This window comes from Protopterus annectens, chromosome 1.part2 (assembly GCF_019279795.1).
Source record: "Protopterus annectens isolate FY-2018-M chromosome 1.part2, PAN1.0, whole genome shotgun sequence".
Lineage (NCBI taxonomy): Eukaryota > Metazoa > Chordata > Ceratodontiformes > Protopteridae > Protopterus > Protopterus annectens.
Window position 1 is genome coordinate 1,159,165,851 of NC_056727.1, and position 72,089 is coordinate 1,159,237,939.

Consider the following 72,089-nt stretch of genomic DNA (forward strand, 5'->3'; position numbering starts at 1 on the left):
TGTGCACATATCCATGAGCATGTTGCTCACAGTGGCCTCTGCTTATGTCACGTATGAGGAGTATATCCATTAATAATGTTGTGGACATGGGCCCTGTCTGATCAGCAGAGGTCACCCCTGAGTATGTAGTATGCAAATGTGTACAGATGTGGTGTCCGTAGTGCAGCCACATATTTAAACTGTCAGAGCTCAGTAAATGTCATGGCATGTTAATGTTGTGGCATGTAAAGCTGTAGCTGTTGTGTAAGGTACACCCTAAATGGGTTGGTGTACCCTTGAATGTGTGTAGATGTCTTGAGTTCAGAGGTACAATGGGTACCTATGTACAAGCTACACACCCAGTACAGATAGGTGTGGCCACGTAGAAGGATATCCATGCCACAGTGGCAATACGGTAACCACAGGAGTGGGTGCGATATATGTCTGCACTGCAAACATGTACAATGTGATATGTATGTAGGGGACTACCATCCATGTGATAGTCAGTGGGTGAATGGTGTAATGCAAAGGTGATGTGCATGCACAATGTGTCATGCAGCTTGATGCCATGAAATACATATTATGTATCTGTCACAGAGACACCCATATGGTTGGAGTCAGTATCAGCTGGTGGAGCAATCATGGTGCTTGGTATGCAGGGGTTTGAAAGCTAGGCAGGGAAAGTCCCCTGTGCTGGCCTGTTCCACAGGGAAGCATATACTGAACATGAGGGGCCCTATGACTGAGGACTGTGGTATGCCAAATGTACCTGACATGTAGTAGGTACTATGGTATGCTGGCCTCACTGTGTGTCCTGTCCATGAGCCACATAGCATAACATCCTGAGACACAGGGTACGATGTGCAGGTGGATGTGTATGTTGTCAATACCAGAATGGGGAATGGTGCTGAAAGGCAACGAGAGGACAATGTAGGATGTGTGGACTCCCGTACTATCAGCAACTGCCCTGGTAACTGTATGAAAGGAGTCCACCATGTGTAGGGGCCATGCTCTGGCCAAAACAAACCCAACCCGGGTGGCAGCTAAGGACGGGAGCCCAACAATGTCTCTGTGAATGACGTCCTTGATGATGTGCCCCATAGCCATGCAGAACAGTCCAGTCAGGTGTGTAGGACTATAGTCCCACTCGTGCAATGTGGTGCCACCTGTGTGTAGTGTGATAAATGCTGCTGTGTGCCATTCAGGGGCTACAATGTCTGAAACAAGGCTATTACTGAATATGGTGGCCTAGTGGGGAGACATGTAATTCAGAGGTTGGTGGACATCACATCCTGGGACGTTGGAAGGTGACATGGGGCCAGTGTCCCAGGACATATAGAGTGTAGGTCAGTACTGTGTAGGTGTGACCACAGGGACACCACAATGTTCATGTATGGATTGCGGCCCTGTAGTGAGTGAGAGGGTGTAATATCAGTATTGAATCCATCCTCCAGCATGTTGCCAACAACACCTAGGTCTGCAATGTTCCTGAGTGACTGCTGTATGTGACAGCAGATGTGGGTGTTGCCATCGACTACTGACATACCACCATAATGCCTGGTGGTACACCCCAGAATGTGTGGCAGTCATGTTTACATAGCTAGTCTTGGAGTATGTGATGAGGGACCCTGTGGCCCCACCATGGCTGACCAGTGAGCCACCCCACACATGGGGATATACACCATTGTGCAACAGCCTACACCTGTTGTTGTACATCATATGTCCATGGAACATGACCACCAGACTGGCGTCTGTTATCTGGTGTGTACCATCATGGCTCTGTGTGGAATAGCATGAACCATGCAGTTGTGTACATGCTAATGAAGTGCACTGGGGTATGTGTCAGCATTTGTATGTGCATTGTCCATCTGCACAGGTGTCATGATGTTAACAACCGCTGTCAGCAGACGTCTGTAGTAGGTATTGTAGTACTCATGTACTGTGTATGCTGTGATGGGTGTGTTGCTGGGATGTGGCTAACAAGGTCAATTAGCATATGTTCGGAATCCACCAATGAGGGGATAACTCCAGGTGTGTAACACCAGTCACATGGTGGTAGTGTTCATGCCAAGGGTAATGTAGGTCTTGGAGGTGGTGTGTATGGGTTGATCCAGCAGAGCGGAGGGTATGACTCATGGATGTGTCGGTACATGAGTGGCTATCCCAGTGAAGTGTGGGGTAGTGTCAGTCACACATCAGTAGTAGCTTTCTGAGGCCCACTGTCCACTATACCAACATAGAAGGTATGTTACTTGTGGGGTATGATGTTGACTCTGTCGCTTGTTACAATGTGTATAGCGGTCCCAGACACAGTTAGTTGCACGTGGAGCAACTCTGATGCATTGTGCTAAGTAACTTGCCAGGATGTGTGCAAAACATAGTGGGATATGGGAACCCCTCAGCTGTGGGTGTGCCGGTCCAGATATGTGCCTGAAAGGTATGGTCTGCCTATAACCTGTCATTGCAGGTGTGCTCTGCAGAGCCTAGAGGCAGGTCCCAGTCACTGCAGAGATGTTTGAGTGGTGCATTATAAGGTGTGCCTTGCCTGCGTGTGTCACAGAGGAAGATGCAAGCATTGTGTCACATGACCCCATGTCGTGCCTGCCAGTTACCACCCTGCCGGTGACAGTTATTGCAAACTGTGCAAGACAGGCAGTATAGAAGCAGCAAGAGCCTTACATGTGAGCTGTACTCCCAGGGCTGACAGGTGCAAGTCATCTGTGCCACAGCATTGTGTTTGACCAGGACAGTCATAGCGGACAGATACCAGATGCCTGTGGAATGACAATAGGAGCATAGGCAACTGTTGAAGTGACACAGTCGGTCATTGTACAGTGGTATCGTGTCCAGACAAATGCAAAATGCTTCCCAGGGCTTGGCCCACACCCTCAGTGCTATAAGGCTGGTGAGCTATTGCATGTCCCTGCACACGTAGTCTGTGAAGTGGCATCACAGGGCAGTCACACTAACATGGAGATTGACAGTCATATCATACCTGGTGAGGTGTGGCATGGGTGCATAGGTTATGTTGCAGAAGCAGTTACCCGACAGCAAGATGTAAGCGACTAACACCTTGTGTAGCCTGCTGTGTGGAACTGCAGTGTGACTCCCTACAGAGTCATCTATGACTGGTGTGTTGTGAATGTTATAACTCACTATTGGCTGTATGTGATGGGCACACATGAGTCTGTGGGCTATAAGCTGGTGATGTTGTCTTCCATGATGGGGGCTACCTCTGGTGCCTACAGTGAATATGGAGACATACTGCACAAGTTGTCCTCGTAGGTGTGGCCAGTGGTTTAGATCATGTGAGACTATGTGATGGGTGGGGTGTGTTGCGAATGTTACACATCCCCAAATGACTGTCAGGTGCAGTCAGGCTTGGTGACAGCATTACCCCCAGCCATAGCTGTCAACCTCCTGTCCCCAAACTGAGGAACATTAGCCCTCATACTGTGTGACAAATGGGCAAAACGTGGAACACTTACAACTGGCTTACTAACAGCTTCAACTAGGAAGGGTATATGATGGCTAAAATAGGCTGGTTTTACGTATAAAAAGATATTCTAATGAATTAATATGATTCCCATCTATTTAGCCATGGCTAGCAGGTAAAGAATTTACAACAATGAATGTGTGACAGACCCTTCCAATGTGGAACCTTGAGGAACATGCACATTTTAGAACCCCAAATGAGGTACGTTCCTCATAATGAGGTACACCTGAGAGCTATGCCCCCAGCACGGCTGCAGAAGTGCATCACCCACAGGCTGTAGTGCCGTATGTTGGGAGGTGAGCATTGAATGTGTACATGAGACAATTGCTCTATTGCCACATGTACGACATATCCCTCATATAGACAGGCAGTAGCACTGGTACGTGACAGTTGGACATGCCTGTATATACAACCATGTCCCACAGGATATGTGCGTTATGTGTGTACAACAGCTGTCATACCTAAAGCAAGCTGGGAAGTGTAGGACAGCCAGTGTACCTGTGGGAAATGGTGTGGAATGGGTGCTATAGTAATCAGTAGCTCATGACATGCTCACAAGTTCTGAACAAGTGCCTAGCATGACCATACAATACAGATAGGGTGTTGGATAATATCAACCCACAAGTGGTGATGACAGTCATTTAGGGTGGCACCGCACTATAACCCTGCTGAGTATGGTGTGCATGTCCATGAACCATTAGCACTGTAGATGTTAGCAGTACAGATGTACAAGACAGCAAGGATATTTGATTACAAATACCTTTGCATGTCACAGGAGTGTTCCACCAGTGGCCTGTTGACAGACTCACAACTACAAAAGGTGCAAGAGTGACATGTACACAGCACACCAGTGCCAGCTACAGTAGAACAGGGTTAATGTGTTGTACCCCACCCTCATTGTAGCCCATACCACACCGACAACTGTTAGGCATCTGTGTATGTAAGGCTGTGAATGGCCATGACCTATCAGTATAGCTGTGTCGGTGTTGTGAACAACATACAGAATGGGCTGTGTGGGTGAGGTATGTGACATATGTGCACAGTCTGATGGATGATACCAGCAGTGTCACCGCTAGGTGAACATCCCTGTACCCATAAACTACTACCTAGGCTGTGGTCAACATTATGGACACTGTGTAAGGGATGGTGCTGTGCAGTGCACCCCCGACATGGTGACGTCTCCAGGCCCCTTAGGTAGTCATATGAGGTACCCATGTCATGTCAGGGTGCCATCCATGAGCACGGAGATCACTGGACAGGCATATACAGCACTGTGGTGACCAATATTGGATCACATACCACCTGTAAGGGGTAATGGCTATGCATGGATGTGCGATACCAGCCTTCACAATCCTCACCTCCACTATGCAGCATGCTGTCTACCTTGCAGAAGGACATTTGCTACACCATGAAGATGGACATGCTACATGTCCATATTCTGATCTATAAGACATATGTCATGGACAGCCACCATTCTAATACTAGGATCGCCACAGGCTGGACAGATCCCTGTGCCATATGTGTGACATACTCCCGCCATACCATGCAACCCTGTCCATCAAAGCTGCACATGTCATCCCAGTCATACATGGTGTGATGGCCGCATGGTAGATGTACTATCAAATGACTGGATCAGTAATGTGGCACTGATGCACCTTGCAGTGGCACAATGGCTGTCTGTTACAGCTTGGAAACTGTGCCCACACATGCTATGGTTGATAACCATCCCTGCGAATGTCGTCTGACTAGCCATTGTCCCATGTCTATCACATGTGCAATACAGGCGATCCGTGGCAGGATGTTGAACAGTTGTACACTGCTGTGTAGATGTATATGGCAAAACACATGCATGTACAGGTGTCCATGCGTATGTGTGCATTGTCACTGCTCAAGTCCATTACGGCTTTGTCTGTGTTGATATGTGACATATACGCAGCATCCAGGTCAACAGTAGTACCATGGACACATCCAGGCATGTGCAAATAGGTAAGAACACAAGTGCAGGCAAATAGACATGCCCACAGCAAGACAGCATTTACATGGAGTATGAACACAGTAATGAGGTGACACACATATATGGTGATGATATCCAATGCATAATGGGTGTGACATGTGTGACACAAACACATCAGTCGTGCCAGTGTCATGATGCTTTGCAAAGATAAATGTGCAGATGTAGTAGATGTCATAGAAATGTATGTGCAGCAGTATCTCTGTACATCTCTGGAACTGTGACCTGTCACCATCATTACGTCTTACAGATAATGTCCAGGACACGCCTCCCAGCATACACCCACCAGGAGGATGATGTCCTCATCCCACAGCTCCATGACAACTATGACTTGTTGTTCAGCCATGTGCCACAGCATGCCCAGCAGCAGGAAGACCTGTGGCAGGATCTACGCAGGAGGGTGAACGATGTGGGTGGCCATAACCGCACCTACCAGCAGGTGCGCAGACACTGCATGGACTTGATACGACATGAAAAACAGCGTGCCACTGCAATCGCCAGGGAACAAGGTGGAACAGGTGGTGGGCCACCAACCCAGCCCCCATTCACACACACCGAGGAGCTACTGGCCAGTCTGGGGACACCCAGGGAACAGCATCCAGAAACACTAGCTGCCATCGTGGAGGTGGGTGTCTCCCAAGCAATGAACCTGGAGTTGCCTGGTAAGTCAGTACTGCACATATGGCTATTATATCCCATGTAGTTGCATGTGTCACTGTACATTATGTAAAGTAACAACATATGCAAGGTATGTGGACACACATACTGCATACTACAGTATGCTATGTTGTGTATGCACACATATGCATACTATATGCTATTACACAGGTGAATGTGTTCACATGCACAGTGCAACCTGTGGCTGTCATACAGTCATGGATAATGTTCATACTGGTGTGTCACCCCTATACAGGTACCTCTGGCGTGCCGCACAGACATGAGTCCGTTGCAGGTGAGACTGTCATCAGTATCAGGCATGTTACAGTGTAGATCTATTTGCCATGTGGCCAGTTAACACTTGCACACCTGATGTTTGTTCCAGTCACGATATGCAGGTCGCACCACCCTTCATTCACACAGGCCACCCATGTGCAATATATACAAACGTAATGATACACCAACTTGAAACCACAATACTTGTCATTGTGACATGTGTGGTCAGCTGTGCATACAACGGCGGAGGTGTTCTACAATGGAGGCATATGTAGTATGCATTGGAACAGCATGTGTGGTACGCACACAGTACCACACAGTGAGCAGTGATATGGGCAGCCCACAGGTGTCACCATTGTGCCATATGCCCCTGCATTGGGTGCACACATTGTGATGTGCCACCTGACATGTCCCAGACATGTAGTGTTCTGTCTGCAATATTGTCACACTATCGCATGACCTATACCCCACATACCAAACATACAACCCGTTGTCTGCATAGCCCTGTGGATTGTGACATATCTGACATCTATGGGTGTATGTCATATGGGACAACACAGACATGTGGAAAAGATGCCCATCACACACAATTGGCCAACACATGTGCACACATGGCCATGGGGGATGGCCAGAGACATGTAGCCACACAGTACTTGGGATGTGTATACACCCTGTTGCACATTGTCCACACATGGTCCAATTATAGCCTTAGTTGACCAATTATACAGTTGATGTTGTACACTGGACAACCTAAAAGCCTGTGCACAGCTACTGGAGGTGTCACTGAAGTCTACCATATACGATCTGTTGAACATCACGACTGTGTTGCAGTTATGGCTATGCAATATGTACATATTAAGCATTCTACAGCAACATAGATTCCTCATGTTGCCATGCAATGGCACAGTGTCTGTACTTCACACTGTATAGCAATGTAGACGGCTCACACTACCCTCCCATGCTCATGCACATTTGCTAAACATGCATTCTATCTGTAGGGCATACACACAACACTGCAATGTGAAGCCCATTATGATGCTGTACATGTGTCAGGACACCATTGTGTTAGACATGTATGCATGTTAATGCACATGTCAGCAGATTACATGTCAAGGTCACGTCAGCCATGTGTACTGTTATCCTGTTCTGGGCCACATGGTGTATCACGGGGATGCATGCATACTACCATGATTGTGTGAACTGCATGGCTACTGATATGACACCTGCTTGCTGTAGTGTGCACCCCAGGGAGGTATGCTTACTAACACTATTAATGTCTGAGCTGCATGCCCTCTGCTGTATCGCAGGCATGCTGCATGCCATCTGACAAATCACATGCACGGTGTATCTGTGTGTGTCTGTGTTTGTGTGTGTGTGTCTGTGTTTGTGTGTGTGTGTCTGTGTTTGTGTGTGTGTCTGTGTGTGTCTGTGTGTGTCTGTGTTTGTGTGTGTGTGTCTGTGTTTGTGTGTGTGTCTGTGTGTGTCTGTGTGTGTCTGTGTGTGTGTGTGTGTGTGTGTCTGTGTGTGTGTGTGTGTGTGTGTGTGTGTGTGTGTGTGTGTGTGTGTGTGTGTGTGTGTGTGTGTGTGTGTGTGTGTGTCTATTGTACTTTACAGTATTTCTTTGCAGTCACAGATGATGTAGGTGTGTTACCCTCCTGCGGTCCATCTGATGTTAGTGTCCCCACAGATACTAGAGGTGATGAACATATGCATGAGGTACAGGCAGGGTTGTCAGGTGCTGAATCTGTGCCAATGATTACCATCCCAACTATGCCCCCCTCTTCCCCGCACACAGTTCTGCTGCCAACACATACCGCATCACCAGTGGCCATAGAGAAAGGACAGTCAGCTTCTGTTAGCGTAGAACAGGAATGTGTGGTGGCTACAGAAGGTGTGTCTACGCACCATGGTGCCAGTGTAATGACTGCAGATGTGCCACACAGGCATGTGGCTGGTGCTGCTCGTAGAAGGACCTCTGGCAGACATGCACCTGCAGGACAAAGCGCAGCAGCTGGTATCACCAGACGCATGTTCCAGACTGTAATGGCGACACAGGCAAATGCTGAATGGCAGAACAGAGAAGGGCAGAGGCTGCAGAGGGCTGCTATCCATACCCTAAATGACAACATCCAGGCATTGGCAAATGCTCAACAGCAGATTGCTAATGTTCTGGATAGGCGATTAGGTGAAATGGTCGGAATCTTTGACCGAGGCATGGCAATCCGTGAGCGAGAGCTGTCTGTGCTGGAACATCTGGTAGAAGTGAGGCATAGGCCATGTGGACATAGGCCGGCAACACCACCTAGTGTAGGTCGACGTGAGCGTGCCACCTCACATGCCCACTCCCATAGTGCCGGTAGCAGTGCAGCTAGTGCTGCACTGTCAACACCAGGACACAGCAGGCCACGAGGATGTGGCCCTGGACATTCTCAGCGGGGACATGGTTCCAGCGGACATGTGTCATCGGACAGTAGCCATTCTGTACCTCCAACTGGTAGTGCCCGTGCAACCCCAGGCAGGCACAGGTCACATGGTCATGGACGGACACAGTGAGCTGTACAACCTTCTCTCTACAATCTGGGGCTGTCAATTATACCCCATGTAGGCCTCACACATGGCAGAACTGTGTACACACATACACGCACACAGCAAACACAACTGTAGGGCTCCACAACATCCACGTGCATTCTGCACAGACATGTCCAGTCAACTCACCAGCCCTTACACACACATGATGTTATCCATTGGTGCAGCCTATGCCCCTGGCAAACATATCACCCTGTGCATATGATGAAGCCTGTGCCGCATCCCTGTCATCCACACCATCGGTGCAGGGTTATGCACAAATATTCTGATGCACAGGGTGAACAGCATAGTGAGAGGTGTATGTAATATTACCTGTGTATGCATAGTGAGGGATGTGTATGTTGCAGTGGTTCTGTGTGAATACTGAGAGATGTGTATGTGATATTACCTGTGTATGCATAGTGAGGGATGTGTATGTTGCAGTGGTTGTGTGTGAATACTGAGAGATGTGTATGTGACATAGGTTGTGTACTGTCGGCATGCACCGGTCATACCATGTAGTGCAGGTGCAGCATGCATTGTGATGTGTTCACGGTATGTGTCTCGGTTACATCTGTAGCACCATGTTGGTTGTGATACCCTGGTTCCCTCCTATGGTGTACTTGCATGTGCCTACAGGTAGCAGTGTTTGCAGTCCCCCACGTGTAACTGTGGATTACTCACAGGCACGTCTGGCAATATCAGCATGCTACATGTACCCTCTACCTGACTGTTGGAAACACCAACATGACACAGATGTCCACACATATACTGCACCTGACGCATGTGGTCAGTGCCATAGGCTACACTGGACAGAGACATGGCATACATAGCAGGACACATTACAGGTATGGTGACATGGTGCAGGTGTTGTACACAGTGGTCTGGCCAATGATGTTTTGAAGTGTCACTTGGTAGCTGGAGGCCACACTGTGCAGCAGTAGGACCCTGTAACAGTACGGGAACATGGCCACATTCACGGGGTGTACACCACTATAACGCACACCCCAGAGTGTGCAGGTGGGGACCCTTGCCTATGTGGTCATCACCCTCACAGTACTATGCACCCACATGATGTGTCACAGAGAAGGAACATGCACAGGTAGCCAGTATGGCTGGGACCTATGGCATCAACAGGGTAGTGCAATGCATCACCATTACGGGTTAGTCACCACGTGGGGTTAGTGATCATTTCTCACTGTATATTAGCATACACCCTCACAGCAAGCACCACACATACATACAGACACACGCACTCTGTGGTGACCACACATGTGTATACGTACAGCCGACGTGTGTGATGCACCACACCGGCCGACGTCATGCTTCCCACACTGACGTATGTACAGATCTCTACAACGGTGTACAAGGATGTGTAACAACTGGGACATATTCCCTGCGATATGTGGCATCTCTGGTCACACATTCAGTCACACATGGCAGTACTGGGAATGATACACCTGCCATATGATGACACGTTTAATAGACATGCAGCGGTATTGATTGCATTATGTGTACCAATGCTGTATCTGGCAAATGTGCTGCTATATGCACACGGGAGGTTGTAGGTGTTACAGTTGCCATGTGACATATAGTTGGTAACACCTGACCGCTGTGTATGCATTATGTCAGCACCGTCACGTAACAGCGACATAGCGTACTGTTTGCACATGGCATGATAGTATGGTGTGTGACACATCTGTGAGACACCCCCTGCACACATACATCTACACAGGTGGTACACCACATTATGTACACACATCCCTCAATATGTGCTGTTTGTATGTCACCGTATACAGGTGTCAATGATGGGTCTGCATTGCAACTGCATGTCGTAGGTAGGTGCAACTATGTTACGGACATCGGCCACTGCACATTCATGGTTGCTGCATGCACAGAACAGATGTCACATGTGTCTCCTGTTGCCATGTTTGTATGCATTGCTATTGTTGGACATGTGTGTTGACATACATAACACATGGACTGTGGTATGATATCACGGGTGTCACAGGCGACCAGTACAAGGGTATGTGTCCCGGTCAACATTGCTACCCCCTGTAGTGTGAGCATTCAACAGACATGGGCCCACCTTCCATTCGCATGTGTAGCATTGATTAGGCCACTGTTATGCACGAGGTACATCACAGGCTATGTATGTATGTGTTGTGTGTGCAGTCCATGCACACATCCACACAATCACTTGTATGACATATCCAGACATGTGTTCATTGGTGTACAGCAACAGTCAGGTGTCACAGCTGTGTAAGGGCCGTGGTATGTCTTGAACTGACCTGTGCATGTATACTGGTATCATTGCAATGCATAACACCTGTTGGATCCCTGTTGGTACATGTGTACTCTGCACAGCTGGTGTACACCTCTGTACATCCCAGTGGTCATGTGTCACATGGTGTTGTGGTACTGTAAGGCTGTGTAGTGCTGCACCGATGACATGGTGCTGACTTGACAGCTACAGTGTACACTGCAGTGAGTACGTCTGTGACCTGCACCTGTGACAGCTGTGATGGCAGCTGTATGTGTACAGGTCACTGCATGTGTGACAGCCCTGTGCGTGAGGACAGTTATACCTTCCTGTGCCCTTCTGTACTGTGCCCTTCTGTGTGTACACTCCATCTGCATGCACGACAGGCCTTTGCAACAGTTAAGTGTGTGAGCATGCCCAGTATGCTGTTGTGTAGATGGACACACAGTACAGTCCATGTACACAGTTGTGTAGATGGACACATGGTACAGTCCAATCTGAGACCTTCCGTGTTTACACTCCATCTGCATGCAAGACAGCCCTTTGCAACAGCTAAGTGTGTGAGCATGCCCAGTATGCTGTTGTGTGGATGGACACACTGTACAGTCCATGTACGCAGTTGTGTAGATGGACACATGGTACATTCCACACTGCGCCCTTCCGTGATTAGACTCCGTGTGCATGCAAGATGGCCCTTTGCAACTGCTAAGTGTGTGAGCATGCCCAGTACGCCATTGTGTAGATGGACACACAGTACCCAGTACGCCGTTGTGTAGATGGACACACAGTACATTCCACACTGCGCCCTTCCGTGATTAGACTCCGTGTGCATGCAGGATGGCCCTTTGCAACTGCTAAGTGTGTGAGCATGCCCAGTACGCCAATGTGTAGATGGACACAAAGTACCCAGTACGCCATTGTGTAGATGGACACACAGTACATTCCATACTGTGCCTTTCCGTGATTAGACTCCGTGTTCATGCAGGATGGCCCTTTGCAACTGCTAAGTGTGTGAGCATGCCCAGTACGCCGTTGTGTAGATGGACACACAGTACATTCCACACTGCGCCTTTCCGTTATTAGACTCCGTGTGCATACAGGATGGCCCAGTACACCGTTGTGTAGATGGACACACAGTACATTCCAAACAGACATGTGATACTAAGTGTGTTGGCATGGCCATTGACATCCTGTATAGCCATGGTGGTCATCCAGGCAACAGATGTCCGTTTTCAATGTCACGATGGATGCCTACATTGAACACACTGGTTGCTGTCTCGAAGGGTGTACTGTCTGTGGTGCATCCCGTATCTATTTAGTGTTGTAGTGCTCCGTAGATATTTAGTAGGCCCAATGACAGCACTGCCGTGTTTGTCTACGTCTACCTTGGGACAGTAATATGCTTTCAGACTGCACACTCTCTAAACATTCCCTATTGGCATCTTTGCCTTTGCGGATGATGTCACCCACCTAGCAGTATGCCTCTGGGAGTGCTGTGTTCAGTAATCTCGGTAGCGCGTTCTGTAAATGCGTAATGCTGTAGTGTGATAAGGTAGTTAGGTGTATGTTCAACTCCCGGCCCTGCCAAGTGTGTGTGTGTGTGTGTGTGTGTTTCCAGCAGCCAGGGGACACAGTAATGCTTTTACATGCCTCACAGCACAAACATTCCCTATCGGCGTCTTTGCCTTTGCAGATGATTTCACCCACCTAGAAGTATGCCTCTGGGAGTGCTGTGCTCAGTAATCTTAGTAGCGCATTCTGTAAATGCGTAATGATGTAGTGTGATAAGGTAGTTAGGTGTAAGTTCAACTCCCGGCCCTGCCAAGTGTGTTTGTGTGTGTGTGTGTGTGTGTGTGTGTGTGTGTGTGTGTGTGTGTGTGTGTGTGTGTGTGTTTCCAGCTGCCTGGTGACACAGTAATGCTTTTACATGCCACACAGCACATACATTCCCTATTGGCATCTTTGCCTTTGCAGATGATGTCACCCACCTAGAAGTATGCCTCTGGGAGTGCTGTGTTCAGTAATCTCGGTAGCACATTCTGTAAATGTGTAATGCTGTAGTGTGATAAGGTAGTTAGGTGTATGTTCAACTCCCGGACCTGCCAAGTGTGTGTGTGTGTGTGTGTGTGTGTGTGTGTGTGTGTGTGTGTGTGTGTGTGTTTCCAGCTGCCTGGGGACACAGTAATGCTTTTACATGCCTCACAACACATGCATTCCCTATCGGCGTTTTTGCCTTTGCGGATGATGTCACCCACCTAGAAGTATGCCTCTGGGAGTGTTGTGCTCAGTAATCTTGGTAGCACATTCTGTAAATGTGTAATGCTGTAGTGTGATAAGGTAGTTAGGTGTATGTTCAACTCCCGGACCTGCCAAGTGTGTGTGTGTGTGTGTGTGTGTGTGTGTGTGTGTGTGTTTCCAGCTGCCTGCGGATGCAGTAATGCTTTTACATGCCTCACAACACATACATTCCCTATCGGCGTCTTTGCCTTTGCGGATGATGTCACCCACCTAGAAGTATGCCTCTGGGAATGCTGTGTTCAGTAATCTTGGTAGCGCGTTTTGTAAATGCGTCATGCTGTAGTGTGATAGGGTAGTTAGGTGTAAGTTCGATTCCTAGGCCTGCCAAGTGTGTGTGTGTGTGTGGGTGTGTGTGTGTGCATGCTCCCGTCCGCCTGGGGACTCAGGTTATGCTTTTAGATGCTTCGCACCACAGATATATCCTGCTGACGTCTTTGTCTTTGCGGATGTTGATACGCACCTAGTAGAATGCCTGTGGGTCTGCTGTGTTTAGTAATTTCTGTAGCGCATTCTGTAAATGCGTCAAGCTGTAGTGTGATAGGGTAGTAATGTGTAAGTTCAATTACCAGCCCTGCCACGTGTGTGTGTGTCTGTGTGTGTATGTCTGTATCTCTCTCTCTATATCTATCTATATATATATATATATATATATATATATAATCTATTTTCTGCCCATAACTCTACTCTTGCATGGACAGCTGACTGTTTCATGTATCGCATATTTGCATAGCTTTCACATACCAATGTGGTATGTTGCAAATCCCAACATTCTACATGCAACGTCCGTGCTACGGGCGGTGTTACACGCCCTTACAGGCGTTTGCTGTATATCTTGGCAGACATCTATCCTTGCTGTACTCTCACTGTACTCGTACATGCCTGAGGCTTCATGTATCATGGCCTAGTTTTGCTGTGTGTATGTCTATTTGTGCTGTGTGCATGGCTGTGGGTATGTCCCACTATCATCATTTGTAAAGGTGACAGCCCTATAGGTACTTCATGTAGACTGCTGTGTCATTTGACATGTCAGCACATACCTGCGGACAGTACTGAACGTCCTACTGCAGCGCATTTCATACCTTCTGCGTTATCTTGCAGTCGATAATGCTGTTTCCTCACACATGTATCTGTTTCTGATCATACCACTCCACCTCCTAGAGCACACTTCTGGACAAGGCTTTATCTGATAGTGGGACACATAGGTGCAGTATTGACATGTTGCTCTTACAAACGTAGATAGTTGACACAATAATAGGTTTTGCATTTGTATGGCTTTTCTGACGGATTTGGTGTCTTAATCACATGTTTGTCATTATTTCATGACTTCAGTTATCAGGAATGTGCCAGAATGGTACTGATGTTACGTGGAACACAGCAAACATATGAGGCAGAACTCTGCACATTCTGCGTGAATCTGTACAGTTGCGGAGTATGTGTCTGATACAAGATATCAACTTTCTGACACCAATATACACACTGTATGCCGGCATCACAGGCCACATGCCATTACATTTATATTGCAGAACACACCCACCCAGAGAGTTGTATTCCTCACACAGGCCAACAGCTGCTTATCCACACTAATTAGTCTATCATGTACCATATGTGTGCACTGGTATTTGCGCTTTCCGTCAGTGGCAGAGCTCACGTACGAGTATGGGGGACTGGACATTGTTATGGTGACACTGCATGACACCCTGAGGGACACATTACTTTTGTGTCTATTAACCTTCCACATTGACATTCACAGGGCATACGTTGTCATTCACATTTGTCGGAGTACATGCGTATGACTTGTACATGTTTTCTCATTTGTCCTGATGTCTTTCTTCTCACCTGTCCACCTAGTATCACTAGTTCTGTACATGTATTTTGGACAGGTTACCTTCATACCCCTAACTTGTACACATTATGGGTAAACACCCTGACATTTGACCTTTGCCCTTGTTACATTTGTCATAGTAATGTGCCTTTCTGGTAAATTGCTGACAAGGCATTACGAACTGTGCGGTTAGATAATAGTGACTGACATTTCCATTACATGATTAGTAACACTCATAACATTCATATTCCTGGCTACGCCAGTATTCTCACAATGTTCTGACTTTGTCTGGGGTATATCTAATACAGTCCCTATTTGTATTTCATGTACTATGCCTTAGTGCAGCTGTCTTATTCTGACAGTTTGCCAGTTATGGTTACCATCTTGGTCGTACGCATGTCCATCCATGATAATCGCCTACATGACACTGATATAGGGCCCTACATATTCCCAAAATGGTTTACGCATTATCCAGTGGATGGTTTGCCCCATTATTGAAAATATAGGCGTGTGCTATACCCACATCACTCCCACGGGGCGGGCCTACGAAATCTCTGCCAAACAACACCTAGGCCCATTTCTGCATACCCATGATTCCCATACCTGACAACCCTCTACAGTACCCATTACACATGTTTAATGTGAGCGGTACTGAAGTGTGGAGACAGTTATATGCACTCCCCACTCTCTGGATATCAGTTCGTACGTCATACATTCTATCGACATATGTGTCATCACCCTTGCACCTGCTACTGTTGCATGTACAGCTATATCGTATTTGCTGAGGTCACTTATTTTGCATCAATGTCGGTTGACACTACATATGGATCAATTTTTGGGGTCCTGCAATGGACACCTATATGCATGTTTAAAGTGTAGAACTTGCTGGACTGTCACTTTCTGGCCAATGGTTTGGAAGGCAGCGGTTTATTCACCTTTCGTGCATGTCTGTTTGTCTACCCATATTAGCTATAACGTGGCCTATTTATGTACATATGTCATATCTACGGGACATATGTCTGTTGTGTATACATATATACATGTACAATCCTCATTTCATAACTTGCTTTGGTTTACGTCTGTGGATTATGTGTATGCACATATATCTATATCCATACCATACCTTTCCACTGTACAGATTGTCGCAGAGTGTACAGCTGGTTGCCTCTTTATCTTCGGTGTGTTTTACATAAACCTGTGTCTATCTGGCAATGTAATGGCATTTCATTTGAGACTTACGGTGGGAAATACTGGCAAGCAGTTCAGATAATGACTGCATACCCTTCAGAAAATCCATGCTACTGACACACCCGTTATTCTATCCACTTTCTATGTTCGTTCTGGCACATATCTGGGGTTTGTCCCTATTTGTACTGGTAGTTTGCATGCCTTTGTCCGGTTTCATACTTTACGGGGTTAACAGGTTTGAGCCATGTATATCTAACGTGGGGGAAACAGCATTCATTTACTATGCTGTGAGCGGATCACACACGCACAGACGCACTTGCATTTCCTTATTGTGGGTTACGCGCAGGCGCACATGCATATCCTTATTGTGGGTTACATATGTTTACTAAGTCTTTGTGCTTACATGGGCTTTATTACTTGTGACAGTACCAGTAAATTATCTGTAATCCGGTTAACGGACGTATGCGAAACACACGTTCACCTTTACATATTTAACTGTCTGTGCAGCACAGACGCATTCATTACACTTTCACATTATATGTGCTGTAGTAGTAGTTGAACCGGGACTGCATTCACATTGGCCAGATGCTGTAACCACTATACTTTTGGTGTTCTGACTCATTTACATGCATACCCATAGTACATAGCTACATTAAGATATGCCTCACCACTTCAGTTACGACAGAGGCATCCATTCTCCTGCTGGGAAAAATGCGGTACTACATGTTACACATTCCCTATTCCCTACTGCTCTGGACCCAAGCTGCATATTTAATCACTGCAGGGATATTCAGAACCCCAAGGCTTATAGTCCTGACACATGCAGGTCTTTAATTGTCAGGGTGTTCATGTGGTGATCTGGGTTTAGGCTTGTCCGCCTGGTGAACAGAACTTCCCTGACCATGTTCAAATGTCAGACAAAGCACATGGACAGGGTTTGTCCATTTTAAACATTTTATCTGTGTTTACAGACAGAGGTGTTTGGGCACCTGTCAGCAGCTTATAATGTTGGCAATACATAATATGGGTGGGGGTGGTGTTCCCATTCACATTTGACTATTTCCTGTATTCATTCATACGAGGATTATTATTTTGCACATGACTTAACTATGAATTAACTACAGGTATGCAGTAGTACAGTCAACATATGTGAAGGTTTGTTACAGTATAAATGTATGGACCTCTGTAATACTCGGGGACTACCCCACATCCTTCACAACATTTCATGCTTATGTACATACTATTATTCTGTGAACTTTTGATGTTTGTGAGAGCAGTAATTACATCTGTCCCTATTTGTCCACCCATCCTTTTAGGCTTTGTCCAGATTTTGTTGCTGTAATAGGTTGAGAGGTGGTATCGGTATGTGATTGAGTTGAATATATACTGTCGATAATTCAGTGGGGAGTAGGGTTACCACCCGTTCCTCTTTGCGAGGGGAAGTCCCACTTTGGACAGTTGTGTCCTGCGACGAAACCTAAGACACGGCAAATGTCCTGTGATTTTAAGACAAATATATTTCTTATTTTCTTTACTAGTTGCATGATACAGGTATTTTGTATCTGGAACACATAACTATTATTTGGGATAGCATAAGCTATTCAAATGCTATGAAATAAGCTTTTATCTTGGCATACAAGTGTAATTCTTTCCTTTGCACTGGCCGGGGGTATGTTTTATCCTGCAAATTCTCACATTTCTACAACGGATGTCCCACCTTGGGCATCTGAACAGGTGGCAACCCTAGTGGGGAGACCTGCATGATGGACAGCTGTTTCATCCTGCGTAGTATGTTTGCATGTCTGTCTAGAAACTGAACAGTACCGTGACTACACATACATGTTTTGTCCAGATGTGTACAGTACTAGACACCGTGGCATGTAAACAACTCTGAGGTTTCAACAGGTTACTTATCCCACGTGGGATGTACACACATTTTGCCGAAACATGAACGCGCGGGCATTTGGATTTACATAACTGTGATGGGATGTTTACAAACGTGGTATACATATTTGCAATCCTGACACTGCCTAGGACGATACTTCCTACTACATATGGGGAATACTCGCTATGTGTAGGTGTACGGCTGCGTAAGGCTGGTAGCTGGATTTGGTGGACATTCGGGCATGGGTGCGGGTTATGTGCTATACAGGGGTTGTTGCGTATTGCATTTGCATGCATGGGTTCTGCTTTTGGATATCCCGGTTCCGCATATAGCGTCCTATGTGTATGTGCCGGTTACGTTCCTGTTCATGTGTATAGCACATTTTAATATACATATGTTTGTGTGTGTTTGGTATACAATTTGGACTGTCAGGTTTCTTTACGGTTGTTATATAGCCGCAACTGCCCAGCTGTGTGCTATCACTACCACTGTGGGACTGCTGGTGACCCTGCCCATGGGGCTAGACATGTGTATTGGTGGCGCGATGACATGATGCGCTTCACTTCCACTGGGTATAACTACTTACAGTGCAGTACATTACGGACACACGATTTTAAATATCATTTGTTCCATGGATGGAAACTCATATTGTGTTGCGTGCATTTCTGTTTGGTTCCCATTTTGTGTGGCCGGGAACTGTCTTGCATGCTTTGCATACGTTTCATTATCCACGGACACTGATAGGTGCGATTACTATTGCAGGCAGACTATAATATTCAGCAGTTTAGGTTGCTCATCGACAGTCGACATTGACACGCCTCCGGGCGCAGCTTAGTAACGCCCCATGCACTCGCGCACTTGTCCTATGCACGTGGATGTGGTGGCAGCGCACCTTCATTAATATGCATATGGCACTACTACACCATATATACACCGCACGGCTGGTGCAGGCCTTACACCAGCCTTGCGCCGAGCTTCATGAATCCGGAGGAGAGTCTTATACATCCTCAAACATGCATGCGCAGAAATTTCAAAACTTCATCAATACAAACTCTAAGGACTAGTTAGTCCACTCCCCAAACAGTAAAAACAAAACCCTGGACTTGGTTCTTTCCAGTATGGATCAGCTTTGCTTCTGCCAATTGCAACTTCTTCCATAGTCAGACCTCAAATCAGTCACATTCACCTTATGACTGAATTTGGAAGCATCGTCCAATACCTCGGTATTTAAAGAATATACCAAATCTGTTACTAAAACTGAGTGATGACCTGACTAAATCTAAACCCCCTTCCATCTTGACACACTGTTTATGCAGAATCATCATTTACCACCAAATTCTGTGCAGATATAGATTTCTGCATAGATGCAGCTATCCTCCTCAGAAATAAACACAATGGCAAATTTAAAAATAACCACCTATAGTGAGTTCTTAATATGAACAGGATCTATAATAAAAGAAAAAAAATAAAAACTAATTTCATGCAAAAATAAACTTAATTCTCAAGATGCCAATAATGCCCTTGCTAAACTTAACAAGAAACCTTGAACCCTGAACAAATCAGCTAAAGCCAGATATGAGATAGAAATAGCCACCCAGGTGAAGAATAGTAACAAATCCTTCCTCAACATTGTTAGAAATTTCAGAAATAATGTTCATTGTTTTGTGGAGTTAATAGTAAAGGATATCACATACTCAGACCAGAAGACATAATCAATTTACTACCAGATTAATTTAATTCAAACTTCGCTCCCTCAACCCATCCTATATTCCAAGATCATATACTTGCATCTACACCCACTCAAATCTCCCAAGGTCAACTACTCAAGCCAGTATCCAATACAAGAAGACTACATTTATGGGGCCAAATAATATACATGGCTGCCTACTGGTTAGCCTAAAGCATGTGTTTTCAGACCCACTACAAAGGTTATTCAATAATTGTTCCACTGTTCTCAGCTCTCATCAGGCCCATCATTGAATATACTGCCTCATTTGGTGTGTGTGTGTCCAAACACGTCACAAATGGGGAAATCACACTGCTTTCTCAATGAAAAAAATAAGAGCTTAAACCACAAAGTCTGTGCAGACTGTCTCAATGTCTTGTTCCTTTTCTCAGTATCAAACAGCTTGCTAAGGTAATCTCTACCTCATGTACAGAGCCTAACAGACCCCTCTACCTCATGTATAGAGCCTAACAGACCCTGTCCTGTCAGTCCAACTACACATTTGCAAGTTCAGTGGAAACATGAACACCCACTCAAGAGATCTTTGTTTGTTAAACACCATAAATATAACATGTTGGTAGGATAGGTATGTACACACAGACTGCCTCTTCTATGAAACCGTCTTCCATTCCACATAAAGCAAAGTGCTTCTCTTACTCTCTTCAAAGATAATGTGGATGAGTGGATGGGTTTAGCACCTGTGTCCCTCATGAATAAGGACATCAAGTACATGTCCCAGTGTATTCTTGGTCTGCTTCCTCTGGGTATCAACAGACAAAATATAAGGATTAAAAACTACCATGGGACAGTAAAGCTAAGCTTCTTAAGATCCTCACAGATAGATAGCCTAGTAAGTAGGCTTAACCTATAAGCTTAATATAGCAAGAATAATGTGCGGATGTAATATAGAAATAGAACTGGAGCCTTGAAACTTTTCATCCTGGCCCTTCCCTGAAATGGGTCTATCTACATCCATAGGTTTATAGGTGTGTACTAGGCTAATGGCCCTGGGGTCTTTACAAGCCTAGCCATAGGATTACCCTGGCATCGTGCTACCCAAACTTAGTTCCCAGTGCCTTTGTCGAGTAGAGCCACTGGAGTTATCCCCAAGGTGAATTTTCTATTTTCCATCCACTCATCAAGATTTCTCATGTATGGGAAGTCTGTTCCATAGCATGGGCAGTCTCTGGGTTATGAACCTGTCCCTACAGTACATTCTGTTGATTGTGGTAATGAGGTTGAGGTCTCTGGAGCGTGTGGTACAGAGTGATTGGGATTTCTTTAGATGTAGCATTTCTGACAGAGCTGGGTCAGACATGGCTTTGTAAGTCAAGCAGAGATTGCTTCTAAGTAGGTGATATGAGACAGAGAATAGTTGGAGGTTTTTGAGTCTGTCCATATAGGACAAGTGTATAAGGCCTAGGATCCTGTTTTTGAGTTACTTTTGCAGCCTCTCCAGTTGTTGCAGGTGTCTAGTGAGGTGCATGCCAAATGGGACATTGTACTCAAAGACTGGCCTAATGAGGGAAGAGTAGAAGGAGACAATGACCTCTTTCTTCCTGGATGAAAAACTCTTAGTAATGAGATATGCCATGCCATATAGAAGGACTTTATGACCACAGTGGCAATGTGACAATCAAAATAGAGGTTGCTGTCAACCTGTGTTCCCAGATCTCTTATAATGCCTTCTGTGTTCAGTGGACTACAATCGATGTGCCAATTCATGGGAACTGGGTTTTTCCCAAAGGGAATGACAACACATTTTTTGGCATTGACCTTAAGGCCATGGTTCTGACACCAGTCGTTGGTCTCAATGAGGCCATTCTGTAGGATGTCAACATCACTTGGGGAGTTAATAATAGCTCCCAACTTGCAATTGTCTGTGAAAATTGTCAGCCAGAGTCCCTTTGTGGTGGCCTGAACTTCAGAGAAGTAGATACCAAACAGGAGAGGACCCAGGACCAAACCCTATGGAACTCCAGTCATGACTAGTCGGCAGTCTGACCTATAGTCATTTACTTTCACACTGTGGGTTCTATCTGTAAGCCTGTTTGCAACCCACTTAGTGATATAGGGTTTGATGCCTAGCTTAATGAGTTTTTCTATGATTCCTGTGTGGGGAATGGTATCAAAGGCATTGGCCAGATCAAGGAAGGCTGTATGAACCACCTTGTCTTTTATCCACAGCTCTGGTGACTGACTCAAAGATGTCAACCAAGTTGAGCAGCCATGATCTACCCTTCACAAAACCAAATTGTGTGGGATCCAGAGTTTGGAGATTCCCTATATCCTTGTTTATTAGGTCCATGATGATGCGTTCCATAGCTTTGCATATCAGACTCATCAGACTAATGGGGCAATAGTTCCCAGGGTCTGTAGTCAGTCCTCCTTTGTGGAGAGGGATGAATATAGCAGTGCACCATTCAGTAGGGACAAAGCCTGAGGTGAGGCTGTAAGTGAACAGGGTACACAGGTGAGCTACCAGTTCCCTCTGTAGTTCATGTAGAACACAGCCAGGAATATTGTCAGGTCCCATAGAAGCTGTATTCTTGGCCTTGGATAGTGCAGTTTTAACCTCTGCAGAAGTAATACTGGGTGCCTGGCAATCTGCTGGCATTGTGACTGGTCTTTTTTGGGGGGTAAAGTTGGCATTGAATCTGTTGGCCATTATATTGGCAATATCTGTTGGCTCGGTATAAGAGTTACCATTGTGCAGTAGCTCAGAGCAAATCTGGGTATTGCCATGGAGATTCTTTACATAACTATAGAAGGCCTTGTGCTTGTCTTTACTATCTGCTGCAATTCTGTTTTCATAGCTAGCTTTAGAGGATTTGATGAGGGATCTCAACTTTTTGTTGAGGCTGATAAGGGAGTTTTTCCAGTCTTGGGATTTCACCTTATTCTGCATCAGTTTCCTCCTTCTGTTGTAGAGTTTGTTTATGGAAGGGGACCACCAGATTGGCTTCCTTTTTTTGGAGGAGAGTGTCTTGGTTCTGTAGGGTATGGCGAGATCCATGCATTTGTGTACTTATTTATACAGTGCATTGGTGTATGATTTGGCGGTCATGCAACTATTCTCCATTTGCATGGGTGCTGTGAAGTTAGCCACCTCTGTTTTTAGGAGCCCGAAGTTAGCTTTGGAGAAGTTTTTCATGGTGGTTACCTTAGCGGGGGGGGGGGGGGCATTGATTTCCAAGGTGATTAGTTTGTGGTCGGATATAACCGGAGAGGAGTTGACTATTGGTGTAGAGCAACAGTAACCCGTGTTAGTTATGACCAGGTCAAGGATGTTGCTCCCTCTAGTGGGGATAAGAACGAGCTAGTCCTGGGCTTTGGAATTAATGAATTCCAGGAAATGTTGGGCAAGTGTATTGATACATGAGTAGTTTTCCCAGTTAATTGAGGGGTAGTTGAAGTCACCCAGTATGAGAGTGTTAGGTTGTACTCTAATATTTTTCAGGGTGCTTAGGTACATCGATTATGAGCCTTGAGACATGGTTGGGGACTTATAGCAGGTTACGACCTGAATCGCTGTCTTACCCAATGTTAGCGGCACCTGAAATATCTCTGATGCGTTATGTTGGGCTTCCAGTCTGGAGGTGTGCGCATCCTTTATGAATATGGAAACACCACCGCCATTTGTCCATTAAGTTAATTCTGGCAGACAAATGCTAAGAAGTAAATAAATACAGTATGGTAGATACTTTGGAATGATGGGTTCAAAATCATTGGTTGAGAAGTGTGGATGAAAGAATAGAAGAAATCTCAAGAGACTATTTTCTGCTTCAGAAAATGCAAAACAAAGCAATATCATTCAAATACCTGAACTTAAGAATCAATGACTTGGATTTGAATGCTGATTTTTGCAGAACAGTGTATAACAAAGTTTGTTAGGTGTTAATGACAACTCCTAAACGTGCTCAGTGGCAAATATAATGACTTCTGCAACTTCATCTGCGATTGTGCTGAGTTTGACAAACTGCTTATTACTTTTGGTTTATAAGAGGCAATACAATATGACAATGTTTTGCATCTTAACAGCCAAAACTTAAAAAAATGTATAATTGCCAATGCACTCCACACAGAAAAGTGACTCTACTTTGACATATTTAGAGGAATAGTAGAAATTGTAATGCAACATACATGGCAGGCACAACAAATTTATAAATCCAGAGGAATTCACTGGAGATAACAACTAGACAGCATACTGAAAACACATAGAATATCCATCCAACTATTTGAATTACATCAGCTAGTTTGCTACTTCAACACATCAGAGAAAGGACACCTCATATAGCCAAGGCCATGGACATAGACAAAAAAGTAGAAGAGACTAAAGGGTGGCCAATATCTGGGTATAAGTCAATAAAAAGAAAAGAGTCAAGGAAAACTCCACCCTTTTTTGTACATGACAAAGTACATTAGTAATAACAAGCAAGCTTGTTTATTAATAGTTTCCCTACCAGATATGTAGGCTATAATGACCTCTAATTGCATATACAAATGGGAAATAGACTATCACCCAGCATTGCTCTTTTCGACAGCCATGGCCAGACATTGGCAGTGATGACAGAAACACTTGTGACTGTCACCCAGGTCTTACTATACTAAGAGATTATATGCAGTCAACTTTTTTCTCTCTCTCAAAGTTCCAGAGAGCTGTAACTAGACCATTTCATTTGAATTACTAAAATTGCTCATCTGTCTCCTTATATAACAGTAGAAATAGTACCTTTCCATGCTGTTCTTGTGAAAATAAGACACAAACATAGTAACTTGAAGAAAAAGTTTCCATTTATCTTCGTTTTTTCTTGATTTTATGACAGGGTGTGGACTTTTACATTAAAGATATATACAAATGTTTGCATTTCAGAGACTTTCCATTTCATTCAGTGTCACTAGTATTACCGATATAAATGTATTGTAATTAGAGATTAATTTAAGACTAATTAAGTCTATATTCTTTGTTTATTTATTTGTTTATTTGACATTTGTTGACTGGTTTAGTCTGACTGAGCAAAAGCCCTTTTTCAGGAGAGTCCCGGATAGAAAAGCTCCAAAAGTAATACACACATATAAAATGGCAAATTATAAAAAATACAGTCAGATACAGAAATGAATTACATAGTAATGCACATTATTTACACATAGAGAATACATACAAGCTAATGCCAATGAATCAAGCAGTACCATAACTGTAATAGAGGGTCAGATACATATTCATGGAGTATTATAGAAGGAGAAGAGTTGGTGGTATTTAGTTGACTTAGGTAGGAATGAAAAATGTTGGAGTATTGGGTTTCATGAAGAGTAGCCAAAATAGTCAATGACCAATCAATAAGTAGACATAAGAGGAAAAAAGGTGGGGGGGGGGTCATTGAGGGAGAGGAAAAGAGTATAGTGTGTACCGTCAAGCAAGGTAGTTACAGTGACATAGCCAAGTACTATTTAGAAAGTTTTTGGTAACAGACTTGAATTTTTGAGGGTTATGGATATTTCTAATTTCCAGAGGGAGTTTATTCCACGATTGGGTAAGAGAGCAGCTGTAAAGGTAATGTCTTATTTTGCCTTTGAGTTTGTAGATTTGAAGAAGGTTTTGCTCAGTGCTATGGGGAGTTGTTGGAGGGGTGTAGCACGAGACAAGTGAGGCAATGTCAGGACAGAAGGAGGGGAGATAAAGTATGGATTGTGTTAAGGTTAAAGTGGTACTACACTATTCAGGTAGTCTGTACCTTATTCAATGAAGACACTGAAACAGTTCTGCTGTTGCGACATTTGTTTTACTGCACACAATGTTTTTCATCTAGATTAACAATGAACGGTAATATATCAAAACATACTTCAGCTTAGAACAATCAAAGTCTCTCATACAAAAGAAAAAGTCCCAGTCTTTATAGTGTCTTTTCTGCTTGCATCAGTAGTTTTGGAAATTTGCCAGAATAATATGTCTTTCCTCTCAAGCTGGTCTGCTGATAGTTTGTTTTCCATATCTTAAACATTCTGTTCCTGAAGAATAACTCCTTTCATCCTTGGCCTATCTTGCGTATCATATTGACAAGACACAGCTGCCTACAAGAGTTCATCTTGACCTGCTTGTAGATAATAAATTTCACAAACTGCATAGCTTATAAGAGATAAAATATTTTACTTCTGATTCTTATTAACAATGAATGCCAAGCTATATATTTTTGCCAAGTCAGTTAACTGCGTGCACTATACAGGGTCTATATTAAAACAATGAAAATCCATTACATCGAATACCAAAAGAGCGACACGTATTACTCAAAAAGTGGAAATACCGAACGCACTAAACCACGAAATTTAAAATATTGAACGTTCATAGTCGGCCAACCCCACCACCTGCTGCATACTACCTACCCAAACAAAATAAATAAACCACATACATACATACACTAACCAAACCCTACTCCAAACCCTAAAGTAAAGAAGCACCAAAACTCAACTTCTAACACTACACTAAACCCCACATACACAATTATATATGCACTACCCTTAACCCCTCCCTAACCCTAAGGTCCGTAACTACCGCATACTTCCCCTATGGAGATATACCCAAACAAAATAAATAATACACATAAATACATTTAACAAAACCCTACTTCTAACACCACACTAAATCTTACACACATTACCTATCTATACACATACCTTAACCCGCACCCTAACCCTAAGGTCCGTAACTATTGCACACTTACCTTACAGAGCTATACCGCAAACAGGCCAACCAAAACACTTCGACATTTCCAATTTTTGCTGGTTTTGCACATTTGATGATTACGTATTTCACTCAATACGTGTCAATGATTTCATATTCGCGTAAACGGAGTTTCGACAGACTAATAGGAACCCCACTATACACACGGAAATGCAGAACTTTTTTTTTTTTTGCTGTTATATTCTGAAGCTGAGAGGAAAGCAGCTGATGAGGAAATTCTAACCAGTTTAAGCTTTTAAGAGCAAGACAGTGATGATAGCAGTAAGTAAGATCAGCTGTGAATCCAGCAACTTTATTGTATGTGGTTTCTAATTTAGATAAGAGAGTGAACTGAAGATTGGTGAGGATTTGTGACCCATAGAGTAGGCTTGGAAGAAGGTATGCATGGGATAGGGAGATTTTAGCTTTGTTGGACAGGAACTTTTTGTTTCTATAAAGGAGTCCAAGTTTTTGGTGGGCCTTCTTGATGTTATTGAAAACAGGCAGGTCATATTTGAGTTGGTCATCAGTGATGACACCCAGAAGCTTGGTATGAGAGTCAACTGCGATAGGAGTGTTATTTAGGGAAGAGATTGAGAAGGAGGATTTAAAATGGTTCATAGTTTTGGGAACAAAAAGTAGGAGTTTTGTCTTTTGAGGATTTAGAATAAGCTAATTTTTGGTGAGTCAGTTTTCAATAGAATGGAAGGAATTTTGTGAGATAGTATTTAGGTCAGAAAGGGAATTGGCAATGGTGATGACTGTCGAGTCAACTGCGTATTGTGCAAGTGATGACTGTGGACAGGAATAATGGGACAAGGATTGATCCTTGAAGTACAACCATTTTGACAAGTATGGGAGAAGATGTAGTCGAGAGCAATTTAAAGGACTCAAGTCGATCACTGAGGTAACTGGCAAACCAGGAACTAGTGGAAGTAGATAACTTTAGTTCAGAGAGTTTGGCCAACAGCAGAGGGTGTGAGACAGTGATGAATGCTTTTGAGAGATCAAGAAATAGGATAGCGATGAGTTTGTTATTGCCCCTGGCTTGGGAAAAAATGTTTATGAAGGATATGAGGGCTGTGGAGGTGCCATATTTAGGTTGAAAGCCATGTTGTGTAGGGGTAAGTAAGTTTTCTTGTAAGAGGTAGTAGAGAATTTGATTGTGAATACATTTCTTTAATATTTTGGAAAGTGGAGACACAATAGCAATTGGCCTGAAGTTGGCAAATTCAGAGGTGTTATCTTCCTTGTGAATGGGTGGTGTATATAATTGTTTCCATAAAGTGATTAATTTATATTCAGTAATATAACAATTGATAAGTGTGGAGATGTGGAAGGCAAGTGAGTTTGATGCTTTTTGAATTAAGAGTGGGGGTAGATTATCGACAGAGGGGGAGGAGGATTTTAGCTTAATGAGGTTTTAATATAGTTGGTAAATACAGTTTTCAGAGATAAGGCCAGTGGGGAATTAGAGGATGTGGGAGAGTCAGTAGGGATGTTGACATTAGAGTTGGAGTTGGTTTGTATTGATAGTTTGCTGATAGTGTCAATGAAGTAAGTATTGAAGTTAGATGTTATTCCTTAGAGGGTATTAAGACATTGGTTGGGAGAAGATGGGTTGCCTGAATGAAGAATTTGGTTGATGGAGTATCATAATTTCTTTGGGTTGAATGAGTGTGCGTTTGGGGGGTAGTTGTAGAAGTTATTTTTGTCATTGTTGATGTATTTTTTGGTAAGGTTGCATAGTTCTTTATATTATTGGAGGTGGGAGGGGAGTTTAGTTTTGAACCAGATTTTCCAAGCTTTTGTCTCTTTTTTGCATTAATGCATGAGTGGAGAGAGTCAGCCATGATTGATCTGACTCTAAATGAACATAAGGCGACAAGAGAGTTCAGAATGTTAAAGAATATGGTATTGAATTTAAGTACAGCTTCATCAAGAGGTAAATGCCTAAGAAAGTACCAGTTTATGGTTGACAGATGGTTGTTGAAGATGTCAGTATGGAAGTTAGAGAGTCTGGGACATTTAATGAACTTATGTGGAGAGAGAGGTGTCGAAGGCTAAGGATAAGGCATATGGAGAGTTGTATGAGAGATTGGACACTAAAGAGGGAGAAAAGGACCTGTATCAATTATCTAGACAGAGGGACAGAGCTGGGAAAGATGTGCAGCAGGTAAGGATGATAAAGGATAGTGAGGGAAACGTACTCACAAATGAGCAGAGTGTGTTGAGTAGATGGAAAGAGTACTTTGAAGGGATTATGATTGAAGAGAAAGAGAGAGAGAGAAGGTTGGATGATGTGGGGACAGTGAATCAGGAAATGAAACAGATTAGCAAGGAGGAAGTAAGGACAGCTATGAAGAGGATGAAGAATGGAAAGGCTGTTGGCCCAGATGACATATCAGTGGAAGCATGGATGTGCTTAGGAGAAATGGCAGTGGAATTTTTTAATCAGATTGTTTAAAATGAAATTTTGGAAAGTCAGAGGATGTCTGAGGAGTGGAGAAAAAGTGTTTTGGTACTTATCTTTAAGAATAAGGGTGATGTGCAGAGCTGCAGTAACTACAGAGGGATAAAACTGATCAGTCACAGCTTGAAGTTATGAGAAAGAGTAGTGGAAGCTAGGTTAAGAAGAGAGGTGATGATTAGTGATCAGCAGTATGGTTTCATGCCAGGAAAGATCAGTCCAGATGCAATGTTTGCTCTAAGAGTATTGTTGGAGAAATACAGAGAAGGTCAGAAGGAGTTGCATTGTGTCTTTGTGGACTTAGAGAAAACATATGACAGGGTGCCTAGAGAGGAGTTGTGGTATTGTATGAGGAAGTCAGGAGTGGCAGAGAAGTATGTAAGAGTGGTACAGGATATGTACGAGGGTAGTGTGACATTGGTGAGGACTGCGGTGGGAGTGACAGATACATTTAAGGTGGAGATGGGATTACATCAAGGATCAGCTCTGAGCCCTTTCTTATTTGCAGTGGTAATGGACAGGTTGACAGGTGAGATCAGACAGGAGGCCCCATGGACTATGATGTTTGCAGATGACATTGTGATATGTAGTGAGAGTAGGGACCAGGTTGAGGAGACCCTGGAGAGGTGGAGATATGCTTTAGAGAAGAGAGGAATGAATGTTAGCAGGGCTAAAACAGAATATATGTCTGTAAATGAGAGGGAGGGTAGAGGAATGGTGAGGATGCAAGGAGTAGATTTGGTAAAGGTAGATGAGTTTAAGTACTTGGGATCAACAGTTCAGAGTAATGGTGAGTGTGGAAGAGAGGTGAAGAAGAGAGTACAGGTAGGGTGGAATGGGTGGAGAAGAGTGTCAGGAGTAATTTGTGACAGACGGGTACCAGTAAGAATGAAAGGGAAGGTCTATAAGTGGGTAGTGAGACCAGCTATGTTATACGGATTGGAGATGGTGGCATTGACAAAAAGGCAGGAGTCGTAGCTGGATGTGGCAGAGTTAAAGATGTTAAGATTTGCACTGGGTGTGACTAGGATGGACAGGATTAGGAATCAGTATATTAGAGGGTCAGCTCAGGTTGGACAGTTTGGAGACAAAGCAAGAGAGGCAAGATTGTGTTGGTTTGGACATGTGCTGAGGAGGGATGCTGGGTATATTGGGAAAATGATGCTAAGGATGGAGCTGTCAGGTAAGAGGAAAAGAGGAAGGCCTAAGATAAAGTTTATGGATGTGGTGAGAGAGGACATGCAGGCAGTTGGTGTGAAAGAGCATGATGCAGAGAACAGGAAGAAATGGAAACAGATGATCCGCTGTGGCAACCCCTAACGGGAACAGCAGAAAGAAGAAGAAGAAGATGTGGTCTAGTGTAATGTAAAGAGAATCTAAGGACTTTGATGGGACAGGGATCACTGAGAGAGTCAGGAAGAGATTCTAGGAAGGGATATTGTGGGAAGAAATATCTATGGAATTGTTATGGCTAGGCTTGTATAGGCCCTAGGGCCAATAGCCTAGTACCAACCTATGAACCTATGATATTTATGTGGATGAGAGAGACGTATTCAGTCAAGAAGAGAAATGGCGTTTGTTGATTTGTTAGAGTGAGTAAGAGTGAAGACTAGTTGGGAGAAGCTGTGTTAATTCATAGAATGGTTAGGGAAATCTGAGAAGAAGGATAGTTAGTTTACACTAACATCTCTCAGGACAATGGTTTAGTTAGGTGAGTGTTGAGTCAGACAGTAGTAATATTTTTGAGTATAGGGATGTTTTCCCCAGGAGGTATGTAGATTGCAGCTATGGTGATTAAATTATCGGTATTAATTTTTGCATTTGGCAATTATAAGTTTAGTTAGTGCATCAGAGGGACTGGGAATAGCAAGGGGGGGGGGGTAAATGTAAATGGTTAGAGACCATGATAGCAACTCCTCCATCTTTTTTCTTAGGTCTATCCAATTGTAGGATATTGGACGCAGCTGGTAGGAAGCCCTTGTTGGGAATGATGGGTTTTAGACATGTTTTGGTGAGAGTGATGATATCAGGAGAGCGATGGGACACCAGGCATGGAATTCATTACGTTTGTTGAGTATGCTTCTGATATTCATGGAGTAGAGAGATATGTGTCTTTTGAGAATGATAGTATGGGGAAAGGTAGAGTCCTTGGCTGTGGTGTTGGAGAGGTTGTAAGGTCTAAGATTTGGATGGATATCTCTGGATAGGAACAGTATACTGAGGGTTGGAGAAGATTTGTGAAGTGAGGGGAGGTAGAAATAGTATTTCACCTTATTCTTAAGGAAGGTTGAGAAGCTGGGGGGAATTTTGATTTTGGGAAGATGGAGTGTAGGAGAATGAGTGGATGGTGCTATCAGAAGTAAGTGAAGGGATTGTGGAAGAACTGTAGGATAGATGGAGGTAGGAGACAGATGATTAGATTTTAGCTGAATATTGTAGCAGGAGTGGTTATAAAGCAGAATTAAAGAAGAGGTAGAGAGGAGGAATAGTATCATGCTGTAGAAAAGCATAATGGAGGATGGGATATGGTGAGCTTGGGAAAATACCGGCTAGTAGTTCAGAGGTAAAGTGTTAAATAGTACATGCTAACTTAATAGAAGGTCAGAGAGAGGAGACATGTGGGTTAGGTGTGATAAGAAAGGTTGAGATAGGTGGTTTATTGTCTTGTATGGATATAAATTATAGGTATATTAGGCTACGTTTGAGTAACTATACATGAGAAGATAGAAAAGATAGAATAAGTTAAGGAGAAGGGTTAAATTAAAAATAAAGTGAGGTTAAATAAAGAAGGGGCTAATAAGTAGAGAGGGTGTGCTCTAAAAAGGCAGTGGAGAAGTGATAGACTATGATGAGTAAATTTGAGTGGGTTGGTTGATTGAGTGGACTCAGGTGAAGAAGAAATTTGATAGGAAGATAGAGATTGGCAGGGGAGGGGCCTAAGGGAGAGTGGTAAAGGGGATTAGCTATAAATTAAATAGATACAGTGGTGGGTGGAAATGGGGGTAGGGCAGGGAAGTAGAGTGAGCCTGAGCAAAGTGAGGGCAAATGGAGTGGGTTAGACCTGAAATTCACTCGCAAAAGGGAGGGAAATAAAACAATCTAAAAATGTAGCAATTGTGGCTTGCTGTGAAGTGAGTTGCTTCCGGATGAGATAAAGTCGAAAGCAATAAAATATAGAAGAGGTGATGAAATAGACAGCAAACCAAACACATAAACACACAAAAACATACTCGGAGGCTCTAAATAAAAATATGCCTAAGCAGCAGAGACCTCCAAAGCAGACACCCAAGCAACCGCTACCCCAAAACAAAATACGTGCAACACATAGCCCACAAAGCCAGTGTGCCGAACAGTCACAGCCCTTAAGGCTAAACAACACACCTGATACACTTGTAATAGGTGACTCTATCGTCAGGCACACTGACGTCCCGCTCACCAGGATGAACAAGGAGAAGGTCAGGGTGAGCTGCCCGTCGGGTGCTAGGATCCTCCACATAACACAAGCACTCAGGTCACTACAAGGCAAGTACAAATATGACTCAGTCATTGTCCATGCTGGTGTGAATGACCTGAGATGTACCTCCCTGGACTACATGAAAAGAGACATAGAGGAGCTTTCTGAGCATGTAGCCCAGGCCGGTATGACCCTGACCTTGAGTAGCATCTTACCCTCACCAAGAATGATGCCACAATATGAAAACAAGATGATCAATTTCAACAATTGGCTTAAGTACTGGTGTCATTCAAAGGGGATCCAATGCCTGTCAGCCTGGGATGACATGCTCGACAAGCCACGATGCTTCACTAGGGACGGCTTGCACCTGTCACCCCTGGGCTTTCGGATATTGGCAAAGGCTCTTGCTACCCCCATAGTGCCTATTTTAAGCAAGGCTCAAAAGACAAACCCACCTCCATAGGTATCACAAGGGATAAGAAACTAAGAGTAATGCTACTCACCACCAGAAGTCTAAACCTCAAGATGCATGCACACAAAACTCTCCTTAGCATAGAGAACATCAATATCTGTGCAGTAACAGAAATCTGGTACAAGGCTCCTGAGAGCACCCCAGCACTACCAGGTTATACCTCATACCATTCTTTTCGGCCCCAAAACTTGGACCAAACCACAAAAGGAGGGGGAGTATCAATATTCGTCTAAGATACCCACACCTCCAGGATGGTGGCACAGCAAGAAGCATCAGAGTTTATCCATGTGCAACTAACAGTGGGTAAAACTACCTTCCAGTTTATAGCCTGCTACAGACCACCATCCCAAACCCAGGAACCCCACTCGGCCTTCCTGAGAACACTGGAAAATATGAAGGTCTCTCCAAACACCATTATATTGGGTGACTTCAACTACCCAAACATAGACTGGGAGCATTACTCTAGCTCCAACACCCTAGCCCAAAGGTTCCTAGAATTTATAAACTCAAATGCTATGGAACAACTTGTTACCACTCCTACATGAGGGGAAAACATACTGGACCTGATCATCACCAACATGGAGACTCTATGCTCCAGACCAGAAGTGTATCCCTCACTGGTAAGATCAGAACATAAACTAATCTCACTGGATATTCACATCCCGACCCCACCCCCTGCCCAGAAAACCATAGTGAAAAACTTCTCTAAAGCAAATTTCACACTCCTCAAAACCAAGGTGGAATCCTTCAAAGCCCTGGGGTCTGTGGAAAATACGGCCCAGACCACAGAATCCTTTATAAACACATTCTAGGAACACCTTCAGGAATGCATGGATCATGCAATCCCAAATAAAACCAAGACCCAATCCTCCAAAGGCAGACGTCCTGTCTGGTGGACCCCAGCCATAAACAAACTATACAACAGAAGGAGGAAGCTACTACATGATAGATCAAAATCCCAAAAAGAAAAGGCATCTCTGACCAGTATTAGCAAAGAACTACAGGCACTCATAAAATCGTCTAAGGCCAGCTTAGAGAGAAAAATTGCACAGGACACTAAGGATAATCACAAGGCTTTCTTTAGTTATGTTAGGAACCTGGGTGGGAATTCCGAGATATGCTCAGAAATAGTCCAAAATGACAAAAAATACACAGAACCCACAGACATTGCCAACATCCTAGCTGACAGGTTCAGCGCAAACTCCCCCCCCCTACCAAAAGGGCAAATACCTATCCCAGCAGAGTGCTGCCCCCCTGACATCTCAGATGCTCCGGTAACAGCCTCCCTCTCCAAAGCAAAAAACACAGCATCAATGGGACCAGACGGTGTCCCGGGCTGCGTCCTACATGAACTCCAAGAAGAGCTAAACCCAAACATAAAACTACTGTTCAATCTCAGCCTTACTACAGGATATGTACCCAAACAGTGGCATACAGCAACAGTGGTCCCTCTCCACAAAGGTGGTGCCTCAATGGATCCTGGAAACTATCGTCCCATAAGCCTGACTAGCTTGGTCTGCAATGCTATGGAAAGGATCATCATGGACCTCATAAATAAAGATATTGGGGACCAACAGACACTGGATCCTACCCAGTTTGGCTTTGTTAAGGGCAGATCCTGCCTCTTAAACCTGGTTGATTTCTTTGAAACAGTCACCAAGGCCATTGATGAGGGAAAGGTGGTCCACACAGCCTACCTGGACCTCGCAAAAGCCTTCGATACAATACCCCACTCAGGCATTATAGATAAGCTCACCAGCTTAAACATAAACCCCTATGTCACTAGATGGGTTGTAGACTGGCTCAAGGACAGAACCTACATGGTTAGAATTGCTGGAGCCATGTCAGACTCCAAACCAGTTGCAAGTGATGTCCTACAAGGCTCAGTCTTTGGACCTTTCTTGTTCGGTATATAATTCTTGGAGGTACAGGCAAACACGGAAGGACTGTGGTTGACCACGTTCGCAGATGACTGCAAACTGGGCGCCATAATTGACTCTCCAGCCGACACAAGCATCCTCCAAAAGGGCCTCATAGAAACAGACAACTGGTGCCAGAGCCATGGCCTCAAGCTAAATGCCAAAAAGTGTATAGTCATCCCCTTTGGCAAAAACAAAGTGCCCACAAATTACCACATAGGTGGCAATCCATTAAGTATGGGAGAAGTAATTAGGGACCTGGGGACCCAAGTTGATAGCAATCTCTCATTTGACAACCACGTGGCCAAAGTGGTTAGAAAAACTTTTTATATAGCCCACCTAATCATGAAGGGATTCACATCTAGATCAGGGGAGGTCATTGTGCCTCTTTACTCATCCCTCATCAGGCCCATAATTGAGTACAATGCCACTTTTGGGATGTACCTTACCAGACACCTGCAGCAACTGGAAAGACCCCAAATGTACCTCACCAAGAGGATCAAAGGGCTCAAACAGATGCCATATGCTGCCCGGTTAAAGAAACTCCAGCTCTACTCAGTGGCATACTGCATGCTCAGAGACGATCTGTGCCTGACGTATAAAGGCATGTCCAACCCGGAATTAATGGACATGCTACACCTCAGAAAATCCAAATCCCATTGAGCTACGCGCTCAAGAGACTTGAACCTCAGCACTGAAATAAATAAGACATGCTGGAGGGACAGATTCATAACCTAGAGGCTCCCTTCACTCTGGAATAAAATCCCAGTCCAGGTTAGGCAGCGTCCCTCATTGACTCTTGATGAGTGGATGGGAGATTGTAGGTTTACCCCGGGTATCACTTCTGTGTCCCTGTTAGACAGAGGCACAGTATACTAACCTCAAAAAAGGGCATAGCAAAATTAATTCAAAATGGGTGGCGAAAGCCAAACACACTCTGGCTAGGCTTATAAATGCCCTAGGGCAGATAGCCTAGTATGAACCTATGAACCTATAGTGATTTTGTGCACCTACAGAGTATTAAGTGAGGGGTAGTGTTCATGGAAGTTAGTTTAGAAGATGGGGGGATTACCACTGGCATCCCTGTGATATGCTTCATTTCTCTTTAGTTAATTATTGTACAGTTATTACTATTAGATAATGCAACATGCTTTTGACAGTAAGTCAAGGCATGTATATTAAATATATTCAATGCCTTGTGGATAAAATCAGGATCTATACTGATGTATAAAACTGGTGAATAAATAATTTGGCTGACTGCATCTTGGCATGGACACTGATGAGCACACAGCTGGATAAAAACAATGCTTAAGCTGATACAGTTACAAATCCCAAAAGTAGTTATCAGATAGTCAAGATATCTTCTGTTTTTCAGCTCATTAGTGATTTATAATAGTTCTTTTAGCCACAATGGAACTGAACTTTTACTTGCAATCACACATCTCCTACTCTAGTTCCATGGTGTCCCACAAGCACCTTTTGCATTATAAATCTTTACGTACCTCATTTTGATAAATTTAACAACCTTCTTATGCTTTGTTTGCAAAGACTGTGATGCAAAGGACTCCATTGCATTTTTCTAGACACTGTTAGCTGTACTGGCATGCATATAGTACTGGCATTTCTAGTTGATGATATTCTGCATTTGATGATATTCTTTTGTCAGTTTAGTTTGCAGTGATTTCTTTCTTACCATGTGGCCTCAAGATCTTTCAAAGTGAAACACCATTTATCTTCAATTGCTGTAATATTAGGGATATACTGGAAGCAGGTGCAAATGTCTTCTTTGAATAGAAATTGATTCAGCTGGGATCTGAATTTTGTGTAGACGTTGATTTTATTTAGTGTAGTAGGGAGGGACAAGACATGAAAAGCTTTGATCTATACAGTGAAACGTACTAATGGATGTTTGTAGAGAGGTTCTAGAGGGTGCCAAGAGATCTTGTGTTTTACTTAGAGATTCATTGTGTCAGTTAGCTAGCAAGGGCAGCAAAGGGGTCAATAGGAGGCAGTCTGTAGGTTAGTGTGCTTAACAGCAAGTTGGCTCCAAGTTAGAATGCAAGATAGTTAGTGCTTTCAATTCTAAGCAATGCATCTCTCTCTCTTTTGGGTGTAAAATAATAAATCTGAGGATGTGGTTGAAAATTGTTTGTTCTGGTCCCCTTCAATAAACAAATCACACTGAATGGTGTTTGATGATCTTTATTAAACTTCCATAAACATAACTTTGTTAACCTATATTTATTAATTACAACTGAAACATAGTATAGTTGATATTAATCACAGCATAAACATCCATGTAATGTTAACCAGGACAGCATGACCTCGCTCATCCTGACACAGTATGCAGCATTCAAACCTCCACTCACTTATCTGACTTGTGAAGCAGTGTCCCATCACTCATTTCATTTCCCACTTATTGTATTAAACATCCAACCAAATAAGCAACGTCCTTACTTTTGCTCACCTATTTTACTTATCAAGCAACATCCAACTGCTCACCTTCCTTTCCCAACTCATTGAAATGAACATCCAACAGCAGAGGAAGAACAGAAGAGGGCAAGACTGCCCATCTTCTCTTCCCACCAGCCTGCCCAGGCTGTTCCCCCTCTCTCCAGCCAAACTTCCAACAAAACCTTACAGAACAAACTTGACTGTATATTAACAGTTGAGGCCAAACGTCATTCTGTGTGCTCCCTCCTCTCTGAGCTAAACTGGATCCTTGTCATAAACCTACAAAACCATATCATATAAATGCCCAAAGCAAACAGTCACCTAAACCATTGAAATAAAACCGATGATCAACAAACATATCTTCACTTATCTTACTCCCCCTGGTCACTTTGTAATTAATCCCAGATCTTTACCTGACAAATGTACCCCAACACACTAAAGATACAAACACCATCTGAAACAAAACTAGCCCAACTGTGGGCCATCCTACTTAGACACAGTGTCCTTTGCCCACCAATTGCTATAATAATGACCAAAATGAGATTTCCTATTCCAAAAGATCATCATTCTGTGTACTAATTTAATAATAATCCAACCACTATAAGGCAAAATGTCTAATGACAAGAATAACTTCTGCAGACCAGCAAACTACCCACTGCAATAACTTTAATATATCCGTAAAGCCAATACCCTCTGGACTGTAACCCAGTGAACTTCCATTTCCCAACAACCTCTGCAACACAACTTACCTTGTCCATAGCCACAGTCTACCAGTCTTCCCACTATCACTTACCCCAACCCTTCAAACATACAAACCACTGTCCAAGATTTAGTAAAGTAGTAAAGTGACTCAACTTTGTTACCTATGCAACTATACTAATCAGAGACAACTCTACCCTTGTCCCAACGTATCACCCATAAAGCTTTTTTTTTACCCCATACACACACATACCTTGCCATGATCTGTCGAACCCTTCACCTAGCCTTAAAAGGGGGTCCCAGTCATGTACAGCCTTCTGATTGCCCACCTGCTGATGCCAAACCCAATGCACACACACACATACCTTGCCATGATCTTTCTATCCCTTAGGCTAGCCTTAAAAGGGTGTCCAAATCATGTACAGCTTTCTGTTCGCCCACCTAATGATGCCAGATCCAATAAAGCAGAATGCTAAACACTCAAAGTTGCATAACCTTTCCAACAAAAAATTGAAAGCCAGCTACCATGCCCACAAAATCGGACCCACCATCACATTGTCACCACTCCACTCCCCCATGGGCAAGCCCAAACTCCTCATAAACAATCCCCAAACCTGCTATATCCTGACCCTAACATACCTCAGGCTCACTTGCCTTCAGACTACTCAAACTGCACCAGATCTGAGGTGGCTTAATGAGCACCTAATAAAGTTGGCTTACCTGCAACCTCATTGCAGACCACTCCAATGAACAGCACATCCAGCCCAAAAGAATCCATCATCTTCCAAATCCACTTCCAGCAGGCCACCAACTGATGCCCACTCTGTGATCACCCTTCTGCAAAAGAAAAACTAAAGTAGTAGGTGAAAGGGTCAAAAACATCCCCTCCCTACCCCAGGGCTTGCTTAGCTGCTCACTCAGCCATATACCAAAGTTTAACCCAAGCTCAGTTGTTATGACTCCCAAAGTTCAACCCAAGCTCAGTTGTTATGACTTCACCCTACCTATAGACTACCCCAAACTCTCCATAATTAAACCTAAACACCTGCTTCACTGAGCTTCTGCCATATCTCATCCTTACCTGTCCCCTCACTACTCCCATAACACACAAACTCCCATGAGCACATAAAAATAGATCACTACCTGTGACTTCACTGCATATCACCCCAGTGGTCAAAACATTTCTTGCAGTAACATCCATCACCTGATGAGACCACTTTTTCCAGACCACCAGCTGATACAGACTCTGTGCTTCCACCATCTGTGACCTCAATGCATAGCATTCCAGCTACCAAAACACCCATCACAGCAGCATCTATCACCTATCAAGACCACCATCTGTGATCTCACTGCCCACCGCTTCAGGGTCTGGAACATCCGCCACAGCAGCATCCCTCATGGCATCAGTCTGCAAAAGAAAAGACAATTGTAAATCTTCTGAAAGATAGAAAAAACACACAGCACCCACAAAACATGGTAGGTTAAAATGGGACCAAATTCTGCACCCTGAGAACTAAAGATCACAACCTAAAACTAAAGCAGCACCTAGTTCCAGCCATAAGAAATATGAACAAGGCAATAACTACAAGTGGGACCATGACCCACAAATAGGACAATCTGCGTATTACTATTACAAACTCAGCTCCCTAATACCATGACTCTCTGCAGGATGTAAAGCCTGCATCTCAAATCCCTGTCATTATTTTATGCCTCCCTCTTTAACAACCTACCATTCCTTCCCAGAAACCACCAATTATGAAATGTTCAAAATATGAGGTGAAAATCTGGACATTCAGCACAGTTGAGTGGTAAGCCTCACTGCTATACTTCAGAGAGGATTCTAACATAGACCGCACCTCATACCTCTCCACTTTTTAGTGCAGGAAATGTGAACAATCATGGGGCACAAAGTCCCAAAGACAGGGACACTTTTGCTCTTATAGGCTTAAAATACCACATCAAACAGATAACATAAACATGAATTCTTTGAAGGGTATAAAGTCTAAACTGAAATGCCTGTCATTATTTCCAGATTTCCCTCAAACCTCAACTGCTACAATAAAAGGTTTTGTGTGACTCTACATTTCTGAAGGATTCAAAGTGTAAAACTTAAATGCTTGTCATTACTCAAATTCAGACCTCACCAACTTGTTTGTATACCGATGACTAGGATATGCCTCCCACAGAACATGCCTGCAAATACTTAATTAACATGCCCATCTGGGCACAGGAAAACAAACTGATAATAAATACAACAGAACTATCTGTGACTTTATTGTTTGGTAACTAGCAAAGAAAAGTAAGGAAATAATGACCACAATAATGTGTTAGAGCCATGCCCATCCCAACACTAACCCTAATCAATGTTTAAAATAAAAGCAATGATGTGACTTACTGTTAAAAAGTGTCTAGAGTAACAGAAATTGCACTGCATGCCTACACACTGAATTCCCACGTATGTCATTTAGTGACTGCAACTCATGCCTCTCCACCTCTTAGAGCAAGAAATATGGACAAAGCCATAATTAAAAGTGGGCCAAAGGCTGAAAAGAAGGACACTTCAATATCGCTTTTGCAAACTTAGAAAGTGGATAGATAGGCAGAGTTTGCTTTAGCATGAGTCTTCCGAGGGACATGAATTCTGAACTCAAATGCCCGTCATCCTTTTACTAATGTCAGTCTCTAATGAGTTAACCATTATCTATCAGAATACCACCATTCCATGAAAAATGGACCAAATATCTGAGAAAAAATGTAAACATGCTGCAAAAATCAAACCTGTACCTGGACCCTCCAGACTGTATTTCAATAATTACCGCCAGGTCTGTCATGCCCAGCACATTTGCTCCAGATCATAACAGTTTTAACAAAATAATACCAACAATTCATGTAAACGTTACAAAAGAAAACCTCAAGCCGCTACAAACACCTCACCCCAACAACTCCAATAACTACCTGGCAGACTGCAAGAATAAAAGGCCTTGTATTTCCATGCAGAGTGAAAGACAGGAAGTCAATGCAAAAATTCCGAAGATCACAAATTTTGAGAGGAACCAAGTTTATAGGTAATGACCAAACTATGAGGCAAATCTGGACACTCTGAGAAAATCTGGATGGTTGTGAGCTACAGTTCCCGCCCTTCCCCTAATCGTACCTCACAAAATCTTAAAGCAAGTATTCTGTCCAAAGCCACAAATAGAAAGGAGACAAAGACCCAAAATAGGAACACTTTTTAAATATATCTCATACAAGCTTAAAAAGTTAATAGAACAACAGATATTGCATTAGCATGAATTTAATAAGGATATGCCACCGGACACTCAGTGTCTTTTTTTTATTTATTCCTTATCTCAGACTTCAGTTTTCAAAGATGCCAGAAACCACAAATCTGAGGCATATTCTGGGCAGTTGAAAGGTAAGCCCGAATGGCACACCCATGTGCAGAAGGCATTGTTACTCATGGGTGCCTTGTAGCCCCAAAAATATCCTAAAGCAAGACAACAGCTCAGCCAACTGCCCCAAAACTGAACCACCAATGACACCCACTAAAGAGTCCTTCACAATTAACATTCAGAAATACTATCCCTCAGGAAAAAAAATAAAAATAAAAAAAAAAAGGCTGCAGTACCATATTCCCAACCACCATCACCCAACCTTTACCTTTTCTTCCTGGTAAACGAGTTCCAACACCACACGAAAACCATACAAATTGACAAAGCAGCTAGCCCCACAGCAAAGAACCAAAATGTACACCAGTCTGTCCAGTTAAGAGGTATGCCTCACACTCCCTATTTTTCTGTTTATAATAACCTTCTGAGTGGTCGCCTAGCAACCAACGACCATTATTATTGACCGTTACTCTCGACTTCAACCAATACTGTAATAAATTCAGCCCCTTGATATGTGCTCACTGATAAAACTGGGGTTATTCGGTTACACAGTGAAAAACGAACAGACCCAACTAATTCACAATTGAATTTAATGATGAAATTACCAGACCTCAGCCAACCCTTTATTTGATTGAAAATGCAGGGATTGCACAAGACGGAGCTTAATAAAGCTAGCCTGCAGAAGTAACCAAAGACTCAAGAAGTAAAACATACTGGCTAGGAAAGACAGTTGTGCCCTGCTCTTGCCCACTGTAGTTATTCTGTCCTGCCTACTAAACAGCACAGGGGTACAGACTCTACCTCACAGCAACACATTGTGAAGAATAACCTTTGTAAACTCCAGTCACACAGTCTCGCCACATGGTCAGTCACAATTCCTGCCCTCTTCCTATCCACCCCCTTTCCCATTTCAACCAAAACTACAAATTTAAGAGGAACAATGGGAAAGAAGAGAAAAAAAAACACCCAGGACAGCATTCATCAAGCACCTCACAACCACCAATGATGACAATAAATCCCAGCATATAACCACCCAACCACCAGTGATCACACTGCCTAATCCCTCAGTCATGAGAATATACAGCACTACTCCTTCCCACACATACCATACTACACCAAAAACCCAGGACCACCAAAATGATGCTGCCCCACCCATCATATACTCACAAATAATTATCACACATCCAGACTAACCAGATCAAACTTATAACAAAATAGTAACTCGGCACCCATGCCATCCCCAAATACTTCACACTGATCATGACTACTTTCCAGACATTACCCTCTTTCGTCAAAGACCAAGGCGTACTTACTCCACAGTACCTACTGGTCATTGTAGGTGTCATACTTCCAGTAGGAAGTTCATGCCAAAATGTGATTCCTTAGCCAGTTACACTTGCATAAGCCCCTTAAGCCCTTCACTACCCTTACTTTATTTCCTCCCAATCATCCCTCATTTCCATTTAACCCTTTCTCCCCCTGCCCTCTTAATTTCCACTACTATCTTTATCTAACTCCGCTCTGAAAATGTTCCTGGACAAATTGGTTTATTACCAAACCTCATTTGAAAATGTGGTTGGAAATTAATTAATTTGGTCAGAGCCACATAGCTGGCAAATGGATTCTGAAAAAAAGTGAAATCCTGAAATGCAGTGGCAACTAACTGGCAGTTAACAACATGATATTGAGTATGCAATAGGCGAACGTTAACCCTTGTTGCCAGGAAAGAAAGGATTTATGTAGGGTTTACATATATTTCCCTGTGTACTTTTCAATACATAACCTCCCTAGAAAGATATGATGGCAGCTTAATGCAAAATTTTAAAAATTATTTGGCAACCTTAACTATTGTCCTGGACTTTTCTAATGATAGATCATATGCCCAAGCACCCATATGTGGTTGCTCTACGAGTCATGTTTCCTAGCAGAAATACAGGGATGACACCTGACTGGTCTAGAACTCAAGCATAAAATGAAGACTTGTCAGAAACAAATTAGGTAGTTAAAATGCATAATTTATACGGCTTTCACTTTTTGGACTATTAATAGGTTTATTGTTCTCATAGAAATACTCAATCTGCACTCTCAATGAAAAGAATCTCCTGAAAAATGTGATTACTCAACTGTACATAAGATAACTTTTTGAACAGATGTGTTTTCATACATTACAGAGTAGCTAATCTACTAAAGTTGACCAGGTCATCTTAAATATCTTACTGCTGTTTTTTTTTCCAGACCTACAAACAGCTATACTTATCTGTGCAACACTCCAAGGGTACGAATCATGGATATCATTTATAGCTACTGTAAGTTTGTTATGATTTACTCTAACAAACCATACTTAGTAAAGAGTTGGGATATTTGCCACTTCTTAATCTCAGTATACTGTATATTTATATATGAAGCACAACTCAACACATAAACATTGAATTTTTCTCAGCTGGACATGACCATTCGGCATCTTGAATCTCAAGGTATAGGTCATTAGCACTGTCTAAATGTGAAAAGACCAAGGCTTGCACCCTGGCTGCTACATCAAACTTAGTCCCCAGGTGTTTCATCCTACAGATGTCCCAGAGGTAGAAATATGAAATATTAACACCAGTTAAGTGATATAGGGTGGCCACGGTGGTGCAGTGGTTAGCATTGCTGCCTCACAGCAAGAGGTTCTCCGGTTCGATCCTCGGCTGGGGTGACTTCTGTGCGGAGTCTGCATGTCCTCCCTGTGGTCGTGTGGGTTTCCTCCAGGTGCTCCGGTTTCCTCCCACATCCCAAAGACATGCTGCAGGTGGATTGGACACTCTAAATTGGCCCTAGGTGTGCGTGTGAGTGTGCCTTCTGTGGAAGGTTGGGCGCCGGGCTGGCAACTCGACACCGTAAAACTCCACTGCCATTCAATGTGCGGACAAGGTGATCCGCTGTGGTGACCCCTAACCGGAAAAAAGCCGAAAGAAGAAGAAGAACACCAGTTAAGTGATAGCAGACAGCATGTTGTACAGGAAAATGTCCAGAGAGTGCACCACTGAAATACCTTGCAATCTGTTCCTGATGTAAAACATAATGAAGAAAGCTTCCAAGCTTGTGAAGATCTAAAAGTGCCATGTATCTCTGCCCTTTCTGTTTTAACAGGATAGCGCATAATTTAGCAATAATTCATCCATTTAAGAACTGAATTCAAGCATCACTCAAAAATGATAAAATCAGATATATATGATTGATAAAGGCACATTTAATGTTAGATGTGTCAGCATAGTAATTTTATTAAAAATGTCTCACTTAACTGTGTTTGTAAGTAGAAACAGATACACAACAAACAGCAGGGGAGGCAGACTCAAGTTCTGTGGAACAGGTAACCTGAAGAAGACTTTATATAGAAAATGGTCTAATGAGTGAGAGTTGTGGATGAAAGCCCTCACTCAAACTAACAATCAGGTTTTCAGTAATATAAGAATTACATCCACATCACATAGTACTGGCACAATACATATGTGACATCCTCTCTCTGGGCCAGTAATCAAGGAACCTGAATCCTCACCATTGACACTGGAGAGGGATATTCATTTAGAACAAAAATACATACACACATTATTTCCAGATACAGCTTTCTGCATCAAGCACAAATTTCCCTTAAGAGCACAAAGGGAACACACTCAGTCTGGGTCTGGGTTTCTCTCCCTGTCGACTCCTCAGCTGAGTGTCCAAGACAAGTCCTCCACCATGCTTTCTATGAAACCAGTGCTCTGTGTCCCTGCTGCAAGCAGCTGACACACACACTCTATGAGATTTGATTTGCACACACACACACACACACACACACACACACACACACACACACACACACGTGCGCGCGCACACACACACACACACACACACACACACACCTGAGAAAGGCTGGCAAAGATTTACTAGCTATGCCCCCTTCTGCCCAGACTATAAAGTAGTTATACTGCCACCAGACACTCCAAAGCCCGCTACTCTAATGCTGTTACAAGGGTACTCAATTTTACTGAGTGAAAGTAATATTAATACAAATGAATGACAGTGTTTGACCAATGCAGTAAGGTTTTCCGGAGAAGCCACTGAGTCAGAAATAGATATAAGTACTTACAAAGGTTAAAATATTCTCTAAAGGACCAGCCACAATGAAAAGTTTAAATATATTTAATAATAAATTATAAAAGAACATGAAAATAGTAAATATCTATTTACAACAAACACTAGAGTTTCAGCCGAAGAAATATTAAAATAACACAAATGAATAGATTCACACAGATACAGAAAAAAAACAGTACTTAACTAATCTCACTTTATTTTCCTGACTGATCTAAAGAATTACTGTTCCCTGGTCACTTACTAGAGCAAGGTAAGATGAAGTAGGTGAGTGGTCTTTTTTCTTTGTCAGGTTCCAAAAACAGACTCCTTTGAGGCTTCAGTCTCATATAATATTAAAACATATTTTTTTGCCCTGTATTACAGAATGATATCACATATATCTGGTAATCGGACTTCTGGTTCTCATACTACCCCCTTTCCTAGTAGCTGACCCAGAATCTTGCATTTGTGTCAATAATATGCACACACAGAGCTTTGCTAAGATCTGTTGCAGCTTCTGGAAGTCATAAAACAAAATACTTTTAATCTTCCTACAGGAGCTGGAGCTGAGCTTAACTTGTTCTCTTCCAGTATCCTCTGTTACAATATTAATTTCAATAGTTATAATACAGTCTGACATACAAGGGTATTCCTTTTTCTGTCCAGCAGGATATACTGTTGGTACATTTTAACACAAGCAACTTTACAAATGCATTTTTCATCACAAGCATCTATGCAAATCACTTTGATATACAAATGACATATAATTATTTACAAAACCCCAGCTAGCCATGCTGGTATATGCTGTACATCCACTGGCCTACTTCTCTTGGCATAGCTGGCAATACCTCACATCATCACAACATAGACCAAGATATTCATAGGTTGGAGCGTGCAAATACTACAGCCAAAAGCCCTTTCTCAATTTGAGCATATTGCATCTTAGTTTGGGTTAGTATTCTAGATGCATAGGCTACTGGTCTGCCCTCTTGAAGTATGACTGTGCTTAGGCCAAATGTTGAAGCATCACAGGAAAGAATAATTGTTTTTTTCACATCATAGTATCTTAACGTAGATGCGGTGGAAAGTTTCTGCTTAAGGTCTTCAAATGCCTTCTGATGATGTTCCAGCCATGACCATGCAAAAGTTTTGCATGTTAGCTCTCTTAAAGATGCTGTTAACTCACTGAAGTCTGATATAAACTTGCCTAAATAGTTGACCATACCGAGAAAATGCTGTAAACTTTCTACATTGTCTGGCGCAGACATCTCTATGATAGCTGCTTGCTTGGTCAGGTCAGTTCTCAAGCCTGTACTTGTAAAAAAATGTCCTATGTATGTCACTTACAGAAGTCTGAATTTGCACTTCAGAGGATTGAGCTTTAAGTTTACTTCACATGCTCTCTCTAGAACTTTCTTGAGGTTTCTGTCATGCTCTGCTTCACCGTTACCTTCAACCAATAGATCATCTATTATTATGACACACGGATAACCAGAAAAGTTTTTTCCATTGCACACTGAAAAACTTCAGTTGCAGAATTTATTCCAAATGGCATCCTTAGGAATCTGTGTCTGCCAAATGGAGTACCAAAAGTAGTTAGAAATGAGGATTTGCTATCCAGCATCACCAAAATGAACTATTTGCATCAAAAACAGAAAATACAGTGGTATCCGGTATTAGAACTGCAACTTCTTCAACTGTGTGCATTGGATGATTCAGTCTCTTTAATGTTTTGTTCAAATCTCATGGATCAATGCATATTCTGATTTCACCTGAGCATTTCTTGTGAGCGGCTACCATGGATGACACCCATTCAGTTGGTTCTGTGACTGGACAAATCAAACCTTGCTGCACCCTTTTATCCTGCTGAGCTTTTACTTTATCTTGCATAGCTATTGGAACTCTTCTTACTGGTCTGAATACTGGTGTGATCTCTCGGTCTAACTTTATGGAAAATACAACTGGAAGTTTGCCCAATTTGACATCAAAAATATCAACATACTCTGAAGAAATGGCTTCGGAGAAATTGTAACTCGGAACTACACTTACATGATGAGTCTCTTTAGCAAAAGAAAGCAGGTTCATTCTCAAACTATCAGGTCTATGTTAAATAAACGAACGTTTAAAGTGTCGAGTACGACATACTAGAACACTTTTAAGTGAATGTTTATTTAATCGACTGCTCGAAATGTCGTAATGCAGAATGTAGAAAAGTTTTGTTTGGCCACCTCCTCCTCCTCCCAAGTGCTGTTGGACACTACACTAATTGAAAGCAATACAAACATGAATATGTATGCGATGCACTCAACATATATGGGCACTTTCCTTCAATTTACAACAAGCAATGTATTTTTGTACCTCTTTTGAACCATGGTAATAACCTGTATATTTAATAAGTAGTTCAGTATTTAATTCCTTTTGTGTTACTGCACGTCCTTTGCAAGCAGCAGTGCTAGTAATGTGTATCTGCATTGTACTGATCATTGTGTTATGTTTACTTGTGTTTCATCTTGCACTTAGTATGTAAGTCAGTGTAGTGCGATAGTTTCATGGTTAGACTTTGGTGCTTAGTTTTATTTATGGTATGCTTGGTTGAAGTAGTTTACATGATGTGATAATCACATATTTCAGTGCTGGCCAAACAAAACATTTTGGAACTCCTATTTCCGATGTTTAGAGCTGTCGATTAAATAAATGCTCACTTAAAAGTGTTCGAGTATGTTGTACTTGACATTTTAAGCATTCATTTATTTAACATAGACCCAAACTATCTTTGAGAACCAATAAAGATTGCACTGGCCATCAGACTACACAGAATAACAAGTTGTAACAGTTCTAAATAACATGAAAGTATCCCTGAACCTTCGGTCTGAATTTCTTCACGTCCATAAGCAACAAGTCTCACACTATTGGTTATATTGAGTTGTTCGCTAGTTCTCTCTCTTGCAATTGTGTATGCTGATATAACATTACACATTGACCCAGTGTCTGCTTTGAGCTCTGTGAATTTTCCATTAATCCGGACTGTACAAAACACTTCTTGTCAATAAGTTTACTGCATAAGCTCTTTCACCAAGCACTGATAGACCACCTACATAGAAAGCTGACTGATCAACTTGCTTCTTTGTACAACCTTTCTTTACAACTGCGGGAGGTTTATTTGACTTACAAAACTTTTGGAAATGGTTCCATTTTTTACACTTGTGAGCAATTCTATCTTTTAGACTCATGATTCACATCACAATTGTGACAGTTAACAATAAAGCTAAATTTGGGTTTTGCTGATTCACGTTTGTGTTGCACTGAGCTAGCGCTGGAGCTTGCACTTTTCCTGGAACTTTCTAGAAAACCTTGTGGCTTCTTTGGAAATCCTGTAGCTGCCACATGTGTAGGCCTGTTCTTGTAAGTCACATGTTGCATACTGTCTGTATGTGCTCAGGACCCAGCTGAACCAATGCTTTTGTCACTCACAAGCATACTCGTATGTTTTTCTGTCACCTCATGGATTTGTCAAATCTCTATGGCTTTGCTATATGTCATATCAATGTCACAAAGTAAAATCTTAATCACAGCAGCACTATTAATGCCACATACAAGCCTGTCCTTTATCAGCTCATCTTTTAGATCACCAAACCGACATGTCTTAGCTCTGTTTCTGAAGTCAGTTATATAAGCTGCAAATGTTTTCCCTAGTTTCTGATCTCTTGTGTAAAACAAATGTCTCTCTAATGCAACATTTGTTTGAGAGTTGCACATTTCTCTAAACTTGCGCTTCAAACACTCGGGTCTTCTCTTGATTCAGCTTGTACAACAATATGGTGGTCTGCACCTTCTCCTTCATATACTGCTAGTGCATACACAAATGAATGCTCTCTTTCTATGGCCTCTGACCCTTCTAGGTTTAGCAAAATGAATGCCCTGGTGTGTGCACCTCTAGCTGCATAAGCTGCTTGTATGAAAATATCATACTCTTGCTCAAATATTCTCCAGTTCTCTGCAATATTCTGATCAAATACAAGTGGTAGGGGTTTTCAAAATCCATCTGCCATATTAACACATATCAGCAAAAGATTTTTTTGCAAATAAGCATGAAAATACACAGATACACATATGCAGAAGTTTCAGGCATAAACAGACTTTGTCCAATTCCTTCATGCTCTGAACTTATATTCTTGTCAGACTAATCAGAATTATGTGAATGAAAGAACTTGTAGTACTTTCAAATAACTGGATTTTGTGAAATAACTTCGGGCTTTTCGATACTTTAGTGAACTTTGTGAAATAACTTCTCGGGCTGTTTGATGCTTTCAGAATATTATTGGTAAAGACAGAAATGCAAAAGTAATTTATCATCACTTGTTATACTATCGGAGTTTTATCAGTAAAGGCAGAAATGCTAAAGTAATCACTTTAGAAACATTTGAGAACTTTATGATGCGATTCAATAAATCACGAGCACTGTAATACTCTTGCAATGTCATCTTTTGCAAGTAAACACCTCTTAGTGCAAGAAACATGTTAAGCAACTGCACAATGCAAATAAATCGAACTTCTGTTGTCCAAAACTCAATAACTTTCCAAAGTAATTGTACTTTGCGAATAAATGTATACAGCATGCTGAAATGTCCCCAAAATGGTAGTAGCTTGCTAGGCAACTCTCTACAGTACAAGAAGCACTCTGTAATGGTGGCACTTTGTCAATAGACACATTCAGCACAAGAACTTTTTCGAAATAGCTACACTTTATTTATTTTATTTATTTATTTATTTTGCATTTGTTAACCGGGAGAGTCCAACTGGATATATGTCCATTTTCAGTGGAGGCCCGGGGAGAAGAGCTTCAGAGCAGTAGAATCATTATTTTATTTATTTATTTTATTTTACATTTGTTGACCGGGCTAGTCTAGCTGGAGAAATTTCCATTTTCAGTAGTGGCCCGGGGAGAAAAGCTCCACAGAGTAAGATACATACAGAAAAACTATCATACAAAAAATATAATAATAATAATAATAATAATAATAATAATTGAGTTAGTAATAGGGTTTTCAAAAAACAAAAGCTAGTAAACCCTTCAATGTAAAGTACTACTACAGGAGTTAATTACTATAACACACAATACAGTCTAAATCACATTTTACAAGAGGAAGACATGTTAACCAGACAGTTCAACTAAACAATATATAGAGTACACAGTCTTTATACTTCTTATAGAAGTATAGTAAATATAAGATAGTGAGTTAACCAAAGATTGTATTTGCCAGCATTCACAGACTACATTAATATATACATGTTATAGAGGTGTTTAACAGCAAGTATAGCAGGAAGGTAAAGTAGATAACTTCCATAACTCATACCTATACATGAGAGACATACTATGTCCTTTAGATTTCTTTACAGTGTTCAGTGATGCTATTACCCCATGCATACATTACAAAAGCAGTAGATAAGCTGTTATTCTAGTTGCTGGAAACAGAGACATATGAGTTACTATCCAGGGGTAGTACAAGTACATAATCTGTGATTCAGGAAGTGTGTTTTGAGTAGTTTTTTGAATTGGGTGGTGGAGTTGTTATTTATTATGTGGGCTGGAAAGGAGTTCCAGATTTTAGAGATGAAGTGGTTATAAACAGATCTACCTGCCTCATTTTTAAAGTTTGTTACCTTAAGCAGGTGTTGGATACTTGATCTCAGGGATCTGGTAGTGGTGTAAGGCTGGAGTAGTGGTGTAAGGCTGGTATCTTGCCTGGATGATGTAGTACTTTGTGAGCAAGTGCTAGTTGGTTGACTTGAAGGGTCAGGGTGAGTTCTAACTAGTTGAGTTTTTTGAGGCTTTCATAATGGTGGGTTCTAGGAGGTGATGCTGTGGCAAATCTGGCTATTTTATGGTAGCAGCTATCTAGTTTGTTGAGCTCAGTTTTTCGGAGCTTGGTAAGCATGAGGGAGGTGTAAAGTAGGGTCAATAGGAGGTGTGTCCTGGCTGTGGTAACCTTAGAGTGACTAGGGAGACACTGTTTGTTGTGATAGAGTAGGCCCATTATTCTGTGGACTCTTTTTATGGTCTGGGAGATATGAATGTCAAATATAAGGCTATTGTCAATTTCTAGGCCTAGCAGTTTGATGTGATTGCTGGGTGTGATGGTGGTGTTGTTATGATAGGAGATTAAAAAGTTAGATAACAAGGGTGGTGATCTGTGAGGGCTGAAGAGGAGTAATTTAGTTTTAGCTGGGTTTAGAATGAGGTTTTGGTTAGTGATCCATGTTTCGGCCAGGGAAAAGCATTATTGTGTTAGGGAGAGGAGGTGGTCAAGGGAGTTGGCTGCACAGATAATGGTGGTATCATCTGCATATTGGACTATTGAGGCTTTGGGTATGGTGGATGGTAGTTAATTAGTAAATAAAGAGTAGAGGACTCAGGATGGAGCCTTGGGGTACCCCTAGGGAGACAGGTAGTAAGGGAGAGAGCTGATTTTGCCATTTTACAGCTTGCTGCCTACCATCCAGAAAGCTCTTAAACCAAGAAATAGTAGAGAAGCTGAGATTTAGGGTGGTTAGTGTATGAAGCAGTTTTTCATGGTTGCCCATGTCAAAGGCTTTAGATAAGTCTAAGAGAGTTACAGATATTAGCAGTCCATTGTTTCTGTGGTTATTGACGGTATTAGTGAATGATGTAAGTGCAGTGGTGGTGCTATGAAAGGGTCTGAAACCATGTTGCTGAGTGGATAGTAATTTGTTTTCTAAGAGGTATTTCATCAGTTGCATGTGGACAACCTTTTCTAGAAATTTTGATAGGGGGGATAGTATAGCTATGGGTCGATAGTTACTAAGTTCTACAGAGGTACCCCCTTTGTGCAGTGGTGTAATATGTGATATTTTCCAAAGATGAGGTACTTTGCACGCTGAGATAGATCTGTTTATTAATATGGAGACAGGGTAGGCTATTGCTTTAGCTGCTAGTTGCAGATATTCGGATGATATATTATCAGTGGCTGTAGAGGCTGATCTAAGTTTTAGGAGCAATTTTTATATGATTTTGGTTGGCACTAGGTTGAAGGTGAAGATGAGGTAACTGAGATTTGTTGAAGAGGATGTTTTAGTTGGGGATGGGTTGTTGGGGCTTAGTTGGTTGTTGGCTAGGTTTTGGATAGTTTCTGTGAAGAATTTGTTGAGCTGAGTGGGGATGTTGTCATGGTTGTTCACTATTTTGGGGGTGGGGGTGGTTGTTTTTCCTGGTTGCAGTACAGTGTTGACAGTAGCCCAGAACTTTTTAGGGTTGTTAATATATTTATTCTGCATATTTTGATAGTAGGAGATTTTGTCTATTTTAATAAGTTGTTTGACTTTGTTATGTAACTGCCGGTATGTTTGTTTGTCTATCTGAGATTTGCTTTTTTGATAGTTTGTCCATGCTTTGTTCCTATCTCGGAGTAATGTTTTAGTATTTAAAGTTAGCCAAGATGCATGTTTAGTTCTGATTCTTGTTGTTCTAGGAGGGGCATGGTGGTTAAGTATGTTAATGAAGGTAGTACTGAAGTATAGTACTGCTTCATCAAGATCCAAAGTTTTAGGGAGGTCCATTTACATAGTTTTAGGTCATTATTGAAGTTGAGTTGGTTGAAGTTTTTTCTATTCCTACATTCCCTGACAGTTTCTTGGGTCAGTTGGGGAGTTTTGCTTCTTATTAGAAATGTAGCTAGGAGTTTCGCTGAGGGTGTCTGGTAGGCAGCCAGTGTGAGATATGTGGGAAGGATGAGATACTAGAATCCAGTCTAGTATAGATTGATGTTTGGTTCATTTGTCTGTTCTGGTGGGGTAAGTTATTAGTTGGGATAGTCCATGTAGGTTGATATGGGAGATAGGCATTAGACTGGAGAAGTTATCCCAGTCAATATTAAGGTCACCTAATAGAATGTTTTCTTGGGGAAGGGCGTTGGCTGGATTGCACAAAATAGTTGCACCTTGCACACAATTAACTCTTTGAAATACATGCACGGTAATAAGCACACACTGTAAACACTTTTACACACTCTGAGATACTTCAAATAATTTTAGTTATGCCCTTGATACAATACGAAGTCGTGGTTATGCCCAAACATAGCACTTTGCCTAAACACATACAGTTGCCTTGCTTTATCTTGCTTAATGTGCCTTCTTCTTTTTTTATTGTAATCATTTTGCTCATTTAAGCCCTTTTCATGCCCAATGTACTTTTCTTGTGCTCATTTTACTCTAAACATGCCCAACTTTGCCTCATACACACTTGTTTTACTTTAAATATACTCATTTTCTGCTTTAAACATCCTTATTTTGCTTTATAGTTAATCATCTCATCAAATACTTTTATCTTAAAAATTTCTTTAGTTAACAATTTTTTCGTACTTTCCGTTTGCCTGCTAATGCGGTTTGTGTCCTTGTAATGCCCTTTTATTATTTTTCACATCGAGTAAATAACTTGTTTTATTTCTCATTACCTTTTGATTCTCTCTGGCTATGTTTGTGCTCTTTTCTCTCGGTTTTACCTTTGCTGTCGTCTTTATATCTCATGGCTAGGAACATTCTTCTCTCCTCCATCCCAGTTTTGGCACCATGTAGCTTTCATGTTAGGACATGAATAAACAAATCCTCGTGGATTCCACTCAAGCAGTTTTATTACATACAAACACATTACTATTGTTGACTACAGACTGTAACTTAGGTAACTTACATACAATTAATGCCTATGATCATGAAAGCTCACTTCCTGACTGCTCTTTCAAAATGGCATTAAGGTTGTGCACCTGTGCGGGTTATATACATGCACATACAGCCTTGCATGCTTCTTAAATATACAAACACACACACTTTACACTCTGATTTACAGAGCAGATTACTTTGTCTGTTGAGGGAAGGAGAGACAGTACAAATCCAGACAACAAAAGGTTTTGATTGAATGGGACAGATTCATCATAATTGCAATACAACATTGTTTCTGTGATGTGGATGCTAAATCAAAGAGTGAGTCAGACACTGTTTCCAGACCAGAATGTGTTCAGAATTCTGACTCCTTTTCAGAAAGTGATTCGAACATTCCACAGATCAACCATTTTACAGAAACTGTTCCAGTTGCTAAATCTAATACTTAGTTTTATGTCACATAATATGGGCGAGTATCTAAGCCAAGTGTGAAATACGCAGCAACATGGACTTGATTCATGTGTATTAAGTATTGTATAATGCATGACGACAGATTAGTTGTGATTTCTACATGCCAAATAGTCTCATAACAATTGCATGACCTATTTCTCAAAGAGGGAGGATGTAGATCACAGTGTAAAGTGTGTGCTATATCTTTAAGAATGCTGTACGTGAACATATATATATCCCAGACACGTGCAATCTCTAGTGCCATATTGAAGAGGAAGCCAGAGAGTGAGCATGCATGATCACAGTTGTTAGTTTGTATATAAGTTACTTAAGTTAGAGCCAGTAAACCTTTATATTGATGTGTTTTTATAAAATAAAGTTGCTTGAACATAACCCACAGAGATTCTTTTTTTCATGTCCTAAACACAAAAGCGACAGTTATCTAAACAAAGAGACCAGAAACCAGATGAGTCCCTCAAGATTCTGTGCTGGGACCTCTATTGTTTGGCATCTACATTTCTGAAGTAAAAGCCAATACCAAAGGTCTCTGGCTAAGTTTGCAGATGAGTGCAAGCTAGGAGCAGTCATCGAATCTTCAAATGATTTAGCCATTCTGCAGGAAGGTTTGTCTCAAAAAAATAACCTGTGTCAAAATCATGATCTGAAACTAAATGCTAAAAAATGTATTACTGTATCCTTTGGGGAGTCATCTACCCCAAGGAACTACCACATTGTCAATACTCTCTTAAGAGTTGACCAGTTTGTTTGGGATTTGGGAACATATGTAGATAGTGACCTAACCTTTGACCGGTATGGGTCTATTGTTATAAAAATGCCCTTCTATATTGAATAGCTTATCAACAAAGGGATTGTGCCTAGATCTTGGGATGTCATTGCCCCCCTTTACTCAAGTCTCATTAGGCCAATCATTAAATATAATGCCCCCTTTAACATGTATCTCTTCAGACACATGCCAGAACTGCTATACGCACAGACATTTCTTGCTAAAAAGATACAGGGTCTAAACAACACATCCAAAATGGGGTCTATATCATATTCTTGAAAGCCGACAATGTTGAATCTGACATTGTTGACATGAGAATATTGAACGCTCAGAATCTCGAGCGTGTAAATGGAAATCTCCATAAGGGGAGAGTTGCGTTTACTGCACTGTAGTGCGGTCTCGGAGATGGTATATTTAAGTAGTGGGGGTGAAGGGGGCTTGCCCCCTGCTTAAACCCATTAGGATACTTTTTTCTCTTTTTTTTTTTTTTTGTCTTTTTATAAGGTCGACGTTTGAAGACATCGACCATATGGTGTCGACCATATGTTGTTCAATGTTTTCAACCTTCGATCTTATAATATAGACTCCCTAAATGGATCAACTCAAAGCCATGTGACTATGTTCGGTATACTACAAACTGCTAAGAGGTGACCTGTGTCTGGCATGCAAGGCATCCTCTGATCCATTACTGATGGATTTACTGCACATCTGCGAGTCAAATGGCATCAGAAATACTCAGTCTAGGTATCTAAACCTCTTCTGCAACTTCAGCAGAATAGTTTGGAGGGACAGATATTTTTTTCGCAACTACACATCCACATAAAACAAAGATTATTCCTGTCCATTTTTAGGAGCAACTTAGAACTATGGATGGGAAACTAAAAATTTACCACTGGATTGCACCCTGTACAATGGACAGAGTCAACTCCTAAATGCTTTATTGCATAGATGAGTCCTCTAAAAGTATCTATGGAATGATATCAATTATTCTCATTATGGATAATATATAATTATTGTCCATAGGATGAGTAATAACCAAATGGAATACATTAGTTTGAGTACAAACAGGGAAATTGCCTAGGCTTAATATGGCCCACAAGGACAGTTAGCCAGTACTTACCTATGACCTTATAAAGCGAAAGATTATAGGACAAAAGCAAGACCATATTGGCTAGGATGTCACCCTTCTAAAGAAAAAGCAGCAGAAAAAAATCTGTGAAACTGCTAGTCAGATAGGCCAATAATAGCAGCAAAGTCTTAGAAAAAATCTTGAGAAAAAGGATGATTGATTTCTTGCAGGACAACAATATTCAAGAAAATAAACAACATGGCTTCACAGCTTAAAAGTGGTGTCACTCATATATGGCCCATTTTTATGGCTATAGTATATATAAACATAATAGTATTATACCTGATGTAGCTTCTCTGAACATCAGCAATGACTTTGAGTCAGTTCCACATAAATGGTTACTAGAGAAACAGCAGGGGCTCAGGGTAGGACCCCAAAAGTGCAATTGGGCTGTTGCATGGTTGAAGTAAAAAAAAATACAGAGGGCTGTAGTGAGAAGTATATTGTCAAAAATATGAAAATAAACAAAATGTTTGCAGGAATATCCCAGTAGTGCATCCTGGATCAAACACATTTTACTGTGTTTGTTTCAAGAATATTTTAGAGAATAGAGAAGTCTAGAAATCTCTTTGCAGATGACACAAAGTGAGCTCAGCAGAAGGGGTTGTGGGTTGGAGCCTAAGGAAACACCCTGAAAGGATGCTGAAGTGGACAAACAGAAGGAAGTTGAGGTTCAGGGATTACAAATTCACTTGGTGTACAGCAGCTCCTGTTTGATATTTCAGCTGAGAGGAGTAGAACTCAAGGCAGCAGAGCAAAACAATTCCCTGATTTGTTTGTCACACCTGGAGTGGAGTTACAGGGACTGAGATGACAAAGTAATAACAAGAAATGAGAGACACTAAAAGCAAAATATTTGTTGCCTACTCTGTAAAGCATTGGTCAGAACACAATGTGAATAATTCATGTGATTTTGGAGACCATACAATGAACTCAATATCAGTCAGCTGAATGGTATCTAGAGGAAAACTTTCAAAAGTGTATATGGGATGGATGAAAGAGGTATGGCAATAGATACACACACACACACACACACACACACACACACATATATACACACACCTCTCTCTCTCTCTCTCTGTATATATATATATATATATATATATATACACACACACACACACACACACACACACACACACACACACACACACACACACACACACAAAGGGATGTATGTTTCTGGGTGTGTGTCTTTATTACATACATATAAAAATAGTTGTGTTATATATGAGCAATGGAAGTCAGTTTAATGCAATGTATGCAATTTAAAGCTGCTATGTATAAATGCATAAATGGTATATTTTTAAAACAAATCTTTGTTTTGAATAAATAAATGCCATCAGCAGTCTGCTAATAATACTATAGAATAGCAATTAAAACTTCAGATGCAAAGTTAAGTACTCCTGTAATAATAAAATGTTTACCTACTGTATTGCCACATTGCTGTAAGTGATTCTATATGTTTTTAACATACAATCTGTTTGTCATGTTGATTTACAGTTGCTCATCCTGAGTCTGGCTCTTGGCTAAACATGATCACATTACCAGGAGACTTACCTAGTTAACATACTGCTATACATAAATAAATTAATGGGTGCACCCCCAGTAATGACATTGGTTTGGGAATAGGTATCTGAATAAGCTGAAGACAAATCACATGGGGAGAAATAAAGGATACTTAGTATGGTTTCTTTCTGAAGAATATGTTCCTTTTTGTATCTAATAGCATGAATCATCTGGCTAACACATGATATTGCACTTTAAAATGAAATCTTCCCAGCCCTCTGGATGAAGCATACATTAGTTCAACAATTTAAGCAATATTTTCTACTTGATTTTCAAGTTCTGATGTATATAATTTGTTAACCATGTCATTGGATACTTCCACCTCTAACCTTTTAGCTTTAACTTGAGCTTTCATAGAAAAGAGTAAGTGTAATAAATATGTAGTTTTACAGTAGCCAGTGAAATACCATGCTTCTGGCAGGTAGAAGGAAACCAAATTACCCAATGAATACCATTCAGACAAAAGTAAAACTTGCAAATTGTACACAGAGTAACCAGGGCCTGGAATTTAAGTCAGGACCTTGGAATGATGAGGTTGTTTTCTTTTTTTTCCTCAGTGGACCAACCATACTATCTGCATGCCTTCATTGTGACTACAGAAGACATGCAAGGTGGGCCATGTGCCTAACACTGCTGGCTAAGATGTTCATTTGGTTTACTATCATTTCAGTGATTGCACTTTGTGCGAATTATCATTTCTACGAACTGTAGAAACAAAAAAAGTGACTGACAAAAAAGTTGAACGCAGAAATAAAGAAAGTTTGAATTTGACACAATTCGAACATTCACCACACTTCTGCAACTGCTAGTACTGAGCAACACAAAGTAAAGAACGTTTTTGCAGGGGGGCAAGTCCCCCTACACCCCTCACACTCCCTGCTACTTATATATACAAATTCTGAGATTGCACTACAGTGAGGGAAAGGATGCATTTCCCGATCCCCACTATAGTGCAATCTGCATTAAAATGTAGAAAGTCACAACAGCAAATGCTGTAATACATTTGCTGTTGTGCATTTCTACATTTCAATGTTTGTTCTTATGATACTATCGAATAGGGCATTTTGGACTAACCAAAATCGAACAAAGTCTGATCACCAATTTGATAGTAAACCTGTTCATTCATATGTAATGCAAACAATGAGATTTCATATTCAGAAAGATGAGAATGTCTTAAGTTTGTGAACTTAGAATGACTTTGGCATGATGTGTTTTAACATATGGGAGATTTGAGACCAGCATGGAGTTTAGACAGGTTAATTAGCAAAACTTTTTCCAATGTTTCATTGAGAATTCCATCAAAGTTTACTAAAGATGTGTTCCTACATTTTAAAGATGTCCAATAGTATGATAAAAAGGACACCAACTGAACAAAAAGATAAAGGATGTGGTATCATATTGCTTACTATACCTACAGCAGAAACATGCACAACAACAACAACAACAATGCTGCATTATGCTGTTCCTGTAGTTTTTACAATGGTGTTCCAGACTGTGATGCTACAACTTCCCTCTTCAGAACAGTTATTCTAATCATATGCAATATTTTCTGTGAAAAAAATGGCAACAGATGCACACAAGAAACTTCCTATGCTGCTTTAAGATATAAAAACTAGCTGAAAATAGAATAATGGGGTGCATACCTTTCAACTGTACAGATTTTTGCAGAATGTCCAGATTTTTGCTTATATTTTTGGTGTGTTCCTCCTAAAATCTGTACCTTTCTGGCAAATAGCTGAGAATTGAAGTCAATAAATAATGACAAACATTTGTTTAAGACTCCATAGCCTTCAGAAAATTCATGTTAATGCAAAACCTATTATTCTATCAACTTTTTTAAGTTTGTAAGAGCAATATTTAAAATTTGTCCCTATTTGTCCCCCCATCATTTTAGGCATTGTCCAAATTTTTTGCTCTAAGAGGTTGAGTGGTCTGATGGGGTGAAGTGGTCTGAGAAAGTGTAAGAACCACAGAGTTTTCAATCTTGTTAGTCTGTGTGATTTGTTTTATTCAATGACCTATTGCTTCTGAGGCGACATCCATAGGTTGTTCAACTATCTTACCATCAAAGCCTGCCTCAGTGGAAGATCATCTCTATAACTAACTGCATGTGCAAGAAAGAATTATACCTCTCAACTGTCCAAATTTTTTCACAATGTCCAGATTTGTGGTTCATATTTTTTATCTGTTCCTCATAAAATTTGTGGTTTTCTGGTGCATCACTGGGATGATCTGAGGACTGAAGTCACTAAATAATGAAATACATTTCAGACTTCATATCCTTCAGATTATGTATGTTAAATCAAAACCTGTTACTCTAGCAAATTTCTAAGTTTATAAGAGTAATATTTAAAATATGTCCCTATTTTGGGGCCTTTGTCCCCCCATTTTGTTGGGGTTTTATCCAGATTTCTTGCACTAAGAGGTTGATTTATGGCAGCAGCTACTATCTGTAAAACAGAATAAGGCATCTGTGATGCTTAAATTACCAAAGAGTGCAGAAAGTGAATGCTTAATTATTCTTTAGAAGGGAACCTACTTACCTTTTTCAATTTTAAGGATCTAAAACGTCTTCTTATACTCCTGAGGTCCAAGCATGTATTTAATCCAAGGCCTCCCATCCTTGGAGGATTAACTGCTACCTCCACTTACTCTGGGACATGGTTAAATTCTAGTGGATAACTGCAGCAAGAAGTGAGGGCCTGTGTCATTGGGAAGGAAGAGGATGTTTCACTAAAATTTGTCTAAGTGTAGACTGGAAGCCAAACTAGCCTCACTCCTACACAAAACACAAATGGAAAAAGCAGAGCCAAACAAGGGGATAGATTATGAAAACAGAGACTGTGGCCTTAAACTGCACATTTATCAGCAGGGGAGCTTGTTTAGTAGCTATACCTTGCTCAGTGTACTTAACTATTTTAAATTGTCTATTCTATCTATTCTTTTCTGTCAAAAAAAAAGAAAAAAAAAACACTGCCTAGCTGAGAAAGCAGAATGCAGTTCTTTCTATACATGAATCTTTAGTCACACCATAAGGTGTCAGCACAAAATTAAAATAATTTCTGAGTTGCTACAGTGGTAACTGATGTTAAAATTACCTGAATTGACATTAAAGAGGTAATGCTTTCCAAGACAGATCTTTTTTCTCAGCAAGTAATATTGCCCTACATGTAAAGCAATCATCTGAAGGAGTATTTAAGTCACAGTATTTTAGTGGAATCCAAGGCTGAAAATTAATAATTAGAGGAGCCCACAAATGTGGTAAATGTAAAGTTTGCAATAGTATTAGGAATTTATATGAAGGAGGAACTTAATGAAGTTTTACATCTTTCTAATGATTATTTTGATTGTAATTCTTGTGGCATAGAATGCTTAATGGGGTGTATTTGCAGGAATTTAAAATGGTATGTTGGTCAATCTAAGTGAGAACAATGGGACACAGCTTGTATACAGCTGTCCACTATGATGGATTTCATGGGTGTAGAATCTTCAGCTTGCTGTTCAGCATGTCAGCCCATCCCACTTTACATAGAGTAGGTGATTTGCAGGCAGTATTTATGAAATAAAATTGATTTTAAGGTATCATACTTAAGCACCCGAAAGGCTTGAATAATGAGATAAAAATAACATCTATGTTATAAAAATATCTAAGTTAATAAAATGAGGAAATAAATATGAACTGATTTTGTATATACATGCATTGTCAATTAATGTGCTGAGAATGTTTTAAGTTAAATGATAAAATGATAAAATGTTCATTACTTCTAATTTAGAATAGATTAAGTAAAACTAGTTGCGTCTGATATATAAGGAATAATTTGCCATAGCTGATTAATCCATCAGAGCTAAATTGCCGAGGTACCAGATTGTTTGTACAAAATGAAATCATGTTGTACAAGTCCATTTTATTGTTTTTTTTTTTTTTTGAGCAAATTTTACTATTCCCTGATCAGCAATGAGGCAAATTCAGGGAAGTATGCAAAGATAAAAAGGAATAAAAGCATTAAACTTTTACTGATCTGTAGCTTACTCTTGAGACACACCTGAAAACAATGTTATGACTTCCACTGGCACTAAAGCATTTCATATGCGAACTTGAAAATGTAATTCCCAGCTTAAAACGGTTGATGACACCAAGCTACTAGTCACAGCAATACATAACACGTTAGCTTTTAGCAAAGCCAGCAATAGTGTTACTCAGAACAAAACAAAACAAAAGCTTAGTATGATATACAGAGAAACAGACCAAGCCTGAGTTATAACTGCTCAGCCATAACTACTTCCTGCTCTCATATATGCTTCCTACATGTACAGTAAGTCTTACCAAATAATTCCATCACTTTGTGCAATTAAAAAAGATCATAGAGGCTCAAAATGTCTCTGCCTACCCTCTATAATGCTAATGGGTTGTTCTGTCCTTTGACAACTGGTACTTCCCAGCTTGTAGTGTACAATAAGAACCAAATCACAAAATTCATTCTTTATGATCAGTGAGCAACTGTGGTAACACTGCTTTAACCTAAATAATTTCAGACTTATAGGAACAGTCAGCAACAGGGAAGCAGCAGCCACTAAAGCAATATATCACTGTGATATGGGAGGATAATTTTGCACTAAAAGGCAAATAAACCCCCTCAGTGCCTCAGCGATAAGTATGAATCTTTCTTCTATCTAAATAAAAAATCTGTTACCTCTCCATTTTACAGAATTTTATATATTGTCTGGTTATATTCATCTGGAGTACAACTGACTGCACTTACAATAGAATGATATCCAGCTTATAAGGATCCTACTATTCAAAACCAATTTTAACCCTTTGTCTTTATGAACTGAGTTTGTTAACTACATCCTGTTTTACCTATATTTGTCCTAATCTGTAAATATTGTCAATTTCAACTTTTTGTATTTGTTTATTGCACTCAATTTATACTCCCGGGGTGAATCTGAAATTGGTCCATTGGGATGATTGCTTGACCCCACCTGACAAATACAAATAAATAAATATATAGACATAGCTACATAGCTAATGACATTCTGAATTGTGAAACAGTGTCACTGTTGTTACATGTGATATGCACAAAAACACAAAGGCACAACTGCAGAGCTTGGTAGAGTTGGTTAAACCACCTGAAACATCTTTCAGGCATATGTTTACCTTTTAAACTACAAGATAAACCCTGCTTCTCAGGTTCTTGCATAACTCTTCAGATTCACACTAGTGAAACAATATTACCTGTAGGCTAGAACTTATCCTCAGCATAACGTATGCCAACATTTCAAATTTGGTTCAATGTATGGTAGTTGTTGTAGAGATTAAGGTTGTGAGCTGTAGCCTCTGTGGTACAGGGTTTGATTTCCCTCAGTTATCATTTGACTCCTGAATGACCTTGAGCAAGTCACTTCATCAGACAATGCTCCCAGGTTGCTCCTGACAAGGGACTCTAGGCCTTCCTGGTTAACAAATTGGTATTATTATTAAAAGGGCAACTGTACAATGAAATCTAATTAATATTCAAAAACATGCCCAATGATTGGACACAATAATCAGCACACCTATTGCAGCTACAACTTTTCTCAAAGAGAAATTTCTAGCTGCCAGACAAAACAGAGTGAACAGGAATCCATGTGACTACAAACATTAAAGCGACAGATACCATATTCACTATTCCACTAAACAGAAAAATATAATGCGTCCAAGTATGAGTGAAAGACTTCCACCATCCCAAAGGGCACAGAAATGGAGGAAAAAATGTAAATCAGTGCAAAAAATGTGCAAAAACTAGTTTAAACTACCCTTGTGACATCAGGTGTCTACACGCTTCCTAACAGGAACACCAGGATACACATACACTCCTGAGAGATTTAAAATGTCAAAACGTGTCCTTTTGCTGCTGCACTCTGTATGTATTGCCATGTGTATATCCTCAGCATGTGAAGTATTATAAGGCCAGCCCCAGCCATTCAAAAACAGAAAAAGAGATGCAACAGAACACAGATCTGATGATAAAAGAGACAGAACACAAAATAAGTTCCAAGTTATGTTTCGTTATTTAAAAAAGGCAAGACATTTTCATTTTTTTTATGTCGTTGTATAACAGCAACAATATTTTTCTAGGTATGGGTAATGTCTGCATACTTACAGCAGGTTTTTTTGTAGGGTCACTCAGTCTTTGCATGTGGTGACAATGCAAGCAGTATCCATACCATTATAGATCATTGTTAAAATACTGGACTGGATTGCAAGTCACAAATCATCAGTACACTCTAGATATTCTACGGAGTCCTTTAAATTTTATTTGTGCATATGACTTTAGCCATGGGCCAAAGATTCTACTAAATCAATAATAGGACATATTAGTTCATATGCATGGCGTATCTAAGAATAACTAAATGTATTCTGAAAAAAAAAAAAAAACAATAAATAGACCCTTTTATAGTGTGTGGAACACCAACATTATGATACAAAATTGGGAAATAGACTTGTTCAAGTATCTTCCTGTCATCAGAAAGGTATTTAACATGCTTTTATGAAATACCTGTAAGCTCTATTAACCTCTAGCCATGCACTAGAGCATAATTGTCACCTGTACTGACCACCATATAAGAGTGGCCAAAGCTAAAACATCTTTAAGAGCTGTTAGATACTTCACTGTTCCATATTTTTAAACAAGAAGATATGGCAGAGTGATGTGCTTGATAGCTTGCAAAGCCATTAGCATCTCAGAGGGGCACTTCATACATACATACATACATACATGCATACAAATATTTCAAGCACAGGCAATAATGCCCTTCTAGCCTGCCAATATACCAAAACAGTTGTTCCTATAAATGTCCAGGCTGTTCTTAATAATATCGAAACTAGTGCTTGCTGTAATGTAATTTAGTAGTCTGTTCCATTTGTCAGCTGCTCTCTCAGAGATCCAGTCAGTACACTTCTCACTCTTATAGAATCTTCTACATAGGTTGTCTGATGATTTTCTACTACTTTTTGACAACCACAAACATTCCCAGAGGTAGTTGCCTCCAAATGCCCTATATACCTGAATAAGGTCTGATGTCCATGTGGCAGAGCTAAGTGTTTTACAGCTTTCAAAGCTGCAAATCACTTCATGTTTCTCCACTTCTTTTTTAAGATTTATGTACTACAAATAATTATGATTGAGTTTTTGATCATGATCTGTCGACCTTCATTTCACCCAAATCTGCTTTTGAGGTGAAATTCTTAATGTCCATGTCTTGAACACAAAACTATCAATTTTTAAGCCATTTCAAATAACCGTGTTCACAAATGTAGGCTTCAGTGCATTGTATAATTTTATTTATATGTCTGTCTACAAACATTGCCAGTGACTCAATCTTTGTAGCCCTTGCCAGAGCTAGTGATATATACAGTGGATTAAATTAATCATGTTGTATTTTAGTAATGGCAAAAGTGGCCATTTTAAGAAACTTAACAAATGAGAATTCAGATGTTATCATTGTTGATGTTACCATCTTGTAAAAGGTCAAATACCATCATTCATATATTTATGTGCACTCTTCTCAACCTCTTAGTGCAAGACTTGTGTTAGCATGCATTTTCTGAAAGAAATGAAATATGAAACTCAAATCTCTGTAACTATTTATTGACTTCCTCAGTCATTTGCCAGAAAACCTTGTAATTTATGAGTAACAGACCAAAAATATGAGTCAAAAATCTGGACAGCTGCAAGGAATGTTTATATGATGTTTTAATATCAGCAAAAGTAACTTCATGGTATCTGAATAAACCAAAACAAAAAACATATTTGTATTGTTCATATAGTCTATTAATATAATAGCTGTACACTTATCAGCCTTCATGTCTCTCACATTTTTCTTCTCACTGCATTCCTTTATAGCCGCCATTCAGAACCAGTTTAATCCTAAAATGGCTTTTATGGTAATTTGCTCATTAGTTCCCTGCTTTTCTTTTTGCAGACTGTCTTAAACACAGCAAATGTCTGTTGCAATGGGGGAGTTTTTCAAAGCATTATTTGTCTTACAACTGATTGGAAATTACTTTGTGATATAAGTTATTTTTAACACGATTTTACATCCATAATGTCTCCACCAAATTGGCTTGCCCTGCTGAAATAACAAATACTTGTTTCCTGAAAAGGTTCAAATAATACATAAGCTGAGAAACTGGAATCTTGTCATTATGAATATGTATGTATGATACAAGCAGTAAAATTGTTTTCATTTCCTTTAATTTTGTATACATTTCAGGTACCTTTTTATGAATCAAAGAAGATGTTGGGGATGGTAATTAATAAAGAGCTGAATTTATCTGAGAGGGGAAGAGAGCAAGGAGAGTTTCAGAAATGAGGAGAGAGTATAATTGTCAATGAAGGTCCTTAAGTAGAATAATAACATCCACACAGAACATTCATCATCATCATCAGCTCTCTTTTCCCCATTTTTTTCTACATGGGGTTGTGGTATCATATTAACTGTCACCAGCTCTCTCAATTCAGTGCCACACTCCCGCCTTCTTCAACACTCATGTCGGACTGTTGCAGATCTTATTTCACACAATCCATCCACTGCTTTGCAGGACATCCTCGCTTCCTCTTACCTTCTTCCTGTCTGTCCCAAATCTTCCTCACCAGATTGTCTTCTGCTTTTCTGCACATGTGTCCAAACCACCATAATCTGTTCTCTTTGATCTTTTCTGCAATTGGAGGTAATTTGGCTTCCATGCTTATGTCCTCATTTCTTCATCTGTCCCACAGTGTGCATCCTACCACCCCTCTCAGGCACTTCATTTCCATCAACTCTAGCATCTTCAACTGCTCTGCCTTTACTGCCCAGGTTTCTGTACCATACAGTAGTACTGGTCGCTCCACTGATTTGTACACCTTACCTTTCAGCTTCTTTGGCATTCTTCTTTCATAGACTACACCTGACACTCTATGCCAGTTGGCTACAGCACCTCTGATTCTAGCTTTGACCTCTTCATTCAGACTTCCCTTCTCCTCAACCATCCCTCCCAGATACTGGAAGCTGTTTACCTGTTCCACTACCTTCCCTTCTAGCTCTATTCTCAGCTTCTTCTGATTTCCCCAATTTGCTGCTATTACCACCGTCTTATCTGTGCTTAGTTTCAACCCATGTGCATTCAGTTTTGCATTCTATTCTCCTATCCTTTGCTGAAGTTCTGGCTGCAAGTCTGCCTGTACTGCCACATCATCTGCATACAGCAACTTTGTTGATCTGTCCCCTCCATCCTGTTTGTTAATGTAGTCCATCACCAGTATGAACAGGAGTGAGGTCAGACCTGAACCCTGGTGTACACCCACTCCCACTGGGAACCCCTTTGCGAGGCCGAACACTGTTTGCACTTGGGCCATTGGGTCCTTGTACATAGCCTGCACTACCAATGTTTCTGGGACTTCAAACCACTGCAGTGCTGCCCAGATCAGCTTTCTTAGGACCTTGTCATACACTTTCTCCAAATCTAGGAATGCCCAGATGGACTCTCTCCCCATCACTAGCTTTTTCTCAAGTATCTGTCTCACTGCAAACATCGATTCAGTTGTGCTGCATCCTAATCTGAATCCAAACTGCTCATCTCCCATCTTAAATTCTACTACTCTATGTATCCATTTATCAATCATCCTCTCCAGAACTTTCATGTAATGTGATAGGAGTTTAATGCCTCTGTACTGCCTACAGTTTTGGATGTCACCTTTGTTCTTGTACACTGGCATGAGTATGCTTATTCTCCAGTCATCTGGGATATGCCTTTCTCTCCACTCTGCTATTAGTACCCTCAGGAGCCATTTCTCCCCTTTCTCACCCAGCATCTTTATCATATCTGCTGTGACCTCATCTGAGCCTGCTGCTTTCCCTGACTTCATCTTCCTTAGTGCTGTTCTTACTTCTTCTAAGTTGGGCTCCTCTTCTTCTCTCATTTTAGGCTTTTTCTGGGGCAGTACAACTTCTGTGGGGTTTTCTTCTTTCAGAAGCCGCTGGAAATACTCCTTCCATCTGCCTTTGATGCCCTCTGGACTGGTGAGCAGGTTGTTGCTGGCATCCTTTATGAAGGGTGTCTGACTATCTTCTTTATCTTTCTGTCTTTGCCTTGCAACCTGATATAGTTTCTTTGTGCCACTTACTGAGTCACTTTCCAGAAGTTGGTAGAGTACATCCGATGCCTTATTCTTTGCTATTGCAACTTCCTTCTTAGCTTCTTTGTTAGCCAACCAGTAGTCCTTCCAAGCCTAGTCCAGTCTTTTCTATCTCTCACTTTTCCTTGGACTCCTTCTTTCTTTTGATGACTTTCTGGACTTCTGCATTCTGCCACCAGCTTTCCTTATGCACCTTATTCCATACCTGACTTGGCCACATATCTTTTCTGTAGTCCTAACGCATGCTGTTTTTAGGTGCTGCCATTCTTGTTCAACTCCACCTATTTCCTCCTCTTCTTGGGGTGCTAGAGCCCTGAGTAATTCCTTGAACTGTTGTACTTTCTCTCCGGTCAACTTCCAGGTCCTCAGCCTGGTCTCTGTTGACCTTAGAGCTTTCTCTGACCACTGCTTGCAGCCAACTGTGGCAACTAGTCATTTATGCTGTGGGCCAACTGTTTCAGTGAGGATAACTTTGCAATCATGGATTCTACCCAAGTGATTTTTCCTTACTAGAAGGAAGTCTACCTGAGTTGCATCTTTGCTACTCTTGTATGTGATCCTGTGACTGTCTCTCTTTCTAAACCATGTATTGGCTACTATCAAGCCATTTGCCAGACAGAAGTCTAGAATGGCTTCTCCTTCTTTATTCCTGCTGCCCCACTCATGTGGACCCAGGCAGTCTTCATACCCTATTCTGTCTGTCCCGATATATGCATTCATGTCATCCATTATCAACACCAATTCATGTTGTCCTGCTTTATCTAGTAGGTCCTGCAACTGCTGTCTGAATGCACTCTTTTTCTCCCTATCACAACCTTGATGTGGGGCATAGGCTGAGATTATAAATACTGCCCTTTCATTACACTGGAGTCCGATTGCCATGAGTTGGTCATTAATTCTGATGCTATCCCTCACTGCCTTCTGAAGCCTCTCTCTCTCGCGACAATTCCTATATAATTTCTAGCCTGTCATCCTCCTGTGTAGTAGAGTTTGGATTATAAGCCAAGTGCCTTTGCTGCACTGCCCTGCCATCTTGTCTCTTGGATACATAGGATGTCCAGCCTCTTCTGTATCATCATGTCATCCACTTCCAAACTGCATCCTGTCAGTGAACCTACATTAAGCGTAGTGATTCTCAGTTCATGTTTGGCAGGTTGGTTGGTTTTATGTTGAGCATTCACTCAGCAGAGCTATCCCAGGTAACCCAGGCTGGGCAACTAGACATCGATTGGCCAGTAGCTTATCGGCCCACAGCTGCTGGGCTTTATGGCAGGCACACACTGGACAATAGGGGCACATATACCCCTCCCACCATTAGCAAGGGTCCCTGGCATATGTCAGAGCAGGCCGGGTCCTCAACCTACTTATCACTGGTAACTACCCATGCCCATTAGTCAACATGACTGAATCACCTAGAACCATATTTTTACACCATTGAGTGGCTAGCTCTGTCACGGCACGCAGTCTGTAATCTGTGTTCTCCTATCTTGAGGATACTGCACACCACTGTAGATGCCCAAAGTGGTTGGTCTGTACAACTCTTCCCCTATAGGGCACCATGTAGAGTCTGTGCTGCTGCCCACAGCTCCATTCATTGTTGAGTTTGAGATGGAAACACTCATCATGTTTTTCAGATGTGAGAGAAACCACACGGAGACACAGGGAGAATGTGCAAACTCCAAACAGGCATTAGTCAGAGGTCAGGACCATGGGAAGTGAAGACATTAACCATTATGCTATCTGGTCCCACACAGAACACTATTTTCATAAAATAACAGAAAGTATTCTAAGAACTAAGCCAACATGGGAATGGAAAAAGGAGATTTTACCAGTAAGGATGACTGCAAGTAAGGGTACAGAAAATAGGCAAAAGGGAGCTGGAATTTACTGGAGAACATTAACAAAGAAGCCAAGATATTTGCAGAAAATAACTAGAGAGGCAAATTTAACTAAGTGGGATAAGGTCAAGCAGAAGGTTTGATTGCAGGTTAGTGACCATGTTCCATGCCAGGGACTAATATCAGAAGAGATAGCAGAGTGCTAAGTGAAAGACAAAGTATGGTAGAGTCTTTAACTGAGTCTAGAACAGAAGCAGCTGTTAAAAATGGTATATTAAATATCACCTGATACTATGAGAATACATAAGAGGAGGTTAGAAAAGACAGAGAGGAGAAACTGGAAATACAGTTTACCAAGGACCAATGGAAACATATCTATTTGGCTTCATGTATGCAAACAAAAGTCCAGAAAGTTTAGGATATTTGCATGGAAAAGTTTGTATAATATTTTTATACCCCAAGCAGATTAGAGAATTTTTCTCAGGCAAATAAATGCCAGAGATAGGATGGGAATGAGGGTAATTATAATGAGTTAACCAATTTGAAAAATTCCTTACAGAGTACTTTTTCAGAAATGTTGGAGGATCAAATCTTTGTAACTAATGAGATGATTCTTTTGAGCTGGGACATAGTCTATGAAGTGACTAGACACAGTAATACCTTACTAAAATTAATGCTACTGGCTAACAAAAAATAATTTGCTAGAAAATGGAAATCAATATTTGAACCAGCTGTAATTGAGGTACTAAATATTGTAAAGGAGTTAAAATAACTGGAGGTGAGATCTGTAGATAAAGGAAAGAGCAAATTACACAGAAGTAAAAGGAATTTGAGGGGCAATACAGCAAGATAATGTTCAGGAGGAGGAATGAGCTTTAAAGGAAGGAAGAAATTATGGAATTTATGTTATGTCAGAATGAATGAATGTTAAAATACTAACTTGTGCATAGTATATGAAAAAAAATGTTATGGTTTATTTTCTTTTATATTAATGTATGCATTCCAGGGTCATTATTTTAGCTATGATTTAGTGAAGATGTTTAAAAGAGAAAAGTTCAAATGTTTAGTACAGAAAGTATAAGAACTCACACTAAGAACCCCAAAGAAGCCATTTCACTCAGTTACCATTTCACTCTCTAAGTTGAAACTCCCCCGTCCTATCCAAATCTGGTATCCTCTTTGGATGTTCATGTCTTTGCAGGTGATAATTAGGCTAAAGGCCCCAGGAGGCCTTTTTTAGCTTAGCCACATTTTCCTGTTTGTAAATGACAGGATGAGTTACCCAGGGGCATCTAGTTAGACTTTGGAGACATAGCATTTACAAGTTGCTTCTGTCCAACAAGGGTGTAGGGGCCAGTTCAGGGACACATTTCCAATTTCCCACACACTGGTCTAGGTTGCATTTGAATAGGGTCAGGGACAAGCTCTGCTTCGCATGGATGATCCATATACCTGCTCCAGAGTAGGCGCAATCTCTGAGACATGAACTTATCCTTCGAACATGTTCTATTTATGTTTCAAATGAGGTTGAGTCCTTTAATCAGGTATTTCTAATGCTGTTAGATTTGTTGACATGCAACAAGTCAATCAGTAATAGATCAGATGATGCCTTGTAAGCCAGGTGCAGATCACCTCTCAGTAGTCTGTAGGAGAATGAGTGCA